We start from the raw sequence: 51,728 nt of genomic DNA, 5'->3' as shown, positions 1-51,728 counted from the left end.
TGAAAGCAGTGGATCCCAATTATTTGAAAATTCAAAGACACGTCGTTGTCTGGCTTTGGAATTTATGTGTAAAAACATGCTTTTCTAGAAAGAAAAATTAAAAATAGGTTAGGTTCACCCTGAAACATGGTTTTTTTAATAACACTAATTATTTTAAATGAATATATTGAATATTCATGTAATTTTTTTTTTAAATCTTATTCTTTTCTTGACATATAATATATTTTTTAATAATTAAATATTATAATTTACGAACTAATAAAATAAAAATATTAATAAATTTACATTTTATTCTTATCATGATTTAATATAAATATGGTAAAATTTTCAACTGTTTTATTAATAAAAGGATATAGGATTTGTAAGTTCACATATGCATGTCTGACTTTTGTTTACATCCCCTTTCTCTTTCTTTCTTTCTCCCTTGTATTCATTTCATGGACCACTGAACTGTGATGTTTTGTCAACAATGCAGAAGTCTGGGCTCTACCACGGTGTCCAATAATTCATTCAACCATTGGAAACTTCACCTGAACCGATCTTTTCTGGTTTGGAGGTTTCATCTTGGGTGTGCTTATTTTCTTCCCTCGATTCATCTTTCACTTCCTTTTGCCAGAGAAACAGACATGGATGGGGCTTTGGTTGGAGGTGCTTTTCGCTAAGCTTCTCTCCAAGTTCTATTTCATAGCTTGGCTTCTCGCAAGTTGCTCAACTTCATCACGGTGCACAAGCTCAATCATGCACTCCTCAAGAAGTTGAAGAGAAAACTATTATCTGTCCATGTCATGCTCATTGATGCCAAGGCGAAGCAAATTACAAATCCAGCAGTCAAAGAGGAATATTATATAAAATATTTCCTAAGTTGATATGTGATTGTAATTAGATTCTTTATAGAATAAGTAAAGCAAATAGGAGCATCTCTCTAAATATTCTAGGCTATGATCAAGTTAAAAAAATTTATGAGAAGAGATATGATAGAAGTAAGTTTGCAAAGATTATATATCATGGATAGAGATGTGAAAAGGAGTAAGAGACATTTGATAGAGTAAGAGGACTTACGGTTTAGAGTGTAGATACGAGAAAAAGTGGGAGACACCGGATGGAGTGAAATAGCTCATGATTTAGGATGAAAATACAAAGAGTGGGGAAACGTAAAATATTTTGAAATCCAATAGTTGTAATTATTTATATCATCTATAATATTTTCTATCATATAGTGAAATGTTATCTTGTATCTATGAAGGTAGGCATGATTGATCGAATCACAATATTTTACGTCCCTACTGCCCTATTTGATAGGTCGCTCATTCACATATATCTAATTTGCCTATCAAAACATTATGCAAATCCCAACAGATCATCAATTATAGGGGGATATGAAAAATCATTTTGTTTAGCACAAATGCAAACCCTCCAGGCAAAGAACTCGGAGAGCCTGGTTATGCTTTTGCACATCCACAGATTTGATAGTCATATTAAAATAATTCCGAACTGGTTGGACACATCTGTTTTATTTTGCCACAAGATAAAATAGAACCCCAGATTAACAAAGAAAGAGCACACCTCAAGAAACCATCTAGACCTCTACCATGATGAATCATTAATTCAAAGGATTATGGTAAAAAATGGATCAGTTCACTTCAAATGTTTAGGAACAAGTCCCCATCCATAAAGAATATGAGGATAAAAAAGCCAAAAAAGATCTTAATACACAACTGAATTGTTCTTTTTCTGGTTTGGGGGTTCCATTTTGGATCTGCTTACCTTCATTTTCCCTCATTCGCCTTTCACTTCCTTTGCAAAGAAACAGACATGGCTGCGGCTTTGGTTGGAGGTGCTTTTCTCTCAGCTTCTCTACAAGTTCTATTTGACAGGTTGGCTTCTCGCGAGGTGGTGAAATTCATCAGGGGACACGAGCTCGATGATGCACTCCTCAAGAAGTTGAAGAGGAAACTGCGACTGTCCATGCTGTGCTCAATGATGCGGAGGCCAAGCAAATTACAAACCCAGCAGTCAAAGAGTGGATGCATGAGCTCAAAGTTGTTGTCTATGATGCTGAGGATGTATTGGATGAGATCGCCACTGAAGATCTACGATGCAAGATAGAAGCTGCGGACACCCTGACCAGCATGTCTACCTGGGTTCATCCTCCACTTGATATTCAAAGCATAAACTCTAGGGTGGAGGAGATCATTGGTAGACTAGACGATATCGCACAAGACAGAGACGTCCTCGGGTTGAAAGAAGGCGTTGGTGAGAAATTGGCACAAAGGTGGCCTTCTACTTCTTTGGGAGATGAATCTCTTGTCTATGGCAGGGCTCAAATTAAGGAGGAGATGGTTCAACTGTTGCTGTCTGATAATGCAAGGAGTACTGATGCGATGGGTGTGATCTCCATAGTCGGCATGGGTGGCACGGGAAAAACCACACTTGCCCAGCTGCTCTACAATGACCAAAGGGTGAAGGAACACTTCGAAATCAAGGCATGGGTTTGTGTTTCCGAAGAATTTGATCCTATCAGAGTTAAGAAAACAATTCTCGAGGCAATCAATTCATCCACGTCCAATACCACTGATCTAAATCTACTTCAGGTTCAACTGAAGGAAAGAATTAATATGAAGAATTTTTTACTTGTACTGGATGATGTTTGGAACGAAGACTCTTGTGACTGGGATACACTACAAACTCCACTCATAGTCGGGGCAAAGGGAAGCAAGATTATTGTAACTACGCGAAGCACCAATGTTGCATTTGCCATGCGTGCAGTCCATACTCGTTGTTTAGGTGGGTTATCCTCTGAAGATGGTTGGTCCCTGTTCAAAAAACTTGCATTTGAAAATGGAAACTCAAGTGGGCATCCACAACTAGAAGCAATCGGAGAAAAGATTGTCCACAAGTGCCAAGGTCTACCGCTGGCTATAAAAGCAATGGGGAGTCTCCAACACTCCAAGGTTGAAGCAAGAGAATGGGATGATGTATTAAATAGTGAATTATGGGATTTACCCACAGATGCTGTTCTTCCTGCTCTGAGGTTGAGTTATTATTACCTTCCTTCACATCTAAAACGTTGTTTTTCTTATTGTTCAATCTTTCCAAAAGACTACAAATTCAAAAAGGAGAAGCTAGTTTTGTTATGGATGACAGAAGGTTTGTTGGAACAATCAAAAAACAAGAAAAGAATGGAAGAGGTAGGTAATTTGTACTTTCAAGAACTTCTATCAAAGTCATTTTTCCAAAATTCAATAAGAAATAAGTCATGTTTTTGTAATGCACGACCTCGTTAATGACTTGGCACAATTGGTATCCGGAGAATTTTCTACTTCTTTGGAGGATGGTAAGATATACAGAGTCTTGGAGAAAACTCGTCATTTATCATATTTGATTACTAAATATGATGTCTATAAGAGATTTGATCCACTTTCTCAAATTAAGTGTCTCCGAACATTTTTACCAAGAAACAAATATCGATACTTTTCACTTCATTACTTAAGTAATAGAGTTCTACACCATCTATTGCCGGAAATGAAATGTTTACGAGTGTTGTGCTTGAATTATTATTGGATTACTGATTTGCTTCATTCAATTGAGAAGTTGAAACACTTGCGCTACCTAGATCTCTCTATGACAAGGATTCAAATGTTGTCTGAATCGGTTTGTAATTTATACAATTTACAAACATTGATGTTATTGGGATGTCATTGTCTTGTTGAATTACCCTCAAGGATGGAAAAATTGATTAATTTGCGTTACCTTGATATTCGTTAAACTTTGGTGAAAGAGATGACAAGTGATATATGTAAGCTAAAGAATTTACAATCACTTTCTACATTTATTGTGGGCCAAAATGGTGGGTTAAGATTGGGAGCATTGAGGGAGCTTTCGGGAAGTCTTGTCATTTCAAAGCTGCAGAATGTTGTATGTGATAGGGATGCATTAGAAGCTAATATGAAGGATAAAAAGTACCTTGATGAGTTGGAGTTTGAGTATGGATTATGAGAACACTGATGTTGGTGGTGTTGTGCAAAGTAGAATGGATATACTCAGCAGCTTACAGCCACATACAAACCTCAAGAGACTCCATATTAATTCTTTTAGTGGTTTAAGCCTTCCAGATTGGGTAGGATCCTTCATTCTTCAATCTTGTTGACCTGGGGCTTCAGAATTGTAATAATTGCTCGTCATTGCCACCACTCGGACAGCTACCCTCTCTTAAACATCTTTCTATCTTAGAAATGAAAGGAGTTAAAATGGTGGGTAATGAATTTTATGGGAAATGCTTCTTCCTCCAACACAATTAAGCCCTCCTTCCCGTCCCTACAAACTCTAAGATTCGGGAAGATGTACAACTGGGAGAAATGGTTATGTTGTGGATGCAGACGTGGAGAATTCCCTCGTCTTCAGGAGCTTTGTATAAATGAATGTCCCAAACTCACTGGGAAATTACCAAAACAGCTTCGTTCATTGAAGAAACTTGTAATAATTGGTTGTGAGTTGCTTGTTGGCTCCCTCCAAGCTCCTCAAATCCGTGGATGGAAAATGTCGTATCATGGTAAATTTCGGTTGAAAAGGCCAGCTTGTGGGTTCACTGATCTCGAAACTTCAGAAATTGAAATTTCAGACATCTCTCAATTTGAAGAACTGCCACCACGAATACAGATGCTAACAATCAGAGAATGTGATTCGATAGAGTGGGTATTGGAGGAGGGAATGCTACGAAGAAGCACTTGTCTTCTCCAACTTTTGCGCATCACAAGTTGTCGTTTCTCCAGACCCTTGCACAGTGTTGGTTTACCCACTACATTGAAGTCACTAATTATCTGGGAGTGTACCAAACGGGAGTGTACCAAGGAATGCCGTATCCATTCCTTGAACATTTATCTATTCTTGCTGTTAGCAGCCGTAATTATTTCTCATTATCTTTCTCATTAAGCATCTTTCCACGGTTGAACAATCTCTACATCTCTAATTTCGAAGGGCTTGAATTCCTCTCCATCTCCGTTTCAGAGGGGGATCCCACGTCTCTAAATAGTTTGGAAATCAAAGAGTACCCTGATCTTGAATATATTGAATTGCCTGCTCTGGAGTCTGCACGCTATAAGATCTCCAGTTGCAGGAAGCTGAAGTTGCTGGCGCACACACACTCATCGTTGCAGGAATTGAGGTTAATAGATTGTCCAGAATTGTTGTTTCAGAGAGATGGTTTGCCCTCCGACCTGCGTGAAGTTGCAATTTTATCCTGCAACCAACTCACATCTCAGGTGGACTGGGGTTTGCAAAGACTGGCCTCTCTTACAAAATTCACAATCAATGATGGATGCCAAGACATGGAATCATTTCCCAATGAGTCCCTACTGCCCTCCACACTTACCTCTCTTCACATATCTAATCTTCCGAATCTCAAGTCTTTGGACAGCAACGGGCTTCGACATCTTACCCCTCTAACAACATTATCCATCTTCATTAAAAAACGGACTTATTTAAAACAAGTCTCGTATAAAAGATGGCAAGGATGTGTACTCATCATTGGACCAGCGAAACAATATCCATGAATCTTACTTTGGCTCAATGCATACAAATATTATAGATAAAAAATAAACTTGATAATTCTAGTCAAATAAATAGATAAATAAACTAGGCAAAACAAGCCTTAAACTCTAACAAATTGAAGTCTTTTGTACAAATTTTTTTCTGTCATTCAACTCTATCTAGAGTCAAATTAATGTCTAGTCTAGACTTCAAGAAAAGATAGGTCTCCTTGAAGGAAAGGAACAAAAATAAAGTAAATGCGCACCTTAGTTGTTAAAGAAATGCAGTTGGCATTGATTACATTAGAAGTTGAAATCCAATATTACTAAGCTATGTACCATCCTAATATTATTTGCTTTAATTAAAATAGTTTATGTGCTATCATAATAAAATCATGCGATTTGTCCAAAGGAGAGAAAAAAAAAATAGAACAATGAGTCATTGACAAAAGCATCACAATATCTATGCTCTTGATCTGCCAACTCACTTGGGACTGGTTGAAATTTTTTTAAAAGAATGACATCAAGAATCAACAACTCTTAGAATTTAGAAGAGTTAAATCCAAAACAGAACTTTCAAAAATTTCCTGAAACAAAGTTTTACTAGATTCTTAATTTCTTTGAAGGAATCAATACAATATTATATTAAAACTAATCATTCCTCTTTCATTTGGTTCTTGGCAATGCAAAGTGAAAGAGAGAAAATTATGAATCTTAATTGCAACAACCCATCTATAGAGGAGAGTGCATCATCAAATTGAATACAAATGATAAACTACCACAGGAAGTGGGGAAAAAGAAAAACAGAGAAATGTATAAGTTGAATTATTATGCTTACAGTTGTGAAATTCATGGGTTCCATTGGATTCCAAGAAATGGAATTAGTTCTTGTCTGCAACAAGAAAATATATGTTAGAGTTTGTATTAGAAAAGGAAAATACGTTAAAATTGATAAAACTACCAAATAATTTTTGGTTTCAACTAAGAAAATTAGCATATAAAATGCTCCATAAGAGAAACATAACAGTATTTGTGTGAAACCATGTTTATTTGTTTTTCCTTCTCTCTTTCTGATCATGAACAACAAAAACCATTAATTAATGATAAAAAAAGGACGTAAGGGATGACCATATCTTAAAGAAGAAAACTAACAATATAATTGAATCAACAAAATACAACTGAACCAGCAGAAGACAAGGACGACCAATTGCCCCAGTTCCAAGGGCCTAAATTTTCTAAGAAACTTGAGACATAACTATGGTTGAATCACCCACCACTGAGAAGTTGTTAAAAGCCAAAGAAATGGTATAAATCCTCTAACTAATGCATGTTTTTTTAATAACAAAATTTTGTCTGGAGGCTATTAATGTAAAATGATAGAGTAGTTGTAAATTTCTTAATTAGAAAGAGTGATTCTTCAACATTTCCATGTCCATATTTGTGTGTGTTTCTATATCTATCTATACATATGGATTCCCATCTATATATATTCAAAGTTTCAAACTCCTATGAATTTGAGTTACCAAGAATGAGCATTCTTCTTATTGGCATTGTGAAAATATTTGCTCTAGTCAGATACTGTTTGAGGTTTTGTTCTTTCACTCAATTCCAAGGTGAGGTAAGGTTGGATGCAGAAATTTATGTGAGAGGTTCTCAAGTGCTCCAGAGTCTTGTTTTGGGAAGTCCATACATCTAGGCTACCATAGTCAGAGCAAGCCTAAAGGCAGAAATTGATGTGAGAGGGGTTTCAAACTAGTCTTATTTTGGGAATCCCATGCCCCTCAGCTATTGTTGTTAAGTTTTTATTTTTATTTATTATTATAGAGGATTCCTATGTTAGTTTTTTTTTTGGTCAAAAAAAAAAAAATAGAGGGTAAGTTTTTTTTTCGATCAAAAAACTGTCTATAGTGTGAAAATGAAGTAGAGCATATTGATTCAAAGGGGAAATTTGAGCTATGAATTATTTCCTTTATATTGGAATCATGATAATCAAGATGGGGAGAATACTTAGCTAGTTCAATCAGTAATCCTAAATTATATGGTCAATGTCTATAGTTTATTAGCAACAAAATTAAGATTCAGTTAGTAATTAGTACAACTGCAAGCCTAATGCAAAAGGTTTTCTGGTAATATTTACCTTACAGTAGCAGTGAAGGGCTGGTGATTATTGTGAAATATGTAAGCCAAAGAGAAATGCTTAGTCTATTGAATCATAATTTCTTGCATGCATAGTTTCAAAGAGGCCTGAACCATAGGGTTCAGACACATGCTTATTGAGAGTAGATTCTTTAGTGGTCAATTCTTGGGCCACCTCAATAAATAAGGGTTCTTAATGGTATGTCATTACTTGAGAGAGATTCTAGGGGTAAGTTACAGTTGAATTCCTAGGTAAGCCAATTAGGATGTTGAATTCTTGGCAAAAAGAGGTCAAATATTGGGAATTTTAGAGAAGATCATCTTCTCCCTTAAGTGGTTTTGGATGGCTCCTTTGTTTGCTTTGTATTATGTTTTTATTGAATTTATTCTTGGTTGCTTTGTTTTGAAGGCTTCCTATCTTTTCTTATAGTTGCTTTTCTATTTTATCAATTAACTTTCTCATTTCTTATCCCAAAACAATCAAGAAATAAGTAAATAAAGAAACTAGTAATTGATTTGGAAGCTACCAAGACATCTGGTTCTTTAGGATTAAATCGAATAGATATAACCCTATCATTTTCCCATTGAGAAGTGTTGACAGGTTGAGGCCTATTTATACAAGGCACATCAACATTAAAAAGATAAAATCACACTTATTTAAATAGTTTTTAAAGGATGGAGACAAACATAGAAAGATGATGAAGCTAATTGGGATAAGCATGTTTTCCTTAATGGCTTTTAAACTAGATTTTTGTAGTATGCTTTCTAGGAACATATCCCAAATAATTGCAGAACAAATATATGGCTAGGACAAAGTGGTTATGCTCGTGTACTTTTAAATCCATTCCAGAGACTTATGAATTAAATTAAGTCATGAAAAGCATATGACTTTCATGTGAGCACCCTTTTTTCAATCCTCTTACTACTTATAAACTGGGCAATGAAATACCTCAACTTTTTTCTCAAGCCTACTCTGTTTTTTCTCAAGCAATGAAATACCAGTTTAAAAGAACACACGTACCTTCCTTTGTTTTTTTTTTCTCCAAGAAACAAAATATAAAGGAACATTTATAAATCTATATGAAAATCTTACTTGAAAATACACTTAACCTCAAGGAGGTGCTTGTACCAATTTTTGACAGCCTCGTGATATTCATGATGTTTCCATTCCCTTGGGAGAAGTTGTGCAACATATAAGATACGCTAGCTTATTCAACATTTTAGGATGAAAATAATGGAAACAATTTTAAACTAAGAGGTTAGTTGACATTACATGGGACTATCAAAGTCCTAAAAATAAACTAACTTAACAACATCTAATTAAGTTAGGATGAAATGATAGAAAAGTTTTTAAAATAAGAAGTTAGCTGACAATACAGTGGAAATGATAGAAAAGATAGTTTGTAAGTGATTAACATGGTGAAGGCAAAGGAACTAGTACTAGTGGTCTGATGGCAAAGAGATGTTACCAGAATGTGCTATCTACCCAGGGTTACTGATCAAAACTGATAAACACCCTGCTGCAGAGAAACTTAACTCTTGGAGCCCACTTTGAACTTGGCCAGGAAATGACAGAGAATCAGAACCATCTTCAAGCCTAGACATATTTTGAGACTCCAAAGGTTCACAACCATCATTTTGAGGGCTCACCTCTCTCCTACTAACCATAGATGTAGAAGAGCTAAAATCAAACCTAATGGTTCTTTTCTCCAACTTGCTATTGTAAGATAACTCATTGATGATGAAACTGCTATTATTTGATTCTTCAACTACAAAAACAAGAGCAAGGTTCTCTACTTAGGTTTTGTACTTAAACCATTACAACTTTCTAGTATGCTTTTCTAAGAGAAAAATTCAACTTGGAAAAAGGCAAGCACACTATTGAATAGGAATTGTTGAAATAACCAGAAATCAAAGTTCTAAAAAAAACAACTTTAACCTTCTACTTAGCTAACAAACTTTCATTTCTTTCCTATAATGAAATATGCATCAGACTGTAAGTACACAAACACAAAATGTGAATGAGATTAAAAATAAAAATAACCAACTGTAAGCCTCCATGAGGGAAAAGAATATTTAAAAAATAATAATGAACAACATCAACCAAATTTTGTTATCTTATCAATCAAAGGAAAAAAAATATTAAATTTATCATGTTACTTTAGAACTTGGCAAATGTAAACCATTTTGTGAAAGTATTGCAGTTGACCAACTGGTTCTAATGTATTCATAAACAAGGACTAAGTCATGATTCCTCAACAATTGCAATTTCAAGTGGGTTAAACGCAAGTCATAAAAAAATTAAAAACAAAGATTTTTCCAATGAAGTTTTATAGCATGTTTTCATGATTTGTGGGTAAACAAAGTGTGTGCCACTTGTTAATGTGCCTTGTAGAGTTGCTTGGGATTGTGATGCAGGGTTATTACCAAATTTAATGTTCTCACCCAAGTTGTGCATGTTTTCCACTACCTACCAATATTATTATGTATTCAGCAAGACCATTAATCTAAGAATTGTTCCCAATCATGTCAATCCATTCACAAATTTTAATATTCTCTGCCCCACTTTTATTAGCTTTTTGTAGATATTTTTTTTCTCTCAACAAAATTATATGATGAAGGCATGTTATCATTATATATTTCTTCTTAAACTAACATTATCTTTAATCAAATATTAAACATCTTAAGATTCATTTATTTTTCTAACTACTTAAATCCTTAGAATTTAAGATCATTTGGCAGGGTATCAAACTTTTCTTCTTAAAGATTCTTGATTTTAAGTGATCCAAGTTCTAAAATATAATAAAAATTATAGCTTGGTTGGTTTGGTTTAGCCAAAAATATACAAATTTTGAAGTGAACCCATTCACACCAAATCAATCCTTATCTAAATATAACCACACTTACAGAAAAATGCCTATCCAGGATATATTAAAGTCAAGCCAACGAAGTTTCCATTGAACCACAAACCAACCTTGTAAACCACTGCCTTTATAGCATATGGGGCACCAAATGAAAATTTCAAACATCAGTTTCATGTCTGACTTCAGTTCTGAATATTAACAATCCAGCCACTCAAAGTTAGTTTTTCTTGCTTCAAAAGTTAAAATAGGCATTAAATTCCTGCTATTGAAATCTTAAAAAATGAATTAGGAAACCTTAGAGAGGAAATTCAAGAATTTAAAGTAATACTGAGAAAACTATAAAATTCTTTCAAATCCTAAGATGTTTTATATGATATAGAGAAAAATAAGAGAAAATTTAGAGCATTAACCTAACATGTCATCTTTGGCATAAATATTCAAGCCAAATCGTATGTATAAGGTAAAATAGTTAGGGCTGAACAATAAAAAATAAATTAATTAATTAGTTGTAAAACAATAGTTAGGGCTAGCAAAAACGAAATTAGGGTTGGACAGAAACTATAAGAATACTTCAATGCTTCAAGTGGAAAGGATGAGAAGAGAATATTTACTGACCTTAGACAAAGTTTGAAAGTCTTCACCATGAAAATGTGTTAAAAGAGAATGAGCTTGGCAATGGTGGATTTGTTTCATACAGATTTTGTAAGGAATGATTTTGCTCACTGGCCACTCATTGTAAGTTCGATTTCTAGTCGATTGCTAGAATCTTGGACTTTAATAATGGAGCAATTTGTTGTCATAGGTGTTTCAAAGAAATTGCTAGTAGACTGCCCCTGGTGTGGGTGTCAGCATGAAATACACTCTCCGGTAGGTCTTCAATATCTGGTTGTAGCACGAAAGTTCTTCTCAGAGTGAAAGAGAGCTCGATATGTGTTGGTGGGTTTGAAAGGGAACTTGATTTGTTCGGGGACATGTTTGGCAGTGTGATGAAATTTCAGAAAGAAGTATATATAATATGTTAACAAATGACACTTTACCAAGCGTCTTAGATATAAAAAAGTGAATTTTTTAAGGACGCTTTTATAAAGCGCCAAGAATTTATACAATAAGCGCTATTATTACCCAACCTTCTAGCAAGCACCATTGTAGGTTGGAAATGTTGACACTTTTTAAAAGCGCCAAGAAAGTGAACATCATTGTATACAATTTTTGTAGTAGTGAATGAGTGACTTGTCTTATTCCATATACTCATGAGCCTCTAATTCTATTCTAGGGACTAATTTATTAATATTTACTACAGGCTTTCAATATGATGTTCTCACTAGACATTTGGTAATGATCTTTCTTCAATGACTCCCCACGGAAGACAACACCCAAGATACATGCCCTCAACTCTTTCATTGGTAATTTTCAACACCCAAGGTCAACTCCCCTTGGACAATCACAATAGCTCTACTCATGGACAATTATAAGAATCTTTATACACTTCTCAACTCTATTCAAGAATTATAGATTAACAAAAAGTCAATTTTATGCTCTGTTTGTTTGGTACAAATCAAGAACAAAGATATCAAGAATGAACAAAGATTTCTTCCCAAGTAGCTCATACCAAACAAAGTCACTTATATATTCTCCATGACTCAATTACATTACCTTTTGAATGGGCAAGGCTGATTTCTGATTTTCTCTTACATAAGCATACATGGGCACATTTATGGTTAGAGAAATATTTTAATTGCTTTGGTCCATTTTCTGAGGGTAAAACAAAGGAGACGCTCTTCGTAATCTGCAAATTACAAGTTGTTCTTACATCATTTTGTGGATTGTATGAGGTCAAAATGTGTGATATCTTATACCTAACCAAAATGAAACAGGTGTGTTTTCTTTTGGCTTATGCTTTTCAATAAATAAGGATTTGTTACTTAAATTTGTAACAAAATTATTTCAAAGGTTGTTGGGGATGGAAGGTGGAGTGAGGAAGGTTCTTCTTTTTCAGTGCCTAAAACCTTAACTGGTATTAAACAGGGAGATGGAAAGGACGCTACTACAATGGCTTCTATGTTTCTAGTACTGAATTGGTCAAGTCTGGTCATGTTTGAATGAGGTTGCTCTGTATTGGTTTGGCAGTCAGCATTTTACCAGAGATGGTGTTTGTTATGCTTCTGCTTGCATAAAGTGAAAGATTAGCAATTAGTCACATTTGAAAGGCAAGGATACAAGAATATAACATCTTTGTTATGATTTTGATGCATTTGTTTCTTTCCTAATTTTGATGTCATTTTGTTCTTGTTTTGGTCTTTCTTAGGTCTTCTGTATACATGGTGTTGCTGTTGGGATGATCACTTAGATCACTCTCATGTCCCCTATTCAGAAATCAAAACTAGGATCATTTTCTTAGAATTGACAATGTTCCTGTGCTTCTCTCATTGGAGGAATTCCCATTGTTTGTATCAGCAGAGTCAGAAGTTTAGAAAGATCTTGACATCCTGACGAATACTGTAACTTGATTCGTTCTCATTCAATTTCCTAATTCTGAATAAAAGGAATGAAGGACGTTATGTTAAGCTTCTTCACTCTCTTTATGCAATAGACAAGTCTGCTCAAGCTCTTAGTTCTAGGGTACCTAATCTGCAAGAATTGATCAAATATTACTTTAATTGGAATTTTCCAGAACATTGCTAGTGATGAATTACAAAGATCACACCAGCTTTTGCCTTTTTTCCATGTCCCACAACAGCTATGTACTTTAGCTTATAGGTCATGAAGGATTAAGCAATTAAAGAAGATAGGAGTCATCATCATCACAAGTCACAGCATATAATACTTAAGAAATAGAAAATTAAAGGTGAAACATGAAATCCATTAATTTATACCCCAAATGATACCGAAACATGCCTCTGACTAGTTGTTGATTTTAGAATCTAGAAGTGCTGGAAGCAACAACCAAAAGTTGTATATGAGACAACGAAAATGTCTACTCTTATTGAATGATAAATGCAACATTTATACACAAGTTTGCAACAGAAAACAATAGAAAAGCAGCAAAAATAGCTGGAACTAACAACTATTTCTTATAAAATAGCAACAACAGCATAACAGCTCCATGAAACTCTATCAGGTTCATTGACTAAGTTGTTTTATGGTTGCAGCCTCAATTTCAGCATCTCTTCACACCTCAACAGCCTTCTTAACAGATTCCTAAGCTTCCTCAATTCAAAAACAACTTTCACACGTCTTCCAGCATGTTTGTAGCTACTAAGGCATTTTTCTCAACACTCCTCCTTGACTTGGGAGCTACAAACTCCAAGTCTTTTTCTGAGAAATTCAAACCTAGCTCTTAGTAGAGCTTTTGTTAGAATATCAGCATTTTGTACTTTTGTTTTACAATGTATCAAAGTTACTTCTCCATCATGTTGTATTTCTCTTAAGAAATAAAACTTGATTTTGAAGCGCTTTGTCTTGCCATGGAATACTGGATTACTTGCAATTGAAATTGCAGCTTGACTGTCAACAAAGACTTGCGTGCTCCCAGTTTGCTCCATGTTTAAGTATGTTAGGAGTTTTCTTATCCAAAGTGCTTGATTTGCAACAGTAGCAGTAGCAATGTACTCTGCTTCAGCTGTGGATTGTGTCACGATATCCTGTTTTTTAGAGCACTAAGAGAAAAAACCTGAACCAAAACTAAAGCAATAACCTGATGTGCTTCTCATATCATCAACGTAGCCAGCCCAATCACTATCAGAAAATCCATGAAAATGAAAATTCTGCACCTACTTGAACTTAATGCCAAAGTCAATAGTGCCTTTTATATATCTCACAATACGTTTTGCTGCCTACAAGTGAATTTCACTAGCACAATGCATGTATCATGAGAGTAGACCTGGCCTTGTTGGAATCAAATACATCAAGCATCCAATCATGCTTCTGTATAACTCTTCATTTACTTTTTCAGCACCATCTTCTTTGCAAAACTTTTCTTTTTGATTCATAGGTGTGGTTGTGGGCTTGCATTCCTCCATCTTGAACTTTTTTAGAATTTCTTTTGCATACTTCTACTAACAGATGAATATCTCGTGCTGATTCTGATGCACTTCCATTCCCAATAAATAAGACATGTCTCCAAGATCTGTCATCTCAAAGACCTCCTCCATTTCAGCTTTGAATTTATCCATTAAACATTGATTGCTTCCTGTTACAAGCAAATCATCAACGTATAATGAAATAATAAGTATGTCAACATCAATTTTTCTAATGTAGAGTGTGGATTCACTCTGACTTTTTTTAAACCCCAGACCAAGCAGATGTACATTAATCCTGTTGTACCAAGCTCAAGGGGCTTGCTTCAAGCCAAACAAGGCTTTCTTTAGTTGATAAACCTTGTCTTCTTTGTCTTTTACTGCAAATCCTTCAGGTTGCTCCACAAAGATTTCCTCCTTAAGGTAGCCATTTAGAAAAGCTGATTTTACATCTAGCTGATAGATTTTCCAACCCTTTTGAGTATCCAAAACTAGCAACATCCTTATTGTATCCAACCTTGCTACAGGTGCAAAGGTTTTTGAAAAATCCACACCGAACATTTGAGCATAACCTTTGACAACCAACTTGGCTTTATGTTTGTTTACAGAACCATCAGAATTGAGTTTGGTTCTATAAACCCACTTGACACCAATGGCCTTTTTATGTGTTGGTCTGTCAACTAGCTCCCAAGTGTTGTTTTTCTCTATCATGTTGAGTTCCTCCTGCATTGTAACCCTCCCTTTTTTATCCTCAACGGCTTCATTAAAACCTACAGGCTCAAACACAGCCACATTACACCTTTGATAAATATTAGAAAGTGATTTGGTGCCTCTTAAGGGAATGTCATCAATATTTTCATCAAGAAACTTAAAATTCTGATTTTTTTTAGCATCCCAACTCCATTTATCATCCTCCATGAATTTGACATCTCTGCTAACAATGACTTTGTCAGCATGAGGCATATAGACTCTATAAGTCTTTGATTGGCTGTTGTATCCTACAAAAATCCCGACTTCTGCCTTTTTATCCAACTTGTCCCGTTTCACCTGAGGCACATAACAAAAACAAAGGCAACCAAATATTTTTAAGTTTAACAACAGAGGTTTATATCCAAACCAAGCCTCGAAAAGAGTCTTTTTTTCAAAGCTTTGGTTAGGAGTCTGTTCAGTAGAAACACTACAGTGTTTGCGGCTTCAGCCTAGAACTTTTTTGGTAGCCCTTTCTCATGCAAAAGGCATCTTGACATCTCCATTATAGTCCTATTCTTCCTCTCCACCACTCCATTCTGTTGTGGTGTGTAAGGTGCAGTCAATTGGTGCTCTATGCCTGCTTCTTCACAGAAATTGTTAGAATCTTTCAAAAGTATATTCAGTGCCATTATTTGTCCTTATAACCTGTATGATGGCACCACTTTGGTTTTCTACTAGAGCCTTGTACTTCCAAAATACATCAGCAACCTCAGATTTAAAATTTAGGAAAAAAATCCAACAATATCTGGTATAATCATCTATAAAGGCAATATAGTACTTACTACCCTTCAAAGATGGTGTTCTCTGAGGTCCTCTAACATCAGTGTGTACAAGTTGCAGTTTGTGTGATGATCTCCATGTAGATTTCTGTGCGAAAGGAAGTCTGGATTGTTTTCCATACTGACAAGCTACGCAAGTAGGAAGATTTTGCTTCAGGTCAGGTAGACCTACTGCAAGTTGATTCTTCTTCATGTAGAGCACTCCATTATGATGAAAATGCCCCAATCTCTTATGTCATAAAGCTGTGACATTATTTTCTTGAGAAACAGCAACCTACTCTTCCTCAATCATATTCAAGGCAAAGTTTTTGCCTCTCATCTTGATCTTGAACACATCTTTTCCATTTCCATCCTTGATCATATAGAACTTGTCCTCAAATAGCACCTTGAAACCATTCTCAAGTAGCTGCCCAACACTCAAGAGATTTTGATCAATATTAGGAACAAATAAAACATCAGGGATAAGTTTCAAACCTGAGAGGCTTTCAATGGCAACAGTCTCTTTGCCCCTTGCTAAGATGTATTCCCCATTTCCAATTCTTACTTTGGAAATGGTTGTTTTGTCAAGTTCCTTAAAAAGCCCTTGATCATAAGTTAAGTGGTTTGTGCAACCACTGTCTATGAGCCAACTTTCAGACGTGTTTTTGCTGGAAAAACAGGTGGCAACAAACAACTGTTCTTCATGATATTGATCAGCAGCTGCAACCTTGATCTCTCATTCTTGTTGTGTTTTGCATTCCTTCTCCATATGGCCTAATTGACCACAATTGTTGCACTTGACATCTGGCCTCCACCAACACTTTTGTGAAGGATGATTTGTTTTTTTGCAATGAAGGCAAGGTGGATGGGCTCCTTTCTGATTCTTTTTATTATTGCTTGACTTGTTGTTCTTCTTGTTTTTCTTTATGTCTTTTCTGAAATCATTGTTTTGTGATTTGGCTTGAAATGTTCCCTCAACAGATCCTTCTTGTCTCATCATTCTCCTTTGTTCCAAGGCCTGCAAAGCATTAACAATTTCTGCCAAAGATATACTTGACAGATCTTTAGAGTTTTCCAAGGAAGAGATTGTGGCTTCATATTTTTCAGGCAGAGTTACTAAGATTTTCTGAACGATTTTTTCATCAGAAAATTCCTTACCATACAATCTTACCTTGTTTGCTATGCTAAGTAGTTGTTCAACATAATCTTTGATAGTTTGAGACTCTTTCATTATGGTCATTTCAAATTCTCGGATTAAATTCATTACCTGCATATTCTGCACCCCTTCATTCCCCTGGTACTCATTTTTTAGATACTCCCAGATTTCTGCAGCAAACTCCATTTGCATGATTCTGGTGAGAATGGAAGGTGAAACTGCGGAGAAGAGGCAGGCCTTGGCTTTCGCTTTCGTTGTTTTTCTTTCCCTGTGAATCTTCATTTGATTGATACTTTGATTGTCTCCAAGTGGTGGTACTTCATAATCTTCTTCTACTGCCTCCCAAATATCCAAAGCTTCAAGGTGGACTGTCATTCTAACAGCCCATGCTTGATAATTATCACCATTGAAAACTGGTACTGACAGAAAGCTTGTATCTCCATCCATTTGAAGGTATTTTGGCTTCACTCAATCCTCACAGGTCCCTTAAGATAGAAGGCTCTGATACCAATCTGTTGGTTTTAGAATCTAGAAGTGCTGGAAGCAACAACCAAAAGTTGTATATGAGACAACGAAAATGTCTACTCTTATTGAATGATAAATGCAACATTTATACACAAGTTTGCAATAGAAAACAATAGAAAAGCAGCAAAAATAGCTGGAACTAACAGCTATTTCTTATAAAATAGCAACAGCAGCATAACAGCTCCATGAAACTCTATCAGGTTCATTGACTAAGTTGTTTTATGGTTGCAGCCTCAATTTCAGCATCTCTTCTCACCTCAGCAGCCTTCTTAACAGATTCCTAAGCTTCCTCAATTCAAAAACAACTTTCACACGTCTTCCAGCATTTTTGTAGCTACTAAGGCATTTTGCTCAACACTAGTTATTCACAGACAGATAATAAACATGTCTTCTATTTCAGATATCTCAGCTAGTCCTTTGACCATCCCTCATGAGTCACCTTCATTAACTGGTGCTAAGAGCTTCTCCAAAGGCGCCTGAAGATGCTGCTATTTTAGTTCTAGGAATATGATTTGTATTATACAAGGAGATGTTGGGTGTGTTACTACCAAAGCTAAGAAAAATCCTTTTGGTTTCAAAAATGATGTCTTCCTCTCAATTAACCATTTGTTAGTGGATACATACATTTTATGTGCATCTGTCCATGTCTTTGCAATTGTTTTCTTTCAGGTGGTTATGACACTTCAAACTCCAATCACCCTTTAATCTTCTTGATTAGGGCATCATCTCCAATGGAAAACAGATGTCTGACTCAGTAGTCCTTTTTTCTCTGATAAGCTAAACTGGCATCAATCTTTATTGTTTAGTGTCATTGTTGCATGCAAACCTGTGTTTTGCAAATCATGATGAACTATTAGATTGATGGATATCCTTTGGGTTGGGATGGTTCAAAGCTTCATAATACAAAAGACTGGCATGGGAAAGTAGCATCTTATGCTTCTTTGCCCCCTTCCTTCAATTAGAGGGTTTTTTTTTTTTCTTATTCCAACACAGCAGTTGAAAACAGACACAGAATATTGGGGTCTTCTTGTACTTAGCAATGATTATATGGATTTTTTGAAGTATTTTCTTCTTTGTAAGGTAGAGACATAGAAGAAGTCAAAGCACCTCTCAATATGTGTTTGAAGTACCATTTCAATCTAGCCAATTTCAGTTCAGTTGTGGTTGACATCTAACTGTTCCTTTTAGGGCATATCTACTTGCCCTAAATTCCAATCCTTCACAGAAGTTGATGTTCAACATCTTGTGCTTCAATATACAAATTAACTTTGAAGTTGAATTGTCAGTTCTGGTCTCAAATGTCCTTACATACAAATTAACTTTTAAGTTGTTGCCATGGTCATAAGACATGGTGCCAAGCAGCTCTCCAGGTATAATAAGTGACTTGTCTTCTTTATATATACTCATGAGCCTCAGATTCTCCATGGGCTAATTTATTGATATTCACTGCAGGCTTTCAATTTGATTTTCTCACTGGACATTTAGAAATGATCTTTCTTTCCAATGAAACAATACCCCATGGCTCTACCCATGGAAGACAGTAGCAAAGACACAGGCCATCTTGATATATGAACAATCACATAGCTCCTAATATCTTCATACACTTCTCAACTCTATTCAAGAATTATACATTCATAGCCACTTATATGTTCTCCAACCATGGAGACTATCCTTCCAATCTACAAATTACAAGTTGTTTTCTTAAATCATTTTGTAGGTTCTATGTGGTTGAAATGTATGACATCTTATTGCTAACCAGAAAGTGACTGGGTTGTTTTCTTTTGGCTTATACTTTTCAGTAGCTAAGGTGTTTGTAGCTTTAATTTGTCATAAAATTGTGACAAAGATTGTTGGGGATGGAAGGTGGGGAGCACCAAAGTGAGGAAGTTGTTGTTGTTCATTGAAGGAATTCCAATTTCCATCTTGGTTCTCATTGTTTATATCAGTAGAAAGATTCATACATCATGAAGAATACTGTAACTTGATCCATTCACATTTACACTTCCTAATTTTGTAAAGGAATGAAGAATGGTGTTATGTTGAGCTTATTCACTCTCTTCATGCAATACAAAATTCACTCCTCTGTGCAAGTTCTCATTTCTAAGGTACCTAATCCAGAAAAAAGTGGTCAAACATTACTTCACTTGGAATTTCCAAAACTATGTTACCAATGATTTACAGATATTACACAAGCTTTTGCCTTGTTTCCATCCTTCCTTACCTGAACCAAATCCATTCTAACAACTATGAACTTTTGATTGTAACATGAAAGCAATTATTTATATCCCAAGTGTTATTAACAGACATACAGACAGACATACTTTATTTCTCTAGAGTCTGGACAGAAAATAAAGGGAGTTGAATCAGAATAGAAAAGAAACATTCAATTAAGTTATAAATATTATTTACAACATCCCTTTCTCCTATTCATGAAATATTTCTTCACATTAACAACCTTCCATCCTGTGTTCATACTTAAAACATAAATGTACACCCACTACTATGTACAGGTGTGTGCATTATTTTCTTCTTTCCACCTTATAATTAACTTCATTCTTCTTCATGTCAAATCAATCAGATATGTATACCATTGCCCATGAATATTAACCGACACTGTGGCTGCTGCCACCAATATTACAGCAGTTGTCACCACTCTATCAATCAGATCAACAGCTCTCACCCGCCAGAGTGCCATTTCTGCTAATTTTCTTCCTTGAGGGCCCTTCCCTACAAGCACTACTCCTCTTGCAGCCAAATAAACAGCATGGGATATTCTCTCAAACATGACATCCCCAGGTTGCAGGCTCTTCACCAACATCCTGCTCATAACTGCTTTCCTCGCTTGAAACTTGTCGATGTTGGCGACTTCCTCACAATCTCTTGAAAATCCACTCATGATTTCAACAATTTCTTCAATTCCTGCCTCTTCAAAAGGGTCCAAGAGCTTTGAGACTTCTTCGCCACACCTAACTACCATGTTTTCCATCTCCATAGGGTTGGCTAATGCCAGACGGTTTAAGATTAGCATCCATCAGTTCTTAGACAATTAAGGAGGGAGAGAATGAACTCCAAAATTGCGCAAGCAAATATAAGGACGGGTCATTGGAACTCAACTAGGACAAAATTTTCCTTTTCCTGGAAAAATCAAATGTTTCATGACAGGAGCCCATCTGTCTCAGTAATGTGGAGAGCTCTAACACTACCGGCTTATGTATTCATGGCAGAAGTGTGTCAACAAATATTAGCCTGTAAGGAATTTTGTACAATATAGCTTTGACATATTGAGGATTTTCGTTCAGGCCAAATGATGGAACAGTGTGACCAAAAAATATTTCTCAAGGGCCAAGCTAATTACAGTTCTACTTTTTTCCTTCTTTACCACTGTCTTTTTTCCCTTCATGGCCCTCAAATCCTAAGTACTCTAAATTTATATATAATCTATGAATGGCCATCAAATGATGTGGAAAGAATGTGTGTGTGGATGTTAAACTACAAATTCAACAAATTGGCTAACCCTGTTAACACCAAGGAAGAAAATATCAAGATATATTGGCAATATCTCGCCGATATATAGTGTATCGAAGAAGGTGGATACAATATATAAGTAAGATATATCATCTGATGGAAATATCGGTAAATTTCGGTGTCACAAATATATCGGTGATACAAGCAAAATATCGATCCTAAATGGGAAAAAATTGCTGAAATTTCAAAGATATATTGGATATAATATATCAGTGAAAAATTGGTAAAAAATTAAATTATTATAAATAAGTTAACTTTAATTATCTTATAATTTATTTTGTATACTAATTAAATATAAAACAAATATAAAATCACAAATAAAATTATCAATATTTTAAAATAAAAATATTTTGTATCAAAATGTACCAATATTTTAAAATAAAAATCATAAATATTTTTAAATAACATAATTAGTAAATTTTCAATAATTTAGTTTTAAATTAATAATTTTATTTTATTTTGATATTCAAGTGTAATAATAGTATATTAAGAATAAATTAACTTAATACAATTTTAAATTAATATAACATTGAATTTAAATTAGTACATTTTTACAATTAATTAATATATTTTCAATAGAGGTAAGTAAATTAACTTAATATAGTAATATATTTAAATTATATAATTAGTATATTTGTAATAATTTAACTTCATAATGAGTCTACACTTAAAAAATTCACATTTCTTATTAGTCAACACTATATAATTAAATTTAATATCGCAAATCATATCATACATATATTAATTTTTCAACAAAACAACTTTAAAATGTCTATTATACTTCTAATTTCATTTTTAAGAGTTTTTTTCTTACATTTTCATAAGTTTTGATGAATTTTTGATCTATCGATATTTTGTGGCAAAATATTCGTCGATATATCTCAATATATCCGTAAAATTCAAGTACTAATATATCCATGATTACCGATATTTTCATCCTTCATTAACACCTAACCGCACGAGCAGCCTCCTTGCTTGCACATAGGTTCAAAAAAGGTTGTGATGTGAATAATGATTTGAATTTTGCTGGAGACCTGGATTTGCGGATGCATCATTTGATTGATTGAAGATATTTTCTTAAGCTATAACCCCGGCAGTCAGTAACAGGGATTGATAAGATTCGGGATGACATTGGTCTACAGCCACCCTAAGCTCCAGTACCTGACAAAAGTTATTGATAAGAGTCTTCCTACCACCACCACTTGCCTTTCATATTTGCCTTTATTTTCATTCATCTCTGGTGGGGAATCTGAAGTCCATATGGGTTGACGTGAATTCCCAAGTCAACAACCAAGTCGACGAAAGAATTTCAATAAATGAAAATGGTGCTGAATGACCAAATAAAAACAAATTATTTTTTTGAAAAGGCCTTGACCCATATATTGTATGCAAGGTTATGGTCCTTTTATGATGTCAAATAGTATTAAAAATACCATTTTTAATAACATTAATTATTTGAAATGAATATATTGAATATTCACGTAAAATTTTAAAAAAGAAAAAGGAAAAGAAAAAAACTTCTTCTTTTCTTGACATATAATATATTTTTTAGTAATTAAATATTATAATTTACGAACTAATAAAATAAAAATATTAATAAATTTACATTTTATTTTTATCATGATTTAATATAAAAATGATAAAATATTTCAACTGTTTTATTGATAAAAGGATATAGGATTTGTAAGTTCACATATCCATGTATGACTTTCGTTTACGTCCCCTTTCCTTTTCTTCCTTTCTCCTTGTATTCTTTTCGTGGACCACTGAGCTGTGATGTTTTGTCAACAATAACAATGCAGAAGTCTGGGCTCTACCACAATGTCCAATAATTCATTCAACCATTGGAAACTTCGCCTGAACCAATCTTTTCTAGTTTGGAGGTTTCATCTTAGGTGTGCTTACTTTCTTCCCTCGATTCATCTTTCACTTCCTTTTGCCAGAGAAACAGACATGGATGGGGCTTTGGCTGGAGGTGTTTTTCTCTCAGCTTCTCTCCAAGTTCTATTTCACAGACTTGCTTCTCACGAGGTACTCAACTTCATCATGGGGCACAAGCTCAATCATGCACTCCTCAAGAAGTTGAAGAGAAAATTGTTGTCTGTCCATGCCGTGCTCAATGATGCCAAGGCGAAGCAAATTACAAATCCAGCGGTCAAAAAGGAATATTATATAAAATGTTTCCTAGGTTGATATGTGATCGTAATTAGATTCTTTATAGAATAAGTAAAGCAAATAGGAGTATCTCTATAAATATTTTAGGTTATGATCAAGTTGAAAAAGTTATGAGAAGAGATATAATAGAGGTCAGTTTGTAAAGACTACATATTATGGATAGAGATGTGAAAATGAGTAAAAGACATCTGATAGAGTAAGAGGCCTTACGGTCTAGGGTGTAGATACGAGGAAGAGTGGGAGACACCGGATGGAGCAAAATAGCTCATGATTTAGAATGAAAATACAAAGAGTGGAAAACTTGAAATATTTTGAAATCCAATAGTTGTAATTATTTGTATCCTCTGTAATATTTTCTATCATATTGTGAAATGTTATCTCGCATCTGTGAAGGTAGGCATGATTGATCGAATCATAATAAAATCCTATACACCTTTATATATGGATAATTTTAGTTGATGCCCTTCTATTAATATGTTGCAATATTAAACCTTTTCCTTATGCAACATATAGTTCTTATTTTAATGTACTAGTACTAATCATTTTTCACCTTTGACAAAAAAAAATAGTTGATTTAGATATATCGATAGAGTTACATGTAGCAGCCATGGTTTTGCACATTACATTTTCTGCTAAAACTACTTCAATCCAATGAGGGAAACCAGGATTTAAGATGCTACAAGTGTTGTCTAAATGAAAAAAGAAAAAAAAATGTAGGCTAAACAATTGCACAAAGAGTTATTATTAATTTCTACTTGGATTACATAACACCCCATGGCCCCTTATTAAATAATGATATTCAAGCAACTAAAATATGCAACTTAATAATAATTTAACATTAATGGAATTTTTGTTTGAAAAAATAATAGAGAAAGGATAAGGTGAAAATCTGGTATGCGAAATTTGATTCTTGTTGGAGACTTGGGTTTGCTGGTGTATCATTTGTTTGATTGAAGATATTTTCTTAAGCTACAACCCCAGCTGTCAGTAACAAGAATTGATAAGATCCTAAGTAACATTGGTCCACAACTACCCTAAGCTCCAGTACTTGACAAAAGCTATTAATAAGAGTCTTCCTACCACCCCCACTTGCCTTTATTTTCATTCATATCTAGTGGGTGGGTCTGAAGTCCATATGGCTTGATATGAACTACCAAGTCAACAACCAAGTCTACCAAAGAATTTCAACTAATGAAAATGGTGATGAATGACCAAATTCCTAATTAAACCTTGAATCCCAAGTTAGATATCCAAATAAAAAGATTTTTTTTTTTTTAAAGGCCTTGACCCATATATTGTATGCAAGGTTATGGTCTTTTCATGATTTCAAATGGTATTGAAAAATACCATTTTTCTTTTTCATTTTGTGCAAAGCATTCACAGTTGCATAGGCTTACTTACTAATGATTTTGAATTTTTATTTTTTTTCTATAGAACATTTTTTATACAAAATAATTTTTTGAGAATGTATTCTAAAAATAACTTTTTTATAATAAAATTGAGATGTTTTTAGTTATTTTTTGTGCATGCTTGAGTTGTGAGTAATAATTGAAAAAATGTAAAATATTTTAAAAACTTTTGAATTATACATAAATGCACAATACTTTTATAAAAAATAAATTAATAAAGCCTTTTTTTATATTTGAGTTTTCAAATAGAATTTTATTCCTCAAAATAACTAAGAATTGTTTTTCAAAATTTGCCAAACAAATCCATAGTATCTATATATAAAAAAACTTTATGCATTAACGATTCTATTGAAATTCGATAAAAGAATCATAATCCATCTAGAAATTGTATGTTGTTGCTTATTAATTAAGGTTTTAAAAATTGAACCAAATTGGATAATTCGACCTGTTGGAATATCGACCAATCATCCTACTATTGAGAAATTGAACAATTTTACCTAGTGGACCACTTGAACCATCGATCTTGTTAAACAACCAATTTCCCTAAAAATTAAATTTATACGATTTGGGTTTAATATTCATATTATATTCTTAACACCTCCTATCAATAAGACCTCCTATCAAATCAAGTTATGATACCATTTTGAATAATCAATTTACTAAAAGCTTAAGCAAGTCTAAGAGTTCAAATTGGTTGGTCAAATAAGAATTAGACCAACCTTTTCCCAACTGTTGCGTCTTTTTTTTTTTTTTTGTTATTTTTCTTCTATTTTTTAGGTTCTTGTACCTCTTTTTTGTATTTAATAGAAAAAAGATACAAACTACGTTGCCTCCACTTGCTTTCCCCTTAAATGTAAAAGTGCCAACCATTTCCATTTTTCCCCTAAACATGGTTTTTTTTTATATATAAAATAAATATATTGGATATTCATGTATATATTCACACTAAAATATTAACAAGATTTATAAAATATAAAATGAAAAAAATAAATATCAAAATCTTATTCTATTTTTTATATATAATACATTCTTTCAATAATTAAATACAATATTTTTAGTAACTAGTAAAATAAAAATATTAATAAATTTATATTTTATTCTTATCACAATTTAATATAATAATATTAAACATAAAATGGTAAAATATTTCAATTATTTAAAATATTTACAAATAATTTTAATTTTTGTGAGTTATTTTTAATTGATGTATAAATTATATATTTATAATATCATTCTTTAATCATGATCCCCCAAGATTTAACCCTTAAATCCAAATCAAAACCTGATAACTTTTTTTGGTTTGATGATTCTGACGAGAAAAATATTTATATTAACCCTAAAAAATTGTTAGTTTCACCTATATTAAGCACACAATAAAAGTAAATTTTCATAAATTTTTTTATATAAATCTCATTTAATTCTCAAAATACCTTGATTTACAACCAAAACTTTTCATTTAATCAATGATGAAATCCAGAAAAAGTCAGAAGATGGCTTTCATGAAGCTTCAATTAAGTCTACGTTTTTATCACAATAGAAGGAAAATCATGTACGAAGGATGAAAATCTTCAATCAAATTTTCATTTTCTATATATTGACCAATGAAGTTTGTTGTCGGCAAAGAAAGCTGGCATATGGGGGGGTCTACCATGAAAACTTTGGAATCCAAAGTTCCTTTACCGTCAACAAGTTGGATTTTCTCTATAATTTTTTTTTCTGGTTTGGAGGTTTCATTTTGGGTCTGCTTGCTTTCTTCTTCCCTCGATTCATCTTTCACCTCCTTTGCAAGAGAAACAGAAATGGCAGGGGCTTTAGTTGGAGGTGCGTTTCTCTCAGCTTCTCTCCATGTTCTATTTGACAGGTTGGCTTCTCGCGAGGTTGTGAGCTTCATCCGGGGGCAGAAGCTCAGCGATGCGCTCCTGAAGAAGTTGGAAAGGAAGTTGCTGGTCGTCCATGCAGTGCTCAACGATGCTGAGGTCAAACAATTTACAAATCCATATGTGAAGAAGTGGCTGGTCTTGCTTAAAGAGGCCGTGTATGATGCGGAGGACATATTGGATGAGATCACCACAGAGGCTTTGCGACACAAGGTGGAAGCTGCGGAGTCCCAAACCAGCACAAGTCAGGTGGGTAACATCATGGACATGTCAACCTGGGTTCTCGCTCCATTTTATGGTCAGGGCATAGAGTCTAGGGTGGAGGAGATCATTGATAGACTAGAAGATATGGCACGAGACAGAGACGTCCTCGGGTTGAAAGAAGGCGTTGGTGAGAAATTGGCACAAAGGTGGCCTTCTACTTCTTTGGTAGATGAATCTCTTGTCTATGGCAGGGCTCAAATTAAGGAGGAGATGGTTCAACTGTTGCTGTGCAATAATGCAAGGAGTACTGATGCGATGGGTGTGATCTCCATAGTCGGCATGGGTGGCACAGGCAAAACCACACTTGCCCAGCTTCTCTACAATGACCAAAGGGTGAAGGAACACTTCGATCTCAAGGCATGGGTTTGTGTTTCCGAAGAATTTGATCCTATCAGAGTAACGAAAACAATTCTCGAGGCAATCAATTCATCCACGTCCAATACCACTGATCTAAATCTACTTCAGGTTCAACTGAAGGAGAGAATTAATATGAAGAAATTTCTACTTGTCCTTGATGATGTTTGGAACGAAGACTCTTGTGACTGGGATACGCTACGAACTCCGCTCATAGTCGGGGCAAAGGGAAGCAAGATTATTGTAACTACGAGAAGCACCAAGGTTGCATCTGCCATGCGTGCAGTCCATACTCATTGTTTAGGTGGGTTATCCTCTGAAGATGGCTGGTCCCTGTTCAAAAAACTTGCATTTGAAAATGGAGACTCAAGTGGGCATCCACAACTAGAAGCAATCGGAGAAAAGATTGTCCACAAGTGCCAAGGTCTACCGCTGGCTATAAAAGCAATGGGGAGTCTCTTACACTCCAAGGTTGAAGCAAGAGAATGGGATGATGTATTAAACAGTGAATTATGGGATTTGCCCACAGATGCGGTTCTTCCTGCTCTGAGGTTGAGTTATTATTACCTGCCTTCACATCTAAAACGTTGTTTTTCTTATTGTTCAATCTTTCCCAAAGACTACAAATTCGAAAAGGAGAAGCTAGTTTTGTTATGGATGGCAGAAGGTTTGTTGGAACAATCAAAAAGCAAGAAAAGACCGGAGGAGGTAGGCAATTTGTACTTTGAAGAACTTCTATCAAAGTCATTTTTCCAAAATTCAGTAAGTAATGAGTCATGTTTTGTAATGCACGACCTTGTTAATGACTTGGCACAATTGGTATCTATAGAATTTTCTGTTTCTTTGGAGGATGGTAAGATATACAGAGTCTCGAAGAAAACTCGTCATTTATCGTATTTGATTAGTGAATTTGATGTATATGAGAGTTTTGACACACTTCCTCAAATGAAGCGTCTCCGAACATTTTTACCAAGAAGAAACTATTATTATACATACTTGAGTAATAGAGTTTTACAGCATATATTGCCAGAAATGAAATGTTTACGAGTGTTGTGTTTGAATGGTTATCTTATTACTGATTTGCCTCATTCGATTGAGAAGTTGAAACACTTGCGCTACTTGGATCTCTCTAGGACAAGGATTCAAAAGTTGCCTGAATCGGTTTGTAACTTATACAATTTACAAACAATGATGTTATTGGGATGTGATTATCTCGTTGAATTACCCTCAAGGATGGAAAAATTGATTAATTTGCGCTACCTTGATATTCGTTATACTTCTTCAGTGAAAGAGATGCCAAGTGATATATGTAAGCTAAAGAATTTACAATCACTTTCTACATTTATTGTGGGCCAAAATGGTGGGTTAAGATTGGGAGCATTGAGGGAGCTTTCGGGAAGTCTTGTCATTTCAAAGCTGCAGAATGTTGTATGTGATAGGGATGCATTAGAAGCTAATATGAAGGATAAAAAGTACCTTGATGAGTTGAAGTTGCAGTGGGATTACAAGAATATCGATGCTGGTGTTGTTGTGCAAAATAGAAGGGATATACTCAGCAGCTTACAGCCACATACAAACCTCAAGAGACTCCATATTTATTCTTTTAGTGGTTTAAGCTTTCCAGCTTGGGTAGGAGATCCTTCATTCTTCAATCTTGTTTACCTGAAGCTTCACAATTGTAACAATTGTCCATCATTGCCACCACTCGGGCAGCTACCCTCTCTTAAACATCTTTCTATCTTACAAATGAAAGGAGTTAAAATGGTGGGTAGTGAATTTTATGGGAATGCTTCTTCCTCCAACACAATTGAGCCCTCCTTCCCGTCCCTACAAACTCTAAGATTCGAGAAGATGTACAACTGGGAGAAATGGTTATGTTGTGGATGCAGACGTGGAGAATTCCCTCGTCTTCAGGAGCTTTGCATAAATGAATCTCCCAAACTCACTGGGAAATTACCAAAACAGCTTCGTTCATTGAAGAAACTTGAAATCATTGGTTGTGAGTTGCTTGTGGGCTCCCTCCGAGCTCCTCAAATCCGTGAATGGAAAATGTCGTATTCTGGTAAATTTCGGTTGAAAAGGCCAGCTTGTGGGTTCACTAATCTCCAAACTTCAGTAATTGAAATTTCAGACATTTCTCAATTGGAGGAACTACCACCACGAATACAGACGCTATTCATTAGAGAATGTGATTCGATAGAGTGGGTATTGGAGGAGGGAATGCTACAAAGAAGCACATGTCTTCTCCAACATTTGTGCATCACAAGTTGTCGTTTCTCCAGACCCTTGCACAGTGTTGGTTTCCCCACTACATTGAAGTCACTACGTATCTCGAAGTGTAACAAACTGGAGTTTCTCCTGCATGCGCTATTGAGATCCCACCATCCATTCCTTGAAAGTTTATCCATTTGTGATGTTAGCAGCCGTAATTCTTTCTCATTATCTTTCTCATTAAGCATCTTCCCACGGTTGAACAGTCTCAACATCTCTGATTTCGAAGGGCTTGAATTCCTCTCCATCTCCGTTTCAGAGGGGGATCCCACATCTCTTAATAGTTTTCAAATCATTCGGTGCCCTGATCTTGTATATATTGAATTGCCCGCTCTCGAGTCTGCAAACTATGAGATCTCCAGATGCAGGAAGCTGAAGTTGCTGGCGCACACGCTCTCATCGTTGCAGGAATTGAGGTTAATAGATTGTCCAGAATTGTTGTTTCAGAGAGATGGTTTGCCCTCCGACCTACGTGAAGTTGAAATTTCATCCTGCAACCAACTCACATCTCAGGTGGACTGGGGTTTGCAAAGACTGTCCTCTCTTACAGAATTCAGAATCAATGATGGATGCCGAGACATGGAATCATTTCCCAATGAGTCCCTACTGCCCTCCACACTTACCTCTCTTCACATATCTAATCTTCCGAATCTCAAGTCTCTGGACAGCAACGGGCTTCGACATCTTACCTCTCTAACAACATTATACATCTCCAACTGCCGTAAGTTCCAATCCTTCGGAGAAGAGGGGCTTCAACATCTTACCTCTCTTGAAGAGTTAGAGATGGACTTCCTCCCTGTGCTCGAATCCTTGAGAGAAGTAGGTCTTCAACACCTCACCTCTCTTAAAAAATTGTTTATCTCTGACTGCGATCAGCTCCAATACTTGACAAAAGAGAGACTGCCAAACTCCCTCTCTTGGCTGAAAATCTATGGTTGTCCTTTGCTAGAGTGTAGATGCCAATTTGAGAAAGGCCAAGATTGGGAATATATAGCTCACATTCCACACATAGTGATAGATCGTGTGCTATACTAATGACTAATGAAGGTGGTGATTCCACATACATAATGACTTGGGTGTGCCATACAGTCAGTCAGGTACTTGTTCTACACTCCAAAAAAACAAAAAGACCAATGTGCCAATATTTATGTGCGTCTGAATTTCTAATCATTTCTATTGTGATAATATATTTATGTTTCTCAGGTTAACAAAAGTTTGTGGCAATATACACAAACTTGTAAGATTCCATTGCCTATGGTCAGGCAGGCAAGGTGCCAAGTAGCCCTCCACGTATAAGAGACTTGTGTTCTTGATATATGACTATAATCTTTCCAATGAAACAATATTTGATGAGTCTCCCCCTGGAAAGGCAGCAGCAAACACACTTCTGAGACTATTCCATTGGAAATTTGCAATATGGCCTGCGTCAATTTTTGCTGCCCTGTTGTTGGAGATTTGAGTGTGCAAAAATACTCTGCCCTTTGACTTCAGGTTTTTTCTCTTATGCTACAAGACTGAAAACAAAGAAGTGAAGAGGTGTGGAGGAAGACTGACAATAGGTACTTGCATTTTAACATAGACAATTGAAATATTTCAATGGCTCATTCAATTTACCTTTATAATGGGCAGAGGTGATTCCTGAATTTATCCATGAATTTCTGTGATACAGGCAGGCATGGACGAATTTCTGGTAGTTTATGGTCAGTTGAACATTTTAATTGTTTTATTTCTTTTTCGTGGCCTACTTTAGATTTGTACTTATTGATCCCTTTTCCATCCTTAAAAATGGAGATTCAACTTTCTGCCATACTTACAACTTTCTGCCAGGCAATGCCTAACAAAAAGGTATCATTACCAAAGGTTTAATTTGATGACTTTATTAACCTTATTGGGCCTCTAAATTACATGAATGACTAAAAAGGTTTTGCAAGTTTATGTATTTTCTGTGGAATACCGATGATTTAAACACTCGTACATCTTCTAATACCTTAGGTATTGCCTATCCATGTCTATGATGAAATGTGCTTGCAATTTTACTTGCATCACAAATAGGCTCTACGTCTAACTATTGCATGTAAACAATTTTGAATTATATGAATACTTATTTTGATCCTTTTGCAAGTTATCTTTTCACAGGAGTTGAATTAGAATCAAGATACTGTATCTTTTCTCCCTTCCATATCAAGTTAATCATCGTTTTTCCTCTCCGACTCACATTAAGTAACCAGGATGAACATGAATGATTTCTTATAAGAAACATATTTTTGTTTTGATAATGAGAAATATATCAAGTAAATAGAAATAATTAGATTTGTGACTTATTTGAAATAGAATTAGAGTCTGAGAATTTATGAAATTAGAAAAAGGATCCCTCCAAAAGAGCCTATTATTCAATTGGTTTCGGTCACTATTTTAAGTCCAATTTGTGTTGATATGGAATTGCCTAGTGTCTCAAACTCAAAATCTCATCTTTTGACTTGATGCCACTTGTCTTCTACTTTACCCCCTTCCTTCACTCTTACATCGTCATGATACGGCATATTGAGGTCTTCTTGTACTTGCAGAAGAAAGAAGTCAAAGCACCTCTAAGCTCTGGTCGTTGGGAACTGTCAATCTTGCCAAGTTCAGTTCAGTTGTGTGTGACGTCTACTTGTCCTGAGCTCCATCCTTGATAGAAGTGGATCTTCAACATCTTGTGCTGCAAGATATTAAGATTGGATTTGTGGTTCTAGTATCAAGTCTCCTAATACACAAACTTTTAAGATGTTGTTGCCTATTGTCATAACACATTGTGCCAATCAGTTCTTGAGGTATAATAAGGGAATTGTTTTATTAAATAAACTCATGAGCCTCTATTTCTGTTCCATGGACTAATTTATCGACATTTACTGTAGGCTTTCCATATGATTTTCTCACTAGACATTTGGCAATGATCTTTCTTCAATGACTCCCCATGAAAGACAACAGCCAAGATACATGCCCTCGACTCTTTCATTGGTAATTTTCAACACCCAAGTTCAACTCCCCTTGGACAATCATAATAGTTCTACTCATGGACAATCATAAGAATCTTTATACACTTCTTGACTCTATTCAAGAATTACACATTAACAAAAGTCAATTTTATGCTCTGTTTGTTTGGTTTAAGATTCTTATTTTTTCATTTTTCTTATTAAGCTACAAATCAGGAACAAAGATATCAAGAGTGAAGAAATATTTGAATCCAGGTAGCTCATACTAAACAAAGTCACTTGTATACTCTCCATGAATCAAGTAAGTTACCTTTCCAATTGGCAAGGCTGATTTCTAATTTTCTCTTACATAAGCATACATGGGCACATTTTTTTGGCTAATTTATGGTTACAGAAATATTTTGATTGCTTTGGTCCATTTTCTGATGGTAAAACAGAGGAGACCCTCTTCATAATCTGCAAATTACAAGTTGCTCTTACATCATTCTGTAGGTTGTATGAGGTTGAAATGTGTGGTATCTTATACCTAACCAGAAAGAAACAGGTATGTTTTCTTTGGGCTTATGCTTTTCAATAAATAAGGCATTTGTTGTTTTAATTTGTAACAAAATTATTTCAAAGGTTGCTGGGGATGGAAGGTGGAGTGAGGAAGGTTCTGCTCTTTCAGTGCCTGAAAACTTAACTGATATTAAACAGAGAGATGACAAGTACACTACTACAATGGCTTCTATGTTTCTAGTACTGAATTGGTCAAGTCAGGTCATGTTTGGCTGAGGTTGCTCTATTTTGGTTTGGCAGTCAGCATTTTACCAGAGATGGTGTTTCCTGTGCTTCTGCTTGCATAAAGGGAGAGATCACCAATTAGTTACATTCCTAAGGCAAGGATACAGGAATATAGCATCTTTGTTATGATTTTGCTGCATTTATTTCTTTCCTAATTTTGATGTCATTTTGTTCTTGTTTTGGTTTTTATTAGGTCTTCTGTCTCATGTTGCTGTTGGGATGATTACTTAGATCACTGTCATGTATCCTATTCAGAAACAGGATCCTTTTCTTAGAATTGACAATGTTCCTGTGCTTCTCATTGGAGGAATTCCCATTGTTTGTATCTGCAGAGTCGGATGTTTAGAAAGATTTTGACATCCTGAATACAAGGAATTCCCATTGTACACAGACAGATAATAAACATGTCTTCTGTTTCAGATATCTCAGCCAGCCCTTTGACCATCCCTCATGAGTCACCTTCATTAACTGGTGCTGAGAGCTTCTGCAAAGGCGTCTGAGGATGCTGCTGTTTTAGTTCTAGGAAGATGATTTGTATTAAACAAGGAGATCTTGGGTGTGTTACTACCAAAGCTAAGAAACCTGAAATCCTTTTGGTTTCAAAAATGATGTCTTCCTCTCAATTAACCATTTGTTAATGGATACATACATTTTACGTGCATCTGTCCATGTCTTTGCAATTGTTTTCTTTCAGGTGATTATGACACTTCCAACTCCAATCACCCTTTAATCTTCTTGATTAGGGCACCATCTCCAATGGAAAACAGATGTCTGACTCAGTAGTCCTTTGTTCTCTAATAAGCTAAACTAGCATCAATCTTTATTGTTTAGTGTCATTGTTGCATGCAAACCTGTGTTTTGCAAATCATGATGAACTATTAGATTGATGGATATCCTTTGGGTTGAGATGGTTCAAAGCTTCATAATACAAAAGACTGGCATGGGAAAGTAGCATCTTATGCTACTTTGCTCCCTTCCTTCAATTAGAGGGGTTTTGTCCTTTTTTTTTTTCTTCCAACAGAGCAGTTGAAAACAGACACAGAATATTGGGGTCTTCTTGTACTTACCAATGATTATGTGGATTTTTTGAAGTATTCTCTTCCTTGTAAGGCAGAGACATAGAAGAAGTCAAAGCACCTCTCAATATGTGTTTGAAGTACCATTTCGATCTAGCCAATTTCAGGTCAGTTGTGATTGACATCTAACTGTTCCTTTAAGGGCATATCTACTTGCCCTAAACTCTAATCCTTCACAGAAGTTGATGTTCAACATCTTGTGCTTCAATATTAAGATTGAATTGTCAGTTCTAGTCTCAAATGTCCTTATACACAAATTAACTTTGACGTTCTTGTTGCCTATGGTCATAAGACATGGTGCCAAGCAGCTCTCCAGGTATAATAAGTGACTTGTCTTCTTGATATATACTCATGAGCCTCAAATTCTCCATAGGCTAATTTATTGATATTCACTGCAGGCTTTCAATTTGATTTTCTCACTGAACATTTGGAAATGAGTACCCCATGGCTCTCCCCATGGAAGACAGTAGCAAAGACACAGACCATCTTGATATACGAACAATCACATAGCTCCTAATATCTTCATACACTTCTCAACTCTATTCAAGAATTATACATTCACAGCCACTTGTATGTTCTCCAACCATGAAGACTATCCTTCCAATCTGCAAATTATAAGTTGTGTTCTTAAATCATTTTGTAGGTTCTATGTGGTTGAAATGTATGATATCTTATTGCTAACCAGAAAGTGACAGGGTTGTTTTCTTTTGGCTTATACTTTTCAATAGCTAAGGTGTTTGTAGCTTTAATTTGTCAAAAACCGTGACAAAGATTGTTGGGGATGGAAGGTGGGGAGCACCGGAGTGAGGAAGTTGCTGCTGTTCATTGAAGGAATTCCAATTTCCATCTTGGTTCTCATTGTTTATATCGCAGAAAGATTCATACATCATGAAGAATACTGTAAGTTGATTCATTCACATTTAAACTTCCTAATTTTGTAAAGGAATGAAGAATGGTGTTATGTTGAGCTTATTCACTCTCTTCATGCAATACAAAATTCACTCCTCTGTGCAAGTTCTCATTTCTAAGGTACCTAATCCACAAAAAAGCGGTCAAACATTACTTCAATTGGATTTTCCAGAACTATGTTACCAATGATTTACAGAGATTACACAAGCTTTTGCTTGTTTCCATCCTTCCTTACCTGAACCAAATCCATTCTAACAACTAAGAACTTTTGGTTATAGGTCATATCACAAGTAGCAAAATGAAAGAGAAACTTAGCGTATGAAACATCAAAGCAATTATTTATATCCCAAATGTTATTAACAGACATGCAGACAGACAGACAGACTTTATTTCTCTGGAGTCTGGACAGAAAATAAAGGGAGCTTAATCAGAATAGAAAAGAAACATTCAATTCAGTTATAAATATTATTTACAACATCCCTCTCCTATTCATGAAATATTTCTTCATATTAACAACCCTCCATCCTGTGTTCATACTTAAAACATAAATGTACACCCACTACTATGTACAGGTGTGTGCATTATTTTCTTCTTTCCACCTTGTAATTAACTTCATTCTTCTTCATGTCAAACCAATCACATGTTATCAGTCAGATATGTATACCATTGCCCATGAACATTAACCGACACCGTGGCTGCTGCCAGCGATATTTCAGCAGCTTCCACCACTCTATCAGTCAGATCAACAGCTCCCACCCGCCGGAGTGCCATTTCTGCTAATTTTCTTCCTTGAGGGCCATTCCCTGCAAGCACTACTCCTCTTGCAGCCAAATAAACAGCATGGGATATTCTCTCAAACACGGCATCCCCAGCTTGCAGGCTCTTCACCAACATCCTACTCATAACTGCTTTCCTCGCTTGAAGCTTGTTGATGTTGGAGGCTTCCTCACCATCTCTTGAAAATCCACTCATGATTTCAACAATTTCTTCAATTCCTGCCTCTTCAGAACGGTCCAAGAGCTCTGAGACTTCTTCTCCACACCTAACTACCATGTTTTCCATCTCCACAGGGTTGGCTAGTGCTACCTCACTCATGAGGATTTGTCGACAAACAAGAATGCTGCATTTACATTATTTGAGATTAGCATCCATCAGTGCTTAGACAATTAAGGAGGGAAAGAATGAACTCCCAAAAATGAAAAAATGAGCAAGCAAATAGAAGGATGGGTCATTGGAACTTGACGAGGACAAAATTTTCCTTTTCCTGGAAAAATCAACTGTTTCAAGGCAGTAGCCCATTTGTCTCAGTAATGTGGAGAGCTCTAATACTACTGGCTTATGTATTCAGGGCAGAAGAGCGTCTACAAATATTAACCTGTGAGGAATTTTGTACAACATAGCTTTGACATGTTGAGGATTTTTGTTCAGGCCAAATAATGGAACAGTGTGCCCAAAAAATATTTCCCAAGGACCAAGCTAATTACAGTTCTACTTTTTCCTTCTTTACCACTGTCCTTTTTCCCTTCATGCCCTCAAATCCTAAGTACTCTGAATTTATAGATAATATATAAAGAGCCATCAAATGATGTGGAAAGAATGTGTTTGTGTATGTTAAACTACAAATTCAAACAAATTGCCCGCATGAGCAGCCTTCTTGCTTGCACATGGGTTCAATAAAGGCTGTGACACCGTGCTAAACAATTGATTTAATCAAAGAGTTTAAGTTCTTAGGTAATAGACCAATGATGTGTATCAAATTAACTTAGGTTAAAGTTATGAGCACAAAAAGTAAGAATTTTAACTCCACTCTGATCCAGTTACCTGGTGGAAATCACAATGATCTTCTGAATCTGGGCTTGAACAGCTCTCAGCCTATTGAGGTTAAGCTTAAGTGTTTCAGGTAAAGATTCCTGTGTTATACCAGATATCCCGCTTACTAGCTTCAACAACCCAAGCCTCACCAACAAATCAACCCTTTCTCCATTGCATTCAGGTTGTTGATTACCTGATCCAATTACAGAAACCCACATAACAATGTGTTAGAAAAAATTTGTTCCATATCTTGAATCACATCCTATTTTCAATTCAAAACAGAGTTAGTGTTTCCAATGAATCAAGGACTCCTCCTTGGGAGACCTCAAATGCTTGAAAATATGGGTTGTTTACAGAAAATACTTTATATGAGTTTCACTAATCAAACCTGTACTAGTTGCAGCTGAAGGAACCGAAGTCACTTGGCTTCCATTAGTTTTGACCATAATGCTGCCACCAGTTCTAAGAGTGGTGGAAGGAAGACGCCCCTGATATGAACTTTCACCATTTGTCAAGGCTGAGAGAGAATTTTTGTGTTCATTCCACTCTTGATCTTTGCCATGCCATATGGATGAAATCCACTGAGCCGTCAGTGGTAGAGAGGTGAATGCATCAGATGGAGAACCATAATGGTTGGCAAAAGCATTTTTAAGGTAATCAAAACCTGCAGGCCCCTTTAGCAAAGGCTCCATCATTCTTATACGTGCTTTGCTTATCTCCTGCTTAAGTGCCTGTCAGGAATTGCTGCAGGTTGTAAGATATCCAATCAAGCAAATGTGCATTCTTACAAAACTGATAAAATTATCAGATTCCCTGTCTACAAAGAGCGCTTGACACAGGCTGATATCCTCAGAAATACACTTTTTTTTGTTGATTATAAAGATTACAGAAATGCTTTGCAGGACATTAAATAGATATGTATTATTAATAATAAAAGCTCTTGTGGTATGTGGACAAGTGTTTAAGTAAAAACCAATGGAAGGCATAAATCACTACTGACATTCCTACAGTAGACTCATCAGAGGTTTTAGTGATCTTGACTAGTAAGTGTGGTTCTAAGAGAAACTAGAGTAGTTAACAGATTCTAGAAGAAAACACCATAGAACCAATATGTTATATTAGCATGCAGTGATAACAAATCATCAACATTAGCAGAACCACTATAATAATTGCTGTGATACATTTAAAACCTAACACAGATGGAAAGCATCATCTAAAACTTAAAAATCCTGTATGAAGTTAATCTAAACCTTGAACTTGCCAAGGTGCATCCTGATACAAAGCCTAGTATTGACATATTAGGATTAGGATATCTATCATCTGTGGTCTATCACTTGATTACTAAATGGTACTGACATCACAAAAATAACCAAATACTGACATAACAGTAAAGAAATAAAGGTGGTCATTATTCATATACATTGGTGATTTAAGATAAAAAATTATGGCATCACAAAAACTAGAGAAGGGGCAGAAAAACACACCTGAACCTGCTCCAGAACAAAGCGCAGACCCTTGATCATTGCAATAACATGTGAATTCTTCAATTTATCTTCTGTTTCACATATCTCAGCCAGTTCCTTCAATAATCCCTCATGAATCACCTTCATTTCACCTTCATTAGCTGGAGCCGAGAGCTTCTGCAAAGTGACCAGCGCATACTCCAAAATCTTTCCAAGATAATCTATGTCCAGGTTTCCTGACTTCAGCACCTTAGACCCAAAAAAAGAGAAGGGGGAGAGAGAGAGAGAGAAAGAGAGAGAGAGAACAAAAAATTATATCCAATCTCCACTAGTTTCAACAATGGTAATAATTTACTGGCTAGGTAATAGTAGTAGTACAATCACTACCTGAGAAAGAATATCTAGATCAATAGCTTCAACAATCTCTGGTTTCCAGCTCTGAGGAGCTACATTGCAGATTTCATCCCTCACTTCCCGCATGAGTTCAACAACCCGATCATAGTTGGGCTCATCCTCTTTCATAGATTCCATAATGCCATCCCAGAAAGCCTTCTCCATTGTCTCTCTAATCTTTGTCTGAGCAATGAACAAATGAAGAAACAGATTAATTCAAGAACTCTACTCATAATTGCCCAGCCCAACCAATTTCTAATGTTAGTTGTTATTAAACTACCAATGGCTCCAAAAGGCTTTAATTATTAAGTAATGGGCTAACAATATATATTAAGCCAGCTACCACTTAACACCTGCCTCACATGCAGCCTCCCTCTCAATTGTATTCAGTTCAATAAATGGGGGAAAACCAATGGAAGGGTCCAAAGCCTCGACCTCATGAAACCAAGACTTGAGTAGCATTTTTTAAAATATCGATTGCCCTAAAGTTTAAATTACCAGACAATAATGCGTATCAAGCTAGCTAATATTTAACAAGATTATGGGGCAATAACCTTATTGAGGTGCAACAATATCATTCTTAAGCCCAAGGGATAGCTCACCCAATGATGGCTCTTAAAATGAATTTGTACAGTGTAATGTTGCATGCCATAAAAGATTTGGTCTACCTCACTAGACACCAATTTTTCAGATGAAATGATCAAAATTCAATTTAAGGATTGGTATCAAAATCAAGGGTTCAAATTAAAAAAGCAGCGGAGTTGTGTTGGTTGTTCAGGTGCAACAATACCCCTCCTAAACCAGTGGATGGGCCTTAGGATATGATGTTGAATGCTGTAAAAGGTTTCACTTACAGTCACTAAATAACAATTGGTTTTCAAATGAAATGGTCAAATCCCATTCCATAAAAATCCACACTAATGAATCATAAACCTATTTGGCCAAACAAGAATTACAGCATGTGATGGGGGAAAGCCTTTTAAAGTTTACTCAAGGAGGAAAGGAAAGAGCTAAGTAAACTTTAAGTAGGATTAATATTAATTAGAATTGAATTAGGATTGGTCTTTGTTGGAATCTAATTAGGATTAGCTAGTTGAGTTATAATATAATTAGAATTTGAGTCATGATAGGTTATTAGAGTCCTAGTAGACTTTGAATGTTATAATTAGAATTAAATCATAATAGGTTATTAGAGTCTTAGTAGACTTTGGATTTCTTAGATAAGCCTATAAATAGGCTAATCAATGTAAATCAAAGGGATAAATTGATATTAATAATATTATATTTTCTTGCATTGCAAGGTTGCAACCGTCAATGGTGAGACCCCTTGAAGGCCTTAGTGAGACTCTAAGGTTTTCCATCTTTTTTTCATTGTTTCTTCTTTCTCTCTATTTCTTATCTTATAATTTTCTCTACCATAAAATTTATTCCTTATTCCTCTCCTTACACCCTAAAAATAAAACCCTAGCCCACCTACCGTTGAGTGTAAGCAACCATCCTAGGGTTGTCCTACATCAGCATGCCTCAGTCATGCATTACATTGACAGGACATGAAAAACATGTTCATTCATGTCAGCTTCAAAGGGAAGAACACCACCAAAGCATTTATTAATGAAAGGGGCATTTCCTCTATTTCTCTTCACATATACAAGAAAATGTTAAGATTTGGACTTGTCAGGTTCTACTTCTACCATGCATGCTGATTATTGTTTTAGAGAGAATTATAATTAAGAAAATATACTAACCTTCATATTCCTTTGCTCTTTGTCAGCAATACTCAAGCTATCAGCAAAAGCATAGTGCTGCTCATGAACAAGTTCATTTACAATCAATTCATTTTCTGCTACCAATTTTTTGGCAGAAGAATCCAACTGACCGTCTAAACTGCTTCTAGGAGAAGAGAGGCCAGCTATTCCAGGCTGGGAAGAAGCATCTTCTCCAAATAAGGAGCGAACTACATGGCTTGACTTCTCACTGCCCTCAATCAGGTTACTTCTTTTCTCTGGACTAGCAACAGAAGGTGCATCTGAGGAACTAGGCAGGGTTGGAGATAAAAATTGCACAATTGGTGACCCTATCGAGATTCCTTTCTCCATTGCTTGAAAGTATTTACTTCGTGTCTCGGAAAGAGCACATTCCATACGCTCAATCCCAGCATCTCCACTCAGATGTTGCACTTTTTCCCTCAGAAGTTTCTGATCTTCTGTAACCTGTGTCAACATAAATGCAGTGACAACCATTAGGCATATACGCCAGAAAAAGGACTACTGAAACCATTGGTTGTCAAGAAGTTCTGGTCAGTAATGGAAGCCTAAATAAGAGGATTGACCTGCTAACACAAACATCTTGCACCAACAAATTTTACTACATTTAAAGCCTCCTTTTAACAGAAAATTCAAAATGCACTTTAATTTGTAAGCTTAAATAGCTGGATTTGAATTTTTATATGAAGCTTTTGGTCACAGAATGATTTCTAAAGGCTTAAAAATAAAATAATAAAAATAAAAAAGAGAAAAATTATTTAGTGCGAAAGAACATGGGATACTTGATTTGCTAGTATTTGGTGGAATCCTGTTGGATGCCCAAACCCTTTTTCTTTTTTCTTTTTTTTAATTTTAGTGGTCAAGCATGTTTGATAATTTTCCCAAAAAAGATTATTCATAAAGTGGGTAAAAAAACCTGCTTCTGAATTGCCTTCATGTCATGAGTAAGAGCACCATTATCTCCTTTTGGAGTAATCTTGCAAGTTTGAATCATAGAGAGCTCAAGCTGGCAAGCTGCTCTCACCAAATCCTCCTCCAATGACCGAGCATCCTTAACTTTCCACACCACAAAGCAATTCAAGTAGGCGCACCAGGCTTTATCAAATGCCACAAGCTGAGACCTGAAGGCCCAACGTCTTGGCAATGTGGGGTCAGACTCTTCATCAGAACTCTGCATGGGCCCATCTAAAATAATCTTTATCAGTAATTCAAACTCTCGTACAAAACTTTTAGCTGACTGGGCCAGTGCAATCTCACACTCTCCTTGACCACTGAAAACAGCATCTGGATGACCCAATATCATGTAAGCACAGAGCACCACTCTCACTTGATACCTTGATAATTTGGCTGGAATTTTGGCTGCTTGTCTGATGGACCCCTGTTTCTTTGTGCCTCTGCTCCTACTAGAAGTCCTAGGTGTACCCCTTCTATTTGGGGAAGCGACTCTCTTTAGAAGGTGATCGATGTTATTCCAGCTGGATGGACTAGTGGTAGCAGCAATAGCCTGTGAAAGCTTAAAGCGACTCTCAAACCGGTCTAGTAGAGCTTTTACAGTCTCAAGGGTAGCAGTTGATTCAATCAGAAGAGCAAGCTGCTCAAATGGCATTGACTTAACACATTCCTCATTAATTTTCAAGGCATCAAAAGCTTTTGCCAAGGTTAACGTAGTTCCCTTCAGCTTGAGGAACCGTCTCCAGCACCTAAATTGCAATAATTTTTCAGGATGAAAAATATAGGTAGCTTTGAAAAATTAAAGAAAAAGAAAAAGGAAAGAATGCTAGAAGAAAGAAAGGAAAAAGGCAAAAAAAAATTCATATCCAACTGAATCTGCAGGCAAGTTTACAAGTATGAGAATATTGCCAAAATCAAAAGGACTGTTCACCTATAGAGCAAGGAATAAACACATCTTCACTTTATTATTTTCATTTTTTATTTAGATCTTCATATAAACATCTGCAAGGTTATGATGATGGTAAAGAAAACAGTTGTTCACAATGAAATGCATGAGTCATTTGATAGAACAAGCTAGGCCATGAATATTATAGTACTCCCATCGAAGTAGGGAAGTAGCAAGCTAGGCCATGAATACTCTCCTGATGAGCTGACTTGTGACTAGAGAAGCTAAGAAAATATACATAACTTCTGTAGAAAAAATAAAACCAGTTCAAACAATGGTAAATGAATGTAAAATATACTATGGTGGAAAAACATGCTAGCTTTACCTCGCTAGTTTCCTTGAAAGGAGATCTGCCTGCCTGTGCATCTTCTTCAAATTCACACGCGCAGAACCATGTAGTCTTCCTCTCTGCCTCAGATATTCTGCTCTCTGCCTCTTTGCCTATTTATCAAGAATTCCATGAGAAAGCATGTAGTATTATAACTAGCACTAGAAGTGATCACCAAGTCGCAGAAGAACAATTCCATTTGTTGAAAGATCTTATTCAAAATTACTGAAAATTAGTAAGTACCCTTTGTAGTCGATCTTCCAACTGATCTTTTATTCTCCTCCTCTCAATTTCTCGTTGATGAGAAACAGACTTAGCTACCCGCCGCACTTGCAATACCCGAGCACGTGCTCTCTTCTTCTCTGCTTCCAGCAATCCTAAGCGCTTCTTCTCAGCAGCAACACGCTTCTGGTGAATTGCAGCACGCACACGCTCCTTATACTTGCTCTCCCGAGCCATCCTCCTCAATAAGGACTGAGATGTTCTCTCCTTTAACGTGGCCCTCCTCTGCCTATAAGCCTTTTGGATGAGCATTCTATTTTCTTCTGCCTGCTGAACCCGTGATTCCACTTTTGTACCAAGATTCTTGCGCTCCTTTTCAAAACGCATTTGTACCTCTATTTTAGCAGCTTGCCGAAGCTCATCCAACCTAGCCAACCGCATCTGAGCCTTTGCCAAAATGCTCAACCTGTTGGTTAAAAAATTAAGTAAACAAGTACCATAAAATTGACTAGCATCAACTAGATTTAGAATAGATTAGAGTTATAAAACTTTCCTACATATCAAAAGCAGCAAGCTACAGTAATATCAAAGAATTCAAATTCAGATGTCATACTAACACACCTAATTTACATATATACATAAATACATGCATACATACATACATACATATATATATATATATATATATATATAAAGAGAAAGAGGGAGAGAGAAACAAATGAATCCCTTCTCTGGGAAATCTAATTTCAACATATGTTGTAAGTTATAGTTTTCTGTTTGGAGTCAATAATTTGCAAAATGTCCCTTACTTATCTTTTCCATCATCAATCACAGTACCCAAATGACACAAAAAATGAAAGCATAGTAGTTATTGGATATTTTATTTTGGACAAGGTTGGCAAGGAAACCAATGAGATGGACATTCATATACACATACCATCAACACCATGAATGAGGATGTGGAGTTTTTTTAGGCAATTACTAAAGAGAGATTTACTGTGTACATAAAAATTTAAGCTTTCCATGGTACATAGCTTTTATTATTATAGAGCAATGAACAAGACAATTTGAGAAGTTCTTGAACTAGTTATGCAACTGTCATATTTGTGGATGTCTACTACTTAAAAATGCACTAGGGGACATGTAATTGAGCCTATGAAGATGGTATGGTCATGACCAAGCATCTAAATGGTACTCGCAAGAAATGTGGTTGTTACACACTTTTCAAGCCCAGAAAAGGAGAAGGATGATCAAAAGTATATGAATAGATTAGCATCACAGCCTACATCATTATCATTATACACAAGTAGGACAGCAATGAGCCAGATACCAAACCACTTCAGAGAAACGATGTCTAGGAACAGTTAGTTATCACATGATAGACCTTTTGAAACCTAACCAATGATAGGTACCTAAATTGTTTTGTTTGGAAACAAGATTTGCCAACTGCCCAACTGAGATATACGAATATAATCTCTAGCACATAACCATACCTTAAATCATCTCTAGCATAACAATGGCAATAACAATTCAAGCCGGCCATTAGAGAAATACAACACAACACAACACAACACAACACAAGTGCTCAGAGACCATGCTACAAAATTTACAGCCCATTTGGGAGTAATTCTGGTTAGCACTTTTGTTAGTAATGTTTTCATTAGAAACGCAAACTGCTTTTAAAGAGAATCATTCAGTGATTGATTGGATACAAATTTAAAAAAGTGTTTTAATATATAAGAAAGCAGTGGTTTTTGGAAGTATCCCTACCAAGTAGAATCACCTCATTTTTAAAAGTGATTTTTAAAAAAACTGTCAAACATCCAAGGAAGCCCTTTTAACACCTATCAAAATCACTCCCAAAAGTACCTTTTCTGCTCAGCTGCTTGGAGCTTTGCTTCAAGACGCTGACCAAGGTCTTCCTCATTGGAGGAAGACCGTGACGGGCTTCTCATCTTTGGCCGTGCCTTGCTTGACAGCCTCTCGTAGAATTGCTGCACCAGGAAATGGAAATTCGATCAACTCAAAACCAGGAAAGGGAAATTGGAGAAAAATAAACGGCAATAAAAAATAAATAAAAAGTATAGTTCCCATGAAATTGAAGTCACGGGTGGCTACAAAAAAAATTAAAATTTCACCCAAATTGAAAATACAAATGACCATGCTCATATCATCCCGGAATTCACGGCAAACAAGAAAGGCATAGATAGTTTACATTCATGACCAAACATAGAAAACCAAGAGAAAGAAGAAGAAGCACCCACCCCCACCTAACACTATAAATAACAACCTTCAAAGTAAAGGTACAATTCAAACAGTAACACCTAAAAAAACAAAAGAAAATATAAATAACCTGTTTGGATGCTGAGAAAATAATGGAAAAAAAAGAAAAGAAAAAGAAATTCCCGTTATTTGGAACCGGGAAAATCAGAAAACTCCATTCAACAGAGCCTAAAAGCACTATCTCGCTCAATTGACTTGAACCTTTTTTTTTACTTCAAAAGCAAACAGAAACAAAAGAAAAATCCCAAAATTCTACTCTTTTATCCATTTCCTCAATTTTCCCAGAAGCCTAAGACACGATCAAAAAAAAATTGACGACCTGTCTCCGACGATCGGCGTCCCGAAGCTTGGCTTCGATTTCCTCAGCAGTGGACGGACTCCTGCTCTCCACGAGCCTCCTCCGGAGCCTCGGTGGAACCCTCGGAGGCGAAACAAACGCCGCCTCATCCGACACCGGAAAATCCATCGCAATTCCTGCCACTGTAGCAGGGTCCGACGAGTCCACTCCGGCAACCATTTCACGACGACGACCAAGCGTGTTCTTGAATTTGAATATCGATTCCGATTCCTTCAAATTCAAGAAAGAAAGAAGGAAACGAAGGAGGAGAAGAAGAGATTGCTTTCGGTGTTTTTGTTTCTTGGGATTGTTTTTGCTTTGTGTGCTTTTGAAGAGCGTTTTGTTTTTGTTTTTGCCTTTTGGTTTTGCGTTGAGAGTAGAGTAGAGAGAGAAAGAAGAGAATGCGTGTATTTTATGTGTGTACAAATATTTACTTATCCAGTACGTTTTCTGCCACGTCATCGGAGCCTCCCAACGGCACTCTTTTTTTTTAGTCTTTTCTGGACTATAACTACCCTTTCGCCTACCTAATTTGACTCTCATACCCTTTTTTTTTTTTCTAAATTTTAAATCCAATAATAATAATAAAATTATTAATAAATATTGACGTGTAAAAAAATTATTAATAAATGTTGACGTGTAATTGATTTTCGGATTTGTAAGTAATATTTTTATTAAAATTAAAAATAATTTGAGAATTTTAATTAAATAAAATTTTCTTCCACAATGACTTTTAAGGGAATGTATTAAGAAATGTGGGGTACCGTTTAAGAATTTTATTCATTTTATACATAGCTTTAATGCTTGCTTCGTCTTACAAGAAATTCTCACTTGAATGGCGTCCAATTTTAAAAATCATAAAAATGTTTGAAGCGTTTTCCAATTATAATTTTTCAAATTTAAATGATTGTGGGTATTTGATAAAAAAAAATAAAAATAAAACAATTATATATAACATGTTTGATAACTATTTTTGAAAACAACTCTGAAAAATAGTTTTTGAAAATTGTTTTATGATATTTTGTAGTATAAAAATTTATTTAAAAATTTAATATATTTTTAACTTATTTTTAATATTTTAAAATATATTTTAAAAATAAATTTTATATCTAATATTTTATTTTTAATCATTTTATATATTTGTATAATTATTTTTTAAAACAAGAAAACAATAAAAAACAATTCAAAGATGTTATGTAAAAACACCATGTGTTGCCCTAAAATGTTTTCAACTTGTTTTTAATATTTTTAAATGTGTTTCAATAATAAATTTTATGTCTAGTGTTTTATTTTTAAGTATCCTATATATTTGTATAATTTTTTTAAAACAACCCTCAAAAAATAAGTGAAAAAAATTAAAAAATATTATTTAAAAATACAATATTTTATGTTCTTAAAAACATAAACAAAAAATAATTCTTTGTTGTCAAACCTTATTTTCTATGTTTTTTGCTCTGGATAATAGAAAATGGTTCCCAAACAAATCTTAAAATGTTTTTAACTTATTTTTAATATATTTTAAAAATAATTTTTATATATAATGTTTTATTTTTAATCATTTTATTTGTCAGTAAAATTATTTTTTTAAATAACTCTTAGAAAATAAATAAAAATAAAAAAAAAACAACTAAAAGATATTATCTAAAAACAAGTGTTTTATATTCTTAAGAACAAAAAACAAAAATAAAAAAACAGTTTTTAATTGTTAAACTTATTTTTTAAAATTTTTGTTTTAGAAAATAAAATATTGTTCTTGAAAACAATTATCAAACAAATCCTTTATTTTTTGCTTTTTAGTTATCAAACTTGTTTTCCTTTTTTTTCTAAGAATGAAAAAAAAAATTGTTTTAAAAAATAGTTAGCAAATATTACCTCTTTTTTTTTTAAGGATATGCAATGAAAAATAGATTTTGTTTCAAAGTTAGTTTTAATTATTTTTTAAAATATAATTTCCCCAAATCAAAAAAAAAAAAATCCTAAAATTGAGAACTGGGAGTGAGTGGCAGCTACCACAAACAAAAATTAAAGCCTATAAATCAATGGATAATAACCTTTTCTTTTCTTTTCTTTTCTTTTCTTTTCTATTTTATGAAGAGAAAATGGATAGGTATGGGGACGAGGAGCAGCCAATATTGATGAGTAGGATGATGAGAAGATATTCTTTCTATAGAAAAAGCAAGGATCTTGTCAAGAGAGACACATGTAATGAAGTGTTCCCACATTTGAAGTTATGGCATCCAATAATTATTTCATGCTTTTTCATATTCTCCATGTTTCATTTCATGCCCTATAATTACACCTTGCTACATCAATAATTTAATAGAGCCTTTACCAATGTTACTAGCATATATGCTTTATAAGAAGTATTTTATATGTAAAAGAATTCAAATCGTGTTAAGGTGATGTTTGGTTCTCGGAAATTTGAAGGAAAAAAAATAGAGTAAAAAAAGTATAAGGAAAGAAAAATAAGTTAAAGACGAAAAATTATTTTTTATTTATTATTTTAAATTCATTTTATTTATTTTAACTCATCAAAATAAAGATTAAACAATTTGAAAATTTATAAGTTTCTAACCATTTTTAATTATATTTTATTTTCTTTAAATTTTTTCAGATGATAATTACATATGATAAAATCATTTTTCTATTAAGTTATGTTTGGTTATTGAAAAATACTAAGAAAAAAAAATATAAAGAAAAATTATTTTCTCATTTTTTTTGTTGTCCTATGAAAACTATCAAAGAAAATTAAATATAATTAAAACTAGCTACAAGGTTATGTATTTTTAAATTATTTAATTTTTATATCGATAACTTAAAATAAGTCAAATGACTTTGAAATAGCAAATAAAAATAATTTATCAACTTTTAATCAGTTTTTTTATTTTCTCTAACATTTTCTTTCCTTCAATTTTTCTTTAATATTTTCTTTCCCTTCCATTTTCTCTCAAATTTTTTGGGAACCAAACATAACCCTAATTTTTTTTTTCTTTCCCTTAATACTTTTCCAGAACCAAATATAACCTAAATATTTTCATTATTTTATTGTTTGATTATTCTTCTCTCCCAAATAAAAAATTATCTTAAGGGGATTATTTTGACAAAAATAGTAAGTCTCTTTTTTTTTTATGTAAATTGAGAGATTTAAGAAGTCTAAGATTTTAATCTCCTTCAATAATAGTGAAAGTTCTTTTTCGTCTTCACATGTGTATTTTAATATTTTTTTCCTTAATACTTTCTCAAAACCAAATATAACCTAAATATTTTTATTATTTTACTATTTGACTATTCTTTCCAATTTTATTACTTTCCAATTTTAAAATTGTAGGAACAAAAAATTTTTCATGCCTTATTTTTAAAAAATTATTACTATTAAATTTTTAAAAATGAAATGAAATGAATTTATCAAGTATGATTTTCAAAATTATTTTAATTTTTTGAATTTTTAAAACAAAAATTTAACCAATCTTACCCCAAAATTTACTTACATACGTCTACAAATTATTATTATTTTTCCACCATATAAACTTCAAAAAATTTTAAATTATTTTTGTCATATTTTATTTTCCTTATAAAAGAAGCCTTAAACCTTAGGTGTAAGAATACATATATCAGTGTTTATATTCAAAGTAGTTTAAGAGTGTATTTGGTAGTATTTCTATAAAGCGTTTCTACAATTTTTAATACTTGAAATTTTTTATAGTGCGTTTGACAATGATTCTAAGAAGTATTTTTAATACTTGAAAAAAAGGCTAAAAACACTTCTAAAAATGTGTTTAATAGTGATTCTAAAAAGTATTTTTTCCATTTCTAATACTTAAAATTTTTTATTTTTTAAGTATTATAAATATTAGAAATATTAGAAACACTTCCTAAAATTATTGTCAAATGCCTTCTTAGTGCATTTGGTAGTATTTTTCTTTTAAGTGATTTTATATTACAAGTGATTTTCCAATATTACAAATAAATTTTCATATTTTTAATCGAATTTTTAAAATTTTGTTAAACACTCCGAGCTTATGTGACAACTATTTTCCATAACAATATTATATTCTCCAAAACCAAAAAACACAAAAGTGTGTTTAATCATTAAAAACAGTTTTTTGTTTTCTATTTTTAAGAATAGAAAATAAAGTGTCTTTAGAAAATATCTTTTAATTGTTTTATGTTGTTTTCACTTTTTTTTACGACTATTTAAAAAAATAATTATACAAATATATAAAATGATTAAAAATTAAAATACTAGATATAAAAATTATTTTTAAAACATATTTAAAAATATTAAAACAAATTACAAATATTTTAAATTTTCAAACAAATTTTTATTCTACAAAACATTATATAATGATTTTCGAAAACTATTTTTCATAATTGCTTTTGAAAACAATTATCAAACATACCCTAATTTTTTTTTTCAAAAACACTTTTAAAGTTAAAAACGAATTTTAGAATCATTTCACTCTAAAATATGCACAAATTTACACAAATGGATTTAATCAAGGGTAAAACTTGCTTTAAAAAACATATGACATCATGAGGTGAGGTCACCTAGTGGGTTGCAGTGGCCTTTATGGGTTATTTAACACATGGGACTAGTCTCATTTTTGGGTATTAACCATTGCAAAAATATATAAAAATACCCACAATTTCTGTTGTTTTCACCATGATGAATTTATTTTTTTCTAAATTAAAAAGATATAATTTCAAAATGGGTATAATTAAAGGATGAAAAAGGTCCAAACCTGCCATGATTATGACAAATAATACTAATTAATTAAGCCAATTGCTTCTCACCACATTTTGTGGGGGTTTGGTCAATGAGAAGATACACTTTGATTTTGATTTTGATTCACATTGCTTCATACTGTTTATACTTTGATTTGAAGGGTCTGACCCTCACACAACATGAATAATTATGTAATGTGAATTTTTCTTTCTCAAAATTCAAAGAATCCAAGAGATGCCTATATTTCAAGGCTTTCATACCTTTGTTTCTTTTTCAAATTATTTTTACTTGAAAGTGAATAAAGAGTCCATTACGCAATGAGTTTAAAAAGCATTTTTATTATAAAAACTAAATTACCACGAGTTAAGGTACATGCTCATGGCATGGGTCATGACATCGGTGATGATAGCAAATGTCATAGCATCGGTCATGACACCCGTCATGATATTAGCTTTGGCATGTATCATGACATGAACGATTGCATGGGTCACATGTTTTGGCCATCTCATAACCCTTTTATGAGTTTAAACAAATTTTAATAAAATAAAAACAATTTTGTTTAATTATTTTTAAAAATAAAATTATAATTCAGAACTCCAAAATATGAAAAATAGTTTTTTTTCATCTATTTTCATGAAAGTGCTAAAACAATTTATAAATTATTGTTTATATTTTTATTTTTTTTAAATATTGTGAAAAAATATATTAACATACCTTAAATCTATTTTAAGAAATAATAAAAAATTAAAATGAATTTTCAATAAAAAAAAATTTCCACCAAACTATTTTCTAGCCTTTTAAAAAATAAAAATAAATTCCGACCAAACTATTTGCCACCCAACTTTTGGTGGGGAGCACAAAGGTAAAATGTTGAAATCTTAGGGAGAATATCGTAATTCCACTTCTACATTTTATTATTATTTTTGAAAAATCGCTCAATAACTTAAGGAGGCGACCGCCAAAGCTGTGAGGATGACTCCTCCTTACGCCACGTCATCCAAAGTTTGGTTGATAAAAGCGCAAAGCAAAGCTCTCCTCGCCACTCGCGAGAGTACTAAACACAAAATTCTACTCGCTATCTCCTTCACGTACCTGTCCATCAGTCAATTAAGGAAGAAAATTGACAAACCGGGTGACGCGTCCAGAGACATGTGGGGAC

General features: G+C 34.4%; 4 protein-coding genes across 4 annotated transcripts; 2 read left to right on the top strand and 2 right to left on the bottom strand.

The window, feature by feature from the left end:
* The first annotated feature begins 1,766 nt into the window (after positions 1–1,766).
* On the top strand, positions 1,767–5,549 carry LOC100246446 (putative disease resistance protein RGA3). The gene is made up of 3 exons (XM_059740948.1): positions 1,767–3,031; positions 4,377–4,692; positions 4,770–5,549. Exons 1-3 carry the CDS (start codon positions 2,025–2,027, stop codon positions 5,547–5,549), a joined length of 2,103 nt encoding a protein of 700 aa, XP_059596931.1. The 5' UTR covers positions 1,767–2,024.
* A 9,304-nt stretch (positions 5,550–14,853) lies between these two features.
* On the bottom strand, positions 14,854–17,652 carry LOC132254737 (uncharacterized). The gene is made up of 2 exons (XM_059740947.1): positions 17,317–17,652; positions 14,854–15,588 (listed from the first exon to the last, which is right to left on the bottom strand). Exons 1-2 carry the CDS (start codon positions 17,650–17,652, stop codon positions 14,854–14,856), a joined length of 1,071 nt encoding a protein of 356 aa, XP_059596930.1.
* An 8,788-nt stretch (positions 17,653–26,440) lies between these two features.
* On the top strand, positions 26,441–34,021 carry LOC100258269 (putative disease resistance RPP13-like protein 1). Its single transcript, XM_019223546.2, has 10 exons — positions 26,441–30,702; positions 30,809–31,164; positions 31,275–31,305; positions 32,170–32,415; positions 32,500–32,602; positions 32,783–32,878; positions 33,017–33,121; positions 33,199–33,284; positions 33,376–33,455; positions 33,554–34,021. The coding sequence occupies exon 1, from the start codon at positions 26,441–26,443 to the stop codon at positions 30,638–30,640; it is 4,200 nt and encodes a 1,399-aa protein (XP_019079091.2). The 3' UTR covers positions 30,641–30,702; positions 30,809–31,164; positions 31,275–31,305; positions 32,170–32,415; positions 32,500–32,602; positions 32,783–32,878; positions 33,017–33,121; positions 33,199–33,284; positions 33,376–33,455; positions 33,554–34,021.
* Positions 34,022–35,664: 1,643 nt separating this feature from the next.
* LOC100253141 (uncharacterized) lies at positions 35,665–46,247 on the bottom strand. The gene is made up of 11 exons (XM_010659349.3): positions 45,826–46,247; positions 45,093–45,217; positions 43,245–43,689; positions 42,999–43,114; positions 41,693–42,476; positions 40,759–41,223; positions 39,008–39,196; positions 38,642–38,869; positions 37,546–37,888; positions 37,167–37,350; positions 35,665–36,465 (listed from the first exon to the last, which is right to left on the bottom strand). Exons 1-11 carry the CDS (start codon positions 46,021–46,023, stop codon positions 35,982–35,984), a joined length of 3,561 nt encoding a protein of 1,186 aa, XP_010657651.1. The 5' UTR covers positions 46,024–46,247; the 3' UTR covers positions 35,665–35,981.
* Between the last annotated feature and the right edge of the window lie 5,481 nt (positions 46,248–51,728).

The sequence above is a fragment of the Vitis vinifera genome, chromosome 12 (assembly GCF_030704535.1).
Source record: "Vitis vinifera cultivar Pinot Noir 40024 chromosome 12, ASM3070453v1".
Classification (NCBI taxonomy): Eukaryota; Viridiplantae; Streptophyta; class Magnoliopsida; order Vitales; family Vitaceae; genus Vitis; species Vitis vinifera.
This window is presented reverse-complemented; position numbering and strand designations above follow the sequence as displayed.

Coding starts and splice junctions, on each gene's coding strand:
- LOC100246446 (XM_059740948.1), top strand. CDS start 2,025: ATGCATGAGCTCAAAGTTGTTGTCTATGATGCTGAGGATGTATTGGAT. Junction 3,032..4,376: donor GCTGTTCTTCCTGCTCTGAG/GTTGAGTTATTA, acceptor TTGTGGATGCAG/ACGTGGAGAATTCCCTCGTC. Junction 4,693..4,769: donor AATGTGATTCGATAGAGTGG/GTATTGGAGGAG, acceptor TCGTTTCTCCAG/ACCCTTGCACAGTGTTGGTT.
- LOC132254737 (XM_059740947.1), bottom strand. CDS start 17,652: ATGGATGGAGATACAAGCTTTCTGTCAGTACCAGTTTTCAATGGTGAT. Junction 15,589..17,316: donor AAGGGGTGCAGAATATGCAG/GTAATGAATTTA, acceptor TATGTGCCTCAG/GTGAAACGGGACAAGTTGGA.
- LOC100258269 (XM_019223546.2), top strand. CDS start 26,441: ATGAAGTTTGTTGTCGGCAAAGAAAGCTGGCATATGGGGGGGTCTACC.
- LOC100253141 (XM_010659349.3), bottom strand. CDS start 46,023: ATGGTTGCCGGAGTGGACTCGTCGGACCCTGCTACAGTGGCAGGAATT. Junction 45,218..45,825: donor ACGCCGATCGTCGGAGACAG/GTCGTCAATTTT, acceptor TTCCTGGTGCAG/CAATTCTACGAGAGGCTGTC. Junction 38,870..39,007: donor ATCTAGATATTCTTTCTCAG/GTAGTGATTGTA, acceptor TTTGGGTCTAAG/GTGCTGAAGTCAGGAAACCT.